General features: G+C 29.8%; 1 protein-coding gene across 1 annotated transcript; it reads left to right on the top strand.

Moving 5' to 3' along the window:
- The first annotated feature begins 36700 nt into the window (after positions 1-36700).
- On the top strand, positions 36701-39152 carry LOC125848283 (probable N-acetyltransferase HLS1). The gene is made up of 3 exons (XM_049528126.1): positions 36701-37111; positions 37188-37381; positions 38056-39152. The coding sequence occupies exons 1-3, from the start codon at positions 36926-36928 to the stop codon at positions 38903-38905; spliced, it is 1230 nt and encodes a 409-aa protein (XP_049384083.1). The 5' UTR covers positions 36701-36925; the 3' UTR covers positions 38906-39152.
- The last annotated feature ends 20331 nt before the right edge of the window (positions 39153-59483 follow it).

The following is a 59483-nucleotide window of genomic DNA, read 5'->3' as shown; positions in this document are numbered from 1 at the left end:
TACCCTTTTTCAACTTTTTATTATTTCAATTGATCCCACTGACATCTCTCGTCAATCGGACAAAATCGGCTACTAAGTCAATGTTGGTTGTCCGCCAATTCATCCTTCAATCCCAAGAAACCAAGGGGCAATTGTTGACACCCAATTTTGACCAACCTATAACCCTTTCGGAAGTGCTATTCGGTTGAATAAGTATTTTTTAAAAAATATTTTGAGTTTAAAATTTTAATTGATTTTGTCTAAAAATTCTATATTTGAGTATGCATGCTTTATAAAATTATCGTAAATATTATAAAAATATTTTTAAAATTATTAGTAAAACTCAAAAATAAATATTTTAAATGTTTTAAAGTTTAAGTGATTTTTATTATGTAAAATGTTATAATATTTGTAGTATTTTATTTGAATAGAATTTTTAATTTTTCTCAAAATCATTTAAATTGTATCCTATGTTATTCTAATTCATTCCAATTCTAGCCTATTCAATCTAAATTGCATATCAGTTATAGTCATCCTTTCATTTCAATTCTAGCCAATCTTATTTCAATTTTGGCCATTCTAAATTCAATTCAATCTGATTTTAAGATTTTTTTAATCTCAGCCGTCTATCTTTTGTCAAAGCCTTAGATCGAGTCCTAACCACTCATCTTATTCAATTCAATGGATGAGATCAAATCCTTTATGCCTTTCCTAATTTATTTGATAAAAGACCAAAACTCTTAAAAAATATTTCATTCATGTTTTCTTCTCCTCTCAAAAATCCACCGCTCCTTCTCTCTTCTCCATTTTTTCTCCGGCCAGCATATCCAGCATAAGAGCAACCGAGCACCACCACTCTGCCACCAGATGGATGACAACAACAACTCCAATCAACGAGCTCCGACAAGTTTTTCCCTCTCTTCTCTTTTCTCGACGAATAGCAATGAGCAACAACAGCTCCAGCCAACACCAACCAGCAGCGATGGGCAGCCATCGCAAAGCCGATGCCCTTCCTCTCTCTTCCCCTATCTCCATTTCGACGACAACAATCAGTAGCCAGGCGAGACCACGACGAGCCCAACAACCAAGCGAGGCCAATGATGCCAACAAACAACAACACCAGCTCAAGTGAGGCTCAAATTTTTGGGATTTTGTACAAGACGTATCTCTTTAGATCCTCTTAGGTTTGGTTTCTAGTCCGTTTTGTCTTCTCAGTCTTTTCCTTATTTTTTTACTTAGTTGAATTGTTCATCTACTACCCGTTTTGATTTGTCTGAGTGTTACATGTTGGTTGTTGATTCTTAGAAAAACATATATAAGTTGTGATTTTTCTGTTCAAAATCCATGATTATTGCTCCTTTGGGTTTTTGCCTGTGTTCGAGTGGCATAACATTGAATTAGTACGCATTGTTGCAGTGAGTTAAACTCTAATTGATGGATTTCGCTGTTTTCTTCGTTTATATTGTAGTAAAATTGCTATTTCTTGAAATATCTTTGACTGATTTCTTCCCTGTAAACCATGATTCAGTCTTAATAATTTATGGACTAGCTGTGTTCTTTCGAAAATAATTATGTGGCTCTTCTTGATTATTGAAATATTACTGCTAGTCGAAAATATTGTGAACTGATTTTTAGCATAAATGACGCCTCAATCAGTGTAATTATTGATTTGTTAAGTGTTCCCGATAGGATCCTTTAAATCTGTTAATTTAGCTTATTGCTTAGCTAAATTGCCCTTTTAATTCAACTTGTCTTCATTGCAGATTGTTCTTTAAACTGCTTTACTGATTAGTGTCTCTCATACGTATATTTAATTTTGCATCATTATTTACTTGTTGTTATACATAAGTCCAAAAATAGACATTGATAAATAAAAGGAAGCGTACGGGTTAGTCATCTTCTCCACTAGTAATATGTTCGTGAATATTTTGTAGTATTGTGCATATTGTTCGTTTAGCAGGTTATATAAGTTCGGGAGTTCGAAGAGTCGTCATGGGAAGGGGTGTCAAATTGAAGCTTTACCTCATCTTGTATTAATATTTATATTTGGATTATTGATTCGATTTTGTAATAATTTTGTATAGACTCTAACTCTCTCGATATATGAAATATTTGGTTATCGTCAAAGAGGGATGAGTTTACGAGCTATTTATTTATTTTATCGTAACTTATTTGTGTTAGAGAGCATGCTTTTAGGATTGTGATTTGTTTGATAGTCCGTATTGGATAAATCGGTTTTAGATCTAACTAAAATAAAAAGTTATCATTACTTGATCACTTGTTTAATCTTGTCTAATTAATGTTTAAAACTAAAGCTTATTTAAATGCTAATTAATTGTCATTTGCATGTCACTTTCTAGTATGTAGCACTAATAAATAAAACCAACCTCTAAATCATTAATTATTTTTAAATGCATGCTTCTGCAAATCTGGAATTTATGCTTCTAGGGCTAACAATTTGATAGAAAATCATGAGTATAATTTTGTTGGTAGTAATGTTGATTCACACTTAGAAATCATGTATATAGGTTTATTAATCAATTATCTACATGTCATTAAAATTCTAATTTGTAAATCAATGTTAAGAACTTTATAAATTAGACTAATTATATGTTTGTTCGACGTATTTGTGAATCAATAAAAAAAATTCTAGCATGTTTCACCACCTAGATATCTTGTCTATAGGATCTTAATTGTCCAGCATGATGAATTCGTATTTTTGATAATTTTCAGTATTTTTAAAGAACTGAAACAAACCTGCTATGAATATTCTCTGCATATGTTAATACTTTTTGCATGCTTAATTAATTAAATAAATAATTGAACTGATCTTAATTGTTTAATATTAGTTATCACCTATCAATCATGTTTAAATTAAATAACCAATAAATGAAGTGACCTTAATTGTCATTTGTAACCCCCACAAAAATTGCATGAAATATGGCCGAGACCCACATTCGTGGACCTCGAGGGATGCTTAATATCTTTCCCTCGAGGTAACTTGAACTCTTACCCGATCTCTGATTCGTTAACCCTTAGTTAGATTTAGTTAGGTTAGATAGGTGCCCTAACACACCTTAATTCGTTAGGTGACGACTCTTCAATCCAACCTTGAAACACAAAAGAGTTGTTAAGACCTGCATCCAAAACTCGTTTTTTGAGAAAAATGGGTGCGACACTACCATATCTTGACGTGATTGTGGATTTTCTTTGGTTTTGTCATCAAAATTAAGAATTGTGTTAAACAAATTATCAAAGGCATTTTTCTCAATATGCATGACATCAAGATTATGTCGAATCATGTTAGAACTCCAATAAGGCAAATCCCAAAAGATGCTTTTCTTTTTCCATCCACAAGACTTACATAATATTCGATTAACTTTGTTTGCATCTAACTCTGTTACTTTCTTTATGCCCAAGTCACAAATTTGGGTAAACAATTCCGCTCTTGTTCTATAGGGTGGTGTTGATCTTTGGACAGTCTTGCCGTTAAGAAGATTTTACGATCTCTCCTAAATGGGTGATTTTGGTCGAGAAACATCCTGTGACAATCAAACCATGATATTTTTCTACTATGTTTCAATCTAAGGGATTGTATTACCTCCATACAATAGGGACATGCTAAATTATCCGCAGTACTAACATGCTAAATTACCCGCAGTACTCTATCCCGATAACATAGAATATGCTGAAAAGTCATTGATTGTCCACATTAAAGCTTCCCTTGGTTGAAAGTTTTTTGCTTTTTTGAGATGTCAAATGCTTCCACACCTGTCTCCCATAACAAAGTCAATTTTTTTTATCAGCGGCTGCAGATAAACATCAATTTTATGTTTGGAATTGATTGGCCTTGGAACAATAATTGTTAAGAACATATAAGCCTCTTTCAAACACATCCTTGGAGGTAAATTGTAAGGAGTGACAATCATTGACCATGAAGAATATTTACTCCCAGAATGACTAAATGGTTGGAAACCATCAGTACATAACCCCAATCTTACATTTTTTGGTTCCGCATAAAAAAACTGATAAGTTTCATTGAAGTGCTTTCAAGCCTTGGAGTTTTATGGATGACGCATTACACCATCCTCTTTTGTATGCTCATGATGCCATTTCATGTCAGCAGCAGTAGCATGGGATGCATATAATCTTTGCAATCTAGGAATCAAAGGAAAATAATACATTTTCTTATAAGGGACCAATTTGCTTTTGCGAGAGCCGACACGACGCTTGTAACTCTCATGGCCATAGAATGTACAACATGTAAGGTGTTCATCATCACCCCAATATAGCATACATCCAAATTCATAACAATCAATATTTTCAACCGGTAAACCCAAGCTACGCACTAGTTTCTTGGTCTGATAATAACTATCAAGAACCATATTATCTTCGGATAAAGCCTCTTTTAACAATTGCATCATTTGATTATAACCCCTATATGACATATTGTTCTCCATTTTAATATTTAACATCCGAGAGACAAGTTTTGATCAGCTGCTTGTAGCAAATCATATAATTTTTTAGAGTCGAGATTGGGATCTTCCTTCATCAAAGGTTCACAAAGATGAGTTGACTGAGGTTCAATATTGCTAGAAGATTGCCAACTTGAACTTTGGGGAAAGTTGGGACATGAAGCATCTAAAATCATTTGTCGGTATGGATTATCATATGTTAATTCAGGTTGAGCACTACCATGCAAATTTGGACCTGAAGATATCTCATTGATCACATATTTTTCCCCTTGATGCTTCCAAACAAAATAGTTATCAACAAATCCAGTCTTATAAAGGTGATGTTTAACAATTTCAACATCCTTGAATCTAAAGTTTTGACATTTTTTACATGGACATCTAACTTTCTCACCACTCAAGCGATACTGTTGTGCACATGCAAATTGGATATATTTATCCACACCGATTATGAAACTAGAGTTTATAGCCCCTCGACCATCCAACCTCTCATACATCCAACCACGCTCTAGATTATTCACGTTCCTATTAATGCTTAAACAAATAGAACTATTAGTAAAAATGTACAAGTTGATTGACCAAAAGGTACTCTAATTCATATTCATTAAATTTAGTAAAATTATACAGATCAAACTAACAAAAACATTTTCTGAAATTTCTTACTAGGAAAGTTGAAAAAAAGCTAACAAACTTTTCAAAACTTAGATTAAAAATAAACTTTTCCTTACTGATGAATTCTAATTCCAGTCAACTTATAGAATAATAAAGCATTCTATTTCCAATCAAGTCACTAAAGCATTCTTATGTTAATCAAGATACTAAAGCATTCTAAGTCCAACCAACTTACTTTAGAGTATAAACTATACTTTCTTTTATAAATAAGGAACTAGTAGTACAAGCATACAAATGAAAAAACACCAAACACATAAAAAGATAAACAAGTCCTTCAAATAGAGCTAAATCAGGGGTAAAACTAAAGAGTAAGGCTTACTTCCAGTGAATATCAACCAGATCCTCAAATTAGGTTAGAACAGTAGTGCCTGCAATATTTAAAATCAGATTGTCTTGGTTATTAACAAGAACATGAAACAATAACATCATATTGTCTTGGTTATTATCAAGAACATGAAACAATAGTAGAACAAGTAACAACTAAACACTTAATATGAATGAGCTGTTGTCTTGAGTTGCATAAACACTTATAAAGTGAGTAGTGAATCATGAGACCTTCAGAACCAGTCAGTCAGTCCACTCCAATTAGATCCATTTCATTCAAATTTTGGATAATTTTCTTTTTACGATAAATTATGGGCTCTCTAAACCAGAAGTTCTCTTATCTTACACTCATCCATAATCTGATGTACAAGTTTCAAACCCAACTAAAAAAGGCTTTGTATAAATGTAAGGACAAGAAGTAAACCTTAATTATAAGCTGGTATGGTCTAAACAATTTCATGCTTCATATGTTCTATTCAGACCACATCGATTCAGAGAGCCTCGCCTCCTTTTAATACCTCAATTATCCAGATAGAATGAATTAACAGAAGAAAGAACGATATACCTCCTTTGAACCAAGTTTTTAAAAGTGTACAAGTTATAATATTGTTTTACAATAACTGGAAAACTATATTATTAAATCATGCAGTTATCTTTTAAATCATTACCTTCATGCACTTCCAAACAAAACCTCCAACAACATGCATTAATCTAGTGTGTCACCATTACTGAACCAACATATAAGTTTACAAGAAATTTAAGCCTCACCAAAAACATCAAAAATATCCATTCCTAATGAGAGAGTTCCACCAAATCTTTGCAACGGCATCTATTTTCCCCAACAATGACTCTAACTAGTAGTATCGCTCAACAGAAAATTTAATTGCTAAATGATAGTACACAACAAGTAGTATAAAACTATAAATATTTCTTATAAGAAATAACATTAAAAAACTTGTTCTTTCAAAATGAAATTAATTTCTTATATGAGATGGTTGAGGCAACATTTTGCTTTTCTAACTTCAACAGACATTCTTTTCATGAGATTTGAAAATGGGAACAGTAAGAAGGATGACAACGGAAAAAAGAAGAAGAAAAAGGGAAAATAGAACACTTACTGGATGTCAATGTCTTTCTTCAGAGACGGAAAGCTGAGGCAGAGGAAAAATTCAATCGAAACTGCAATTTTAAACCTCAAATCACCTAAATCAATATATTCAACACCAAAATACTCAAACTAACTTAGTTCTACAAATGAACCATACAACACTAACCAACTCAAGCGTGTTAGATAAGACTAAAAATCCTTCTTAATTTCATTGAATCAAATCATTTCGAGGTGATTTTTAAAGCAGAAAATGTATTTAACACACAAACAAATCAAACAGGTTCAAAAAATCATGGTAACACTTTCAAAAGCTAAAAGGAACTCCTACTATCTTTCACATCAAATCAATACAATTTACCATGATCAAGTGATTTAATCAAGTAAAAAATACATATTACATAACCATGGTTAGGTGAAAGGAGTCATGTATATTCAACCACATGATATGCATATGTGTTTGCGGAGAGGCAAGGGAACAACATGAGGGAGATGCTATTCACCTTCAAACAGTAGGAAACTAAAGCACAACAACTACAACACTAAAATTAGCAACCAACTGCACATGGCAAGGGAGAAACATGAGAGGCAAGTTGTCACACAATAAATGACACTCGAATGCTTCGCATAAACATGAGGCCATCTTTTCAGAGAACGATGGCAATCATGCACATGATAAAAGGAAAATGAATTATAAGACATGGTAATAGTAATAAAACAACTACCACAAAGTTAACTCGGGGAAACTTCAATTATTGTACATATAACTACAGTAGATGGTCAATACACCAATTATAAGTGAAATCTCAATTGTTTTCTGCCAAGTACCGGACATCCTGACAGATTTACAACACTATGGAATGGAACAACTCAACCCGAAGAGAGAAAGCAAGAGAAGGGCTAAAACATGAAATAAATCAAACACATGTCAATTGCAATTTCATTAAAGTAAAATTTAGTAAATGATAGAACAACAACATAGAGATCAAGCAGGTGGGTTTGAGGAGGGTAAAGTATATACATAAAAGTCGGTCACTTCTAACATTTCTCCACACTTCTTCTGCATTGTTTAATTAAGATGATGAATAGAAGAACAACAACTTTGTCTAAATAAGCTTAGCATAAAGGCAGATGATTGCAGTGGGTTGATGATCAGGTTGGAAAAGTGTTACTATAGTTAAGCTACGACAAATCCTGTAACGACTACCAACGATTCACACAGTTGACACCAACGAGTTTCGGAATTGGGATTGAGGCATTGTTGATTGATTCATGAACCAAAAGAGCCAAAATAAGAACATATCAAACCACAACTCAGCACATAACATATACAGTTTGCTCAGAAGATTCAGATATCTCCAAGACTTCACCATCAACAAAGATACATCAAGTTCTCATCTAAGAAACACAAAATTCGCAATTCCCCACCTGGGTAATAAAGCAATATCCCTAAAAATCAAAACTTTATACAAATAACACCCATACCATACAAAATTAAGCATCATAATAATCGAAATCTAACAAAGCACCCCAAAAAATGAAACATTTATCTGTATAGAGGAGATGAACATAAATATATTTTGTAAAATGCATCACCAAACAAAACTCCATCTTCAATGGTAAGAATTTCAATTAGAACAAAAAATATTTGATTTTCTTTTGCAAATACCACTTCCACCCCTTTCAAGGGTTTCTCAAGGATTTTGCATCCCGGCAACCATGAATCCCGGCAAGAGAATCACTGCACAACCATGCCTTGCATAGAGGAGATGAACATAGATAAACAAAGAGAAATTACCTTTCACCTGAGGCAACAGAAGCGTGGGAACATTTCCAGACTGAGGATGAAGGAGACGGGAGCTGAGACCGGAACTGAGATGGAAGCTGAGATGAGAGTTCATCTGAGGAAGAAAACCCTATTTTTTTAGGGAAAATGTTTTGTTGTTCCTTTTTTTGTTTTGAGCCCGACGAATTTAAGAAAGGTCCAACTTAGTTAAAAATATTTGCAACAAACTTAGTGACGGATTATGACATCCGTTGCTACTAAATAAATATATTTATTTAGATTGGATTTTAGCGACGGATTTTTCCGTCACTATATAATTTAAATTCCATAAAAATATATTTATTAATCTAGCAACGCTTTTCCGTCACAAATTCCGTCACAAAATATTAATAAATTTCGTCACCCCTACTTTGTTGCAAAATCCATAGCGAAAATTAAGGCGCCAAAGTTTCGCGCTATTTTATAGCGACCAAAAAAATATTCCGTCGCCAATCTGTCGCTATATTATAACTCAAAAAAGTATTACTAATTTTTGCAACAAAATGGCTATTTCTTTGCGAATCCGTTGCTTTTTAGTGACGGAATATAAGTCGTCACTAATATTCGTCGCTAAACATTGTTTTTTTAGTAGTGATAGTTATGCTGGTGAAGGTGATTGGTAGTTAAGATATATCCCAGTAATAGTTGATAATAATCATAGAGATGATGACTGCTATTGATAATGGTCCGCATATATATATATATATATATATAAAACTTATTTCTAAACCAAACAATCCCTTATTTACATATCTTTTCTTTTTCTTTTTGGCAAAAAGGCTGTGATTAAGCTTCATGTTTCCATACACTAATCACATCAACTAAAATCTTGCAATATATTCTATTGCGTTCCAATTCGAAAATCTACCACATTTCAACCATAAAATATGGAACATGTGACAAACCGATCGAAGATTTAACCATATTTAGCACAGACATGAAACTCCCATATATATTAAAGTGTAAACATTGCTAAAAATATTAAAATTAGGATATGACTTTTGAGTGCAGAGGTAATGAATGGTCCAGCTGGTCCCTCGACAATGTGCAATGTAAAATCATACACTTGTAAAAAGAAATTCGACCATATGCATATATTACTCCATGTGTAATGGTAAGTACAAATGTATCACGGGCGGATGTAACATTATATTATCAGATTCATATGAATTCAATATTTTCAATGTACAGTATGATTAAAATTTACACATAAAAGTCGGCTAAAACTTCAATATAGTAGATATAAATTATCATAGTTTTAAAATTTTAATACATTTAACACAAAAAAGTATTATAGATTGAATAATTTTGTAGAACTCCTTGTGCCCTGCTATCCTGTTATTAAGATTAATTGTTTCACAACTTTCCTGAGAGTAGCAGTAGATTTCAGCAGCGAGCGTATAAGTGACTGTTTGGCTGCTCTGGTGGCGGACAGGATGTTTTTGCAAGTAGAAACACAAAAAAGCTAAGGGTGTCAACTTTTACCTGATCTTTTCATGTTATATATTACCTATAATAACAATGTCATTCATTATACTGGTATTCTTTGTAATATTACCATTTTATAGTAACCATACTCAAATGTTGTGTAATAATATTTTGCAAATTATTTATAAAAAAATAATTATGTGTGTATGAAAATTCAAAAAAAACAAAAATTGTATTTAAATGATCTCTATCAATTGTGGTCGTAGTTTCATGAGTAGTGTTTGCTTTTTTTCCCCTCATACATTTTTTTAAAATATATTAAGTTGGTTAATAAATACATTTCTTTTCTTGGTACATAAAATTATTAAAAGAAATTATATACTTCTATATAATAGCTAAATGAGATTTAAACGTTATATGTCGTTATACATATATAACAACACTTTAATATAACAATCATAAAATTTCTAGATAGACATTACCACTGTAATAAAATATAACTGCTACGTAATAATTTCGATAAATAAGCATCATTTTTTTCCCCATAGTAGTCATCCAATAATAAGAAAGGGAAAGACCACTTAGTGCAGTGAATACGATAGAGATGTCAAAATGTTATTTCATTTAGAATGAGACATAAGAATGATATATACAATTCACTAACTAGATGGTTAATAATGAATGGGGACCAAAATAATAGGGGAGAGACAGATTAAGGACATAGTAATTCAAATTTGTCATTACAAATAAAATTAGATATTTGGCATTAAAATGAGATTATAGTGGTCTCTTTCGGTCCCATTGTTCTGGACCAAATCTGTATAAATCAACCCAACTCGATCGACTACATTTATAGTCCATTGAGAAATCATATTGGCCCACTTTCATTTGACACATTCCTATTTGGCATCTTTCTTTTCACTCACTTCTCTCCATTCTGTCAGCTTATGTTCTTTTCAACTTAAAAAGAGGGACCTCAAATCACATATTCTTATTTATCAACTTTTGTGGGATTATCATACTTTCTCCATCTTGACTAAAAAGTTCCAACCATTGGTAGTTTCACGGTACACTTCTTTTTTTAGTCTGTCTAAAAAAAATATAATTTTTTTTTAATGAAATGATTTATAATCACATAAATGATTAATGAGTATTTTAGATAACATATTTGAGAAATCTTTCTTTTTTTCTTAAATTTTGTGTCAAGTCAAATGATAGTCACGGAGTGATTAGTTAGTATTATGCACCACTTGGTAGACCATGTAAGTCTAATCACCATATCACAATAAGAAGGAATAATGCATGAGAGAGTGTAAATTCTTTCTGCATTATAACAGGTTGTCTGCTTGGTTTATCTTTTAAGTAATAATTGGTTCTAACTTCTAACTATTAATTTGCTATTATCAGTGATTATTCTTTTTAGGTAGTCTCATCGTATAAGAATTTATTTAAACACTATCGATATATTGACGTTAAACTCTACATGTAGGGTGGAGATAGACTTTAATATATGAGTTCAATTCTATTATAATTCACTTATCAATAATTTAAGATTGCTATTCTAAAAATTTTAAGTTTATAAAATTGAAATTCAGAATCCACGATACTACTGAAAATAACAAGTTAGACCAGCCAACCAAGACATACAAGTTTAAGCTATATATTGTATGGATCCCTTGTCATGTCTGGGGATTAAAGATAAACTTGAGCGATTGGAACACTATTCATCTGCCACGTGTCACTATGGCCCATTTATTGCCTTTTACGTTTACAATATGCCAAAATATATACAATTGTGGTGGGGTCATGTCCTTAGTCTTCCACGTGTCATTATGACCCATTTAATCTATTTACATTCATAATGGGAAGTATTAAAACATCATAAATTTAACGTAAATTATTAGTTTCATTCTTTAATTATTGACAGGGACGGCTCAAACATATTAATGGCCAAAAACAAAAATCAAACGGAGCCTTAAACTTATATTGTTAATAACTTTTATATAATTGATTTCTTCTAGTTTTTAATTGATAATATAACCATTTTTATTTTAAATTATTTTTCATAAGATATAGTACTCCAAATATGTCAAATTTCTTTTAATAATTCCTTCATTTTTCATGAAAAGTTTACTTTTTCTACAAATAGTATTCAATATTTGTTAAAAAATAATAAAGTATAACCTATTATTATTAAAAATGAGGCCCCTTAAATTTAGGACCCTAAGGCACATGTCTTTTTTTAACATTGTTGAGCCACCCCTGATTANGGATTAAAGATAAACTTGAGCGATTGGAACGCTATTCATCTGCAACGTGTCACTATGGCCCATTTATTCCCTTTTACATTTACAATATGCCAAAATATATACAATTGTGGTGGGGTCATGTCCTTCGTCTTCCACGTGTCATTATGACCCATTTAATCTATTTTACATTCATAATTGGAAGTATTGAAAACATCATTAAATTTAACGTAAATTATTAGTTTCGTTCTTAAATTATTGACAGGGACGGCTCAAACATATTAGTGGCCTAAAACAAAAATCAAACGGAGCCTTAAACTTATATTGTTAATAACTTTTATATAATTGATTTCTTCTAGTTTTTAATTGATAATATAACCATTTTTATTTTAAATTATTTTTCATAAGATATAGTACTCCAAATATGTCAAATTTCTTTTAATAATTCCTTCATTTTTCATGGAAAGTTTACTTTTTCTACAAATAGTATTCAATATTTGTTAAAAAATAATAACTGATAACCTATTATTATTAAAAATGAGGCCCCTTAAATTTAGGGGCCTAAGGCACATGTCTTTTTTTAGCACTGTCGAGCCACCCCTGATTATTGACAATTCTAAAAACATCCCTCTAGTTGACTAACTAAACCTAGATATACCCCTAGGCCTCAATATATAATATGACATAACAAGTGGTCTGAAATATTTGTAGGAGCATGAGATTCTTAATAAATTATTGTGACAAGTATTGAAAGCACCCCTAAACTTAGCGAGAATTTAGGGGTGTCTTTCACTCATATTGCAAGATTGGGGTGTACTTAAGTTTAATTAGTCAAATAAAAAAAGATATTTTTAAGACAATCAATAATTTATTGCTGAAACTAATAATTTACATCGAATTTAAGCGTGTTTTCCGTACTTCTCTCTTTACACTATAACAAAGTATATACAATTGTGTCGAATTTAGGCGTGATTTACACTATAACAAAGTATATACAATTGTGGTGGAGTCGTGTCATTCGTATGCCACGTGTCATTATGGCCCACCACAATACTTTTCTAATTTTATAATAAAAAGGGTGAAATGAAATATAACATAAATAAAACGGAACAAGACGAGGCAACACAAGATATATTTTTTGAAAGATGCTAAACGAGGTAGAACAAGACAAATCAAATGAAAATTTTAGCATGTCAAAACTTGCTCCATCCTAACCCGCCCTATTATCATTTAATCGTTTGGTCTGACTTGAAGTTATGATGGGATAAGTTATATTAAGATTATTTTTATTGAGTGTTTGGTTTGTTGTATTCAAAATAATAAATGTTAAGAACAACATATAAATTTACTAAAATACCCTTCATGGATGTGAAAAGTAATGTATAAAAAGTGTTTAAAGGGACATTTTTGTCATTTAGTCATTTTATCTCGGAATAAGTTATTCCGGGATTACTATACCACCCATGAGAAGGGATAACTTATCCCGGTACTAATTATTAATCCCAGAATAATTTATCCCAAACTTTCCAACCAAACACTAAATTAAGTGCCACAAAATAATTATTCCAGGACTATTTATACCTATCATTCACGCCAAATGACCCCTTACGAATATAAGACAAGTTATTGCACGTTTAATTGAATATATTAGTTTCAACTTAATTAATTTATATATGAATTCAAAATATATACATATAATAATATCACCATCATCCAAATTTCAAGTAGATCTTGACACACTTATTTAAGCAAATCCATTTATATCCACTCACTTAAAATCATGAATCCACCTTTCCTAATTGACCATACAGCAGACAAAAGTATGCACACATGACATGAATGAATTGGTGTGTTTGGATAAAGGGATGGGATAAAAAGACTTGTCAATTCAATTTTGGCGTGTGTTCAGTATTTTTTTAAAAATAACTTTTAATCTTCTCTTATTTGATTGGTGTTTAAAAAATATTTTTAAAAAACGATAAATTCTTTAAAAAATATATAAAATAATTTTCATTATAAAAAAAAAAAACAAGCTTCATGAATGACATTCCATAATAATTGTATCCCCAGTTCTCCTTTAATACATATCATCTTCACCTTATCAATAATAGTCTTCATTACACCTCCCCTCACTCCTAACTCCGCTCTATCTCTTGTCGTAATTATTTAGTTTATATATTACTCCTACTTACCTATCAAACACAAAAACAAAAAACAAAAAAATTGAATTATTTTGAGGAATATATATTTTCAATCTTACTGAACACACCCTTAGTCTTATCCTTTTCAAAACATGGATATTTTTAGCAATTTTAGAGGGCTCCGATCCCCTAAACTAAAATCGAAAAAAGCCCCATACAACAATGCCTTTCGTTACAGAATCTTTTTGTCTTTTGCACTACATTATCCCCCCCCCCCCCCACCAACCTTATAGTAAATAATATTTTTTACACTTAACAATTAATAATTAATTTGCACTATAATTTTTACACTTAACAATTAGTCAGATTATAAATCTTATAGTAAACTGGTTGGTTACCTGAAATATCGAAAATCGAATCGAATCGAAATTTTTTGTTATTTGATATATGGTAATTGAGTATTCAGTAGGGTTATTCAGAATTAAAATTTTAGAATTATGGTATTCGAATTTGGGTTTAATATGAGACATTAGTATCATTTGATATTTGGTATTTTCCCAAATATCGAATTATTTACTTAATGAAGGTCATATATCAATATGTCCATTACTCATTAGTACAAGTCCAAAGAAAAAGTTAAAGAATAAACATAAACAACTCAAATACATGTCTTTTAGTTGTATCAATTAGTTTTTCTTGATGTCTTCTTACTTATTGATTTTCTATTATATCGTGCCTTCACATAGAAAAATAAAAATAATTGGAGAAATAGTATAAACTTTGTAATACAATTGGCTACAACTTCAATACAGTATTACCGAATACCATACCAAATCAAAATTTAATTTACCGGTTACGAAATTATCGAACCAATTTTTTTTTGACATTTTGATATATATTTTTAACTATCAATTATCGAATTCAAAATTTAATAATCACGAATCAAATACTGAACGGCCACCCCTCCATCAACTTTTTCATTGTTACATGGTAATCGATAAAAGTTTCTTTAATTGCCAAAAAGAAAAAAGATTTATCTATATTTTTCACAAAATTTATGTACAATTAGTGTATTTAAATTATATGTTGATTATGCACTTGCATGTTATACACTCGATCACTCTAAACTTGTATACAATAATATACACCTACAAATTAACATTTACGATTATCCAGGTGAAAATTTACCCTTTACAATAATGTTCCAAATTAGTGAAGTAGTATTAATTAAAGGAAACCTTTAAATAAGTGAAAATAAATGAATTATTTTTAGGTAAATACTCTTATGACTAAGCTTCCAAATTTTTTCTTTTATATGTTTTTAATTTGTGTTTTTGGTATGTTTATTTAATACTTCCATTACTTTTATTCACTTGTGATCTTAGATGCTACTGTGATTACTGAGTATATAAGTCTTAGGAATAGTTAGATACGAGGTAATATTAGATGAAATAATTACGGTACGCTTGGTTTATATTTTTAAATTTTAATTTACAAAAATAATATTAATGTACTCCATTTAATATACTAATGGTGTTTATCTTTAAAATACGTAACATAGCATGGAATAACAATATATGGATTAAGCAATAGTTGGATTAAACAATAAAATATTTTCTATAGGTGGCAATTTAGCGGGTTGACCTGAATATGGGTGGGTCAAGAGCCGAGTTAATAAATGAGCAGGTTATTGATCCGTCTGAAAGATATTTGGGTTGAAATGAAATAAAATGTGAATCATAACCTAACACATCTAATTTTTACCAAGTTTTAATAGTTTTTATTTTTTATTTTTTGTAACTTATAAAATATTGTTTTTTGTTGTTATAAGTATACATAACATATCAAAAAAAAAAAATTAAAAATATTTTGACAAAATTTTTCATGAAATAATTTGAGCTAACTATCAACTTAAAGTTTGATAGCCTGAAGTCGGTTATCTGATTCTTTAGTGGAGGGAGAAGCGAGAGAAAGAGTGTTTAACAATTCGTGAAGCGTTAGATAGCGCTATAACATAGATGGTCTAAGGTATAAATATTGTCTGATATAAAAAGTATGATAAATATGATATTGAATAAGTTTAATTTCATAGGAAATAGAGATTACTTTCGAAGATATTTTGAACCTTATAAGTTTCTTAAATGACGTATTTGTTGTATAGTTCTAGATCTTGAATTATGTTGGTAAACGTTAAAATTTTATGAATTCTACAAAACGTGTTTAATTTTAATTGGACTCTACAAGTCGTTCAATTCAATTAGGGTTCTTGGAGACTACTGATCAACCCTAAACCTTACTTCATGCCCATCTAAAAGATATTATATTCCCTTAAAGAGGTATTTCAAATATTCCATAAATTCATGGAATGTTCACAAAGATCAATGGAGATCAACAAATCTCAAGCAAGCGCAAATCATCCTAGTTCAAGAAATACGCCACTAACGACCTTCGAATCACGAAGAAATCTAAAGAGAAAAGAATCAAGGGATAAACAAATTTGTACCTACAATATTTACGATTAAAAATATGTGTCTTCCTATTTTATTTGTGATTGCAATTTAGTTTCTATCCTTTTAAAATTTGTTGCAAACAAATAGGCACGCCCAGTGGAACCAAATTTGTTCTTCATCTCTTCTCTCACTAATTAAATCGGTAAATCTGAAGCCATAAAATCGCAAAGACAAAGGTGGAAGCTCCATTATTATGAATACTTTTAGTCTTGTCTTTGAGTTTTATCAAATCTGTTTTTTTCCATCAATTTTCACCAACTTTTTCATTTTGTTGTTACATAAAGTTGTTTCGATTTCTATTTTTCAAATTGGATTGATAATATTGCTTCATTTAACACTTTGAGATCATTTATACATTAATATAGTAAAGTTATTTGCCGAAAAAAAGAGAGAAGAGAGTCAATCTTTTAGTTGTTTAATTAATTAGAGCGAAAATTGGACCTTACTTTTTTTCTTTTTAGGTATTAAGTCAGCCCCACAAGTTTTAAGAATTTAAATAAGCTCCCGCCTCAGTCATCACTGAGACATCATTTATTATCATTAAAATTAAAATGTCTGAATTTGAATGTACACCTAAATTGATTAAGATATTGTTTCTAAATCTGAACTCTAATAATTAAGACTGTTTGTTTTTCCGCATATGAAAATGCATAATTTATTTCTTTGTAAACATAATAAACATACAATTCAAATAAAAAATAATTAAATATAAAATAGTGATGGTGGAGTTATATAGTAGTGAAGATGGTTGATGATGTAGTAACTAACGTGATATTGGCGGTTGAGAGTAGTGATTGTGATGATAAAATTGATTGATATTAGTAGTTGTCAGTTGTTACTGTTGATAGAGGTGGATGAAGAATATGTGGTGGTTGACAATGTTTTGGTGATAGTTGATGACGATGATAGTTATGTTGGTGAAGGTGATTGGTAGTTAAGATATATCCCAGCAATGGTTGATAATAATAGTGGAGATGACGACCACTATTGATAATGGTCCTCAAATATATACAACTTATTTCTAAACCAAACAATCCCTTATGACATATCTTTTCTTTTTCTTTTTGGCAAAAAGGCTGTGATTAAGCTTCATGTTTCCATGCACTAATCACATCAATTAAAATCTTGCAATATATTCTATTGCGTTCCAATTCGAAAATCTACCACATTTCAACCATAAAATATGGAACATGTGACAAACCGATCGAAAATTTAACCATATTTAGCACAGACATGAAACTCCCATATATATTAAAGCGTGTAAACATTGCTAAAAATATTAAAATTAAGATATGATTTTTGAGTGCAGAGGTAATGAATGGTCCAGCTGGTCCCTCGACAATGTGCAATGTAAAATCATACACTTGTAAAAAGAAAATTCGACCATATGCATATATTACTCAATGTGTAATGGTAAGTACAAATGTATCACGGGCGGATGTAACATTATATTATCAGATTCATATGAATTCAGTATTTTTAATGTATAGTATGATTAAAATTTATACAAAAAAATTGGCCAAAACTTCAATAAAGTAGATATAAATTATCATAATTTTAAATTTTTAATACATTTAATACAAAAAATTATTATAGATTGAATTTATAAAATTTAAATCTTAAATTCGTCTGCGCATATACGTACGTGATGTCTATGAAAGGTCCTTTCACTGTGGTAGGATAAAGGAATGGCCCAAGCCGCTGAAAGTGGCGGATGGATTGCTGCTGTTGGTGATGGAGCATGCATGCATCTCATCACAGAAAGGACAAAGAATCACCAACTTATATATACTTTATATCTATTGATTTTCGAGAATTAGTTTAATTAATTTTTAAAATTAAAATAAATTAAAGTAATTTGATATTTTAAAATTAAAAGTTAGTTCATATTAAAATGAAAAAAAAAATTAAAATTTTAAAATGTTAGTTAAATTTCAATTATTTAACTCTCAAAAAAATTATGACAAATATTTTGAAATGAAGGGAGTACATTATTAATACTTTCTCCTCAATTTTTATGAAAATATTTGACAGGACCTAAAACTTACAAATTATTTTTACAAAAAACTCTTTTTTCTATATATATATTTATAACTGAAAAAACTTATATCATAAGACAATTCATAAAAATTCAAGTTAAAATTATCTCATTAAGGTTTTTTTTTTGTTGTTGATATTCTAACCATTTTTTTATTAATAATATAATTAAAAGAAAACCTCAACAAAGATGTACAAGCAAGGGGGCTAGACCTTATCTTACCAATTCATAATCACGACTTGATGAAGTCCCACTTCAACGGCATACTCATCTAATTCCTTAAAAGTAAATTGGAATGTTGGTTCCCCATGTATTAATTGAATAGGTTTCAAGATTGTTTTGGTCAGTGTTGTAGGATTATAATTCATTAGAGATGAATAGGTATTGTTAAGGTTTGAATCTCCCACAGTTTGAGATTAGGGAGAGGCAGTGGTTGCCATGAGAGGCAACTAAGTCGCCATTCACGAGCAGCCGCAGGGGTTAGATTTTTTTGACAATTGCCATAGTGTAAGTATAAATATGTATCTTTTTTTTTAATTCATTTAAATTATAAACTTAAAATTATAAAATCACAAGTACACTTTAGACGGATTAAATTATGATCAATTATTTGACTCTCATTTAGACCCAGCACACTTTAGGCGCGACTAATTCACAACTCCTTTCTTGAGTTGATTCGTCTAAGGTTGATACGAACTCAGTCTATTTTCCATCATGAATAATAATCAAGAAAATCTAATGATACAATGTTAAAGTTTTTTATGTTAATACTTTTATAGAGTAATGGTTAAATCGATTTTGTTGTACAAGGTAAAATGGTGGCTAGTAAAAAATACTCTCATTTTTAGAAGGTGTTGATTGCAAAAATGATGATGTTAGATGGGTGTGTAGATATACTAAAAGTAACAGGATTAGGAATGAGGATATCTGGGGTAAAGTGGGATTGCCTCTCTACTGAACATGATAATGGGAATGAAGTTTATATTTAGATGGTTTGGGCATTTGATAAGAAGAAACACAATTGATCTAGTGAAGAAGTGTGAGAGGTTGGATCGATATAGTGGGTACGTACTAGGAGAGGTAGAAGTACGCTGAAGAAGTATTGAGGAGAGGTGATTAGACAAGTGATAGTCTACACGACTTAGTAATCTACTCTAGATTCGTCTATGAGTGAAATAAGTTTCCTAACGTATTTCAATGTAACAGTAAGAACATAATATTTTTACGTGGAAAGCATCCGGCTCAAAAGGTGTAAAAAATCACGACATGTACCCTACAAAATTTAACTCCAGCTTGACTAAATCACTGAGCCTCCACGGAAAATAGATTACAAACTTTGTAACCTACGAAACTAACTCTAATTCCTTAACTTCAAGCTATGGATTTAGATTACAACTCTTGCAATCCTAGGAACTAATTCTAATTCCTAAACTTCAAGTTATGAATTCAGATTACAACTTTTGTAATCCTAGGATCTAACTTTAAATCATAAACTTCAACACAAACCTCCCAAGGTATGTGTTCCCAACTCTTCGAGCTATCACAACCTAAAGACAACACTCCTAATTCAGTTTTTAACTCACTGAACTATGATTACATCAAGACTCAATCACAAAGAAAAATTCCTAACACATAAACTCTGTAAAAAGACCAGATTCTTCGATATGTTCCTTCAGTTCGCTGGTAGCACTTGCGAAGTCAATTTTTCAATTGCCCTTTTTGCTTTGTAAGTGCACACATATTTTGGACGACTTCACCTTTATTTATAGACCATTGCTTGTCGTGTTTTACTTCACTCGGGCTTCTAGAGTCCTAATTATCCTAGGACACAACTTCTTTTATTTTTTGAATTCTATTTTGACTTGGACTCATCCCGCCTCTTTCCTTTCTTTTGTATGATTCTAACATTTATATTCTGACTTCTTTGTGATTTTAGACTCCTTCAAATCAAACTTCTTGATTCTTTTGTGTTTGTAGTTGAACTCCAACACATCAATTCACAAGTCACTTGAAGAGTTTTACTTCAAGTGAGACTCCTTCTTTAATTCAAACTCAATGATTCTTTCTCTTTAATTCACCTGATGTTTATTTCCTTGAGATTTATCACGAAATTAACAGCATCCATTCCTTGATTTTTCAATTCACTTGTCTTTATTCATTTTAAGAGCTTGCTCCGAATTTAACTGCTTGTGATAGTGTATCTTTGGATCATGTTGACTTACGTGTTTCATCTTTCTTTGTCATTCATCAAAATTGCATAAATCCCAACAACAGGACATAACAACTAGAACTTATCAAGGACATGAAGATAGGAGAGTGTGGAGATCGCAAATTAGAATAGCGGACAGTGAATTGTTGTTTGTCATAGTAATAGTCTTATTCTTGTAGTGTATTTCTTTTGATAGACTTAATCATATGTGTTTATTGTGCTTCAGTTATTACGTGATATTGAGGAATTTGGGTAAGGCAAGACCGTATCCAAGTGTTCGATACATGGCATACAGGAGGGCAGAAGTACTAGAGAAAGGCCAAAGTTAGAAAAGACAGGTCCATGTATATATTGTCTCCTCAATTATATGTACATAACATTCTAAAGTACAAGCATATCCTTACTATATCTATCCATCTTATGTTTCTCTCTTTAAATTTCTTTCTTCTGCCACTCAGAACCTGTACGTTATGGACATTTGCCTAGTCATTTTTGTGTTACAAATTAACTTTATTGTTTTTGGGGTGAAGAATTAAATGAAAAGATTATCTGTGTCTACCTGCAAAATGACTAAAACTCTCTTTTCTTTAAATGATAAAAAAATTGGCTTTCTTTCATTAACTTTTGTGGTCTCCAAAGGTCAGGTCTATTATACTACGGGTTCCCTAATGTATAATTATTGTGCATGCTGAGCTAATGTTAGTCCGGAGGTTCGAAGATAGATTTTGGAGTCAAAAGATTTCGAGATGAATAAGATAAAAAACTGTATACTTAGAGTGTAAGTTCAATTACGTGTTCTAATGAAGCGGGCAAAGATATGATGCTTGACACTATAAGGTCGTCTCAAAAGAAGAAGTTTAAAGTACCCAAGATCCTTAATCCAAGTAATGGGGAGATTCAGGAGAATATTAGACATCGTATTGGGGTGTAATGGATGAAGGCTCGTATTCCAGTGTTCTGTGTGATAAGAATGTGATGGTGATAATACAATCTCGATCACTTACTAAACTTATTAAATTAGGATATAGTTAATTATTTTTTTGTATTTTATCCCTATAATTAATATGACCTTTGGATGTTTAAATAAATTTTGAAGATTCAATTTTTTTTTCAAGAGGCTAATTGATATAAACAGAGGACAAAAGAGTAAAGTTAATTAATTTATTAATAATTTTTTTAATTATCGTGTAAAATAGAAAATATTCATTTAATATTGAACGGAGGAAATTTAAGCTCTCTTATTGTACTTGGGATTCTCAAATACCCATTTGACCAGACAGAAGTAGCAGTATTTGCGGGGATGGATCAATTGAAGGTTTCAGTGGCAAAAGACTGACTAGATAATAGTCCAAAAACTCAATGGTCAACACCTATATATTTGTTCCAACAAGTTATGTATATTGATATTGCAACTCTTCTTTTATTATATTATTATTAGTGTAATCTAAATGTTATGGCATGTTTTGTTACATTTACTACTTAGAGTAAAGATCAATATATTCATCTATAATAGTTAAATCTTGTAACTAGTATATATAAGTGAATAATATCACCTAGTTAGTTTAATAAACTCGTTCAGACCTTGATTTTAATTATTTTTTATTTGTGTTATGAATCTCGCTTTGATATAGGACCCTTTTGGAAGAAAAATGTCAAATTGTATTTGAGATTTCGATTAAATTAAACAATATGTGCATTAAAGAATATATATATATATAATATTTTTTTTAAAAAAAATCTACGTTGCTAAAGCTTGTGTAGTTTTCTTCATTAGCTATTTGTAACAGCAATAATTTTGCTTTTGTTCTTTGATGAACAATCTGTTTGTAAGTTTTTTTTATTGATAAAAACAAAATTTAATTAGTATAGTTTGACAAGAACAATATAATATCCCACACTATTTACCCATAATTGAAATATCCATTTCCAGCGCAAAAAATAGTACGTACTATAATTGTGAATATGTTGCCTATTGTCCCTGTTCTTCTCTTTTATAGATAACTAAAGTTTTTTTAATTAATAATTATAAATGGTGTTGCTAATTAATGATGATTATTGGACCCTGTTTTGATTTGAAACAATTAAATTAAACAATATAATTAAGGTGGCCCTAGTTTGCTTAAATTACGATAACAGTGTTATTAGACACATAATCTAACATTTTGTTTTTTTGGGTCTAGTCGGCATAACCTTTTTTATTTTGAAATTTGTTAGGATATTAAACCAAACTAATCATATGTTTAATGATATTTATCATACATTATATTATCACCATTTCGATAATTTCATCATTATTTGATCCTGGCATGCTCATCTTCCATAATAATTAATCCTTGACTAATAAGAGCACTACCTCCATACAAACCTTTGTTGTACTCCTCCCGTCCATATATTATATATTATTTTTAGGCTTTGTCTAGTCATAAAAAATATTTATTTATTTTTTTGAATCATTTTTTATTTTATTCGAATATTGGTGTTTACTATAAAAACTAAAATTCAACTTGAAGTTATATTTCAAAGTAAAGTAAAGCCTAGTACCCTGTACTTGTACTTATCTGTATCAAGATTTTTTTTATTTCCAATAAAAGATCGTTAGGCACTCTGGACCCGTTTGGCCATAGATTTTTCAAGTAATATTTGGGAAAAAAATTGACAAATAATATTTGTCTTTGGCAAATATCCAAATTCTCAAATACTAGTTTTTTCTAGTATTTGGACCAAATCTCATTATTTGGGATCTTTAAAATTTGAAATTTTACACCAAACTTTTATCTTTTATAAAAACACCCTCTATAATAGTTGTTTGCGTTGTATTACATAATTTTTTACGTGAACACCAAAGTAATGATAAAATATTCAGTGAATATGAAAGTAACGATATGGCTGTTGATGAAAATGATGAACAATCGGCATAGGGTAACAAAGTCATGTGCTTTGTCTACTTCACGATGTATGGAATGATGTTTGTTGCACTCACTCCAAACTACCATAGTGCTCCAGTGTCATGGACACTACTTGTTATTTATTGCAAAGAAGATCCAATTAACTTGTAATACAAGCATATGGTTAGTTTTGATAGTTTTTAAAACTTATGGGTATAAATCATATTTTTCTAAAAAGGTGAAATATGTTTCCCAAATACTATGGCCAAACATATGGTGAAATTTCACCCAAATAATATTTACCGAAAATATTTGGAAATCTATGGTCAAACGCTAGCTCTGTCTATTGGTAAATTTCTCCCAAAAAATGGCTTTTGAAATTGCATTTAAGTATATTGTATATTGAAGTATGAACATTATTTCAAATATATTTTTTTTCAAAAATTATAACCAAACACAACTCAATCTTCAACTCTAACTCCAATTCATAAATTCTAAATAAAATATATAAATAGTTTGAAATCTATATATGGTCAAACATCTACTTAGTTTTTATATTTTGTTTAAAATAAATTATTATTTACCTAATCAAGAAGGTATCAATTGTTTTTAAAATTAATTTATCGAAAATACATTTTACTTTTTAAGAAAGAATATTTTTTTGAAAAAAATATGCTCAAATTAAAAATATTACTCCCTCCGTCCCATTTTATATGGCAACATTTGACCGGGCACTGAGTTTAAGAAATAAATGAAGACTTTGAAATGTTTACTAAATTGCCCTTTTAAAAAGTAGACTCAATTTCTCTCTCCTCATAAATGTATTGGAATACTCCCTCCGTCCCTTTTTAGTTGTCCACTTTAAAAATGGCACACAGATTAAGGCAACAATGATTAGCACAGTGAAGTTACAATTTTACCCTTATGACAACTTTTCACTTCAAAATTACAATCACTTATTTGAATTCAAGTGAAATAAATTGGAGGGAAACAACATACACTTTTTCAATTTTCAAGAAGTGTAAATAAGGGTATAATAGGAAAAAATTTGTTGTCCTTTCTTGATTTGTCAAAATGGACAACTAAATAGGGACAACTAAAAAAGGAAATATGGACAAGTAAATAGGGACGGAGGGAGTATTATTTTAAGATTAAGTGGGACCAACAAGGATAAAAAAGGAATTGTATTTTTAAATACTTTCCATATAAGGAAATGTGACATTCTTTTTGGGATTGACCAAAAAGGAAATGTTACCACATAAAATGGGACAGAGGGAGTATATAATATGAACAGAAAAAGTATTTATTTCCCATCACCTTATGTCAAGAGAAAAATAAATAAATGTTTGGTTTGACTATTTAATTTAATTTCTGAAGATATATCTTCGTATGTCTGCGGTGACACCAAATCTTCATTGTGGTCCATGTCCCCAGACAAAAGAATAAAAAAGATCAATAATTGTGCTTGGGTATTTTTATCATCTCCTAATTGACTTGAAAATGACAAAAGCAGTATTTTGATAATTCAGAACAATTTAAAATAGTCTCTTAAATATATTTCAAAGCAATTTATCAAAATTTTAACAAGTTTTATTTGCTAGATTTGAGGAAAAATGTAGAAAAGAAAAAATTTAACAAAAAACACTAGAAGAGAATTCATGAAAATCACTGCATTTTGCCAAAAATGACTGATACTCTCTCAATAAACATAAATTTCACTCTCAAGTGTGCACATATGCTAAAAGGTTTTATATTTGCATATTTAATTATGATCTTTGTACTAGTCAAAAAAATAATAAAATAGCACAAGTAGCAATTTAAAAAGTTGCACCAAACTCTAAAAAATAGATCAAATTTAAAAGAAACTGCAAAAATATCAATTCTAAATGTGATTTCCTCTTGCTAATTCCTTTTTTATAAAAAAAATTTCTTTCACATCTAACAACAAATCTATTAAATATTTAATAAAAAACAAAAAAATGCTCACGTTTGGTGAACTTAAAAAATTAAAACTGCTTAAAAATATATTCAAGAAATTACTCTTTAAAATTGCTTAAAAAATATTCAAGAAATTACTTTGAACATAAGTATTTTAGTTATTTTCTCCCTAATTCAAGAAATCGTATCTTTTCTGTGTCGACCAAAATATTGAATATTTTTAAATTGTAGTTCATATATAGTAAGATTTCAGGCGAACTAATTTTCCAAATAATTAGAAGAACATTATATACTCTTAGAATATAATTAAATGAAGTTTACTTAAAACAAATCAAGATGACATCACGTTAAGTGTAGTGACATTGATAATATCATTTTCATGAACATTTAATTGTCGGATATATTCTTTGGAATATGGTAAACTCATTGTCATCACCAGTATAATCTTCACTTCTTTTCTTTTCTAAGCATGTTTATCTCCAGATAAATTTTGATATAGATTAATTAACTTAGAAAGGTAAGAAAAATACAATAATTACATATTTGATTAATTTAGTGTTGGATCTTGTGACTTATGAAACATTGACAATCTATACATACATACTAAAAATTTGTATGATGTTAATTTGTGAGCCTTTGTTAAGAACTTTCGAAGAAATGACAAGCATAGAAAATGGTCAAACATAATTTGTATAGACTGATCAAGTGGATTAAGTGTAAATTAGAAGATGCCCTTTCAACTGTATTTTGTTTCAAGCACTTAATAAATTATAAAAACATAGTCAATGAATAGATGGGATGATATTGTAATTTTTTATGACCTTTTTAAATTCATGTAACTATTTTTTTATATTTACTTGTGGAAGAAATTCTAACATTGTACTATGTTTATTATTTGAAATTAGTTTAGTAAAAAAAAGAGTTGCACCTTATGCATGGGTCAAGGAAATGAGAATAACAGTTTAAGCTATAATTAGGTATGGGCATTTACTAGTAGTTGGAACTTCTAGTTCTTCCTATTTGACTCAAAATCAATTGATCTGGCTAAGAGCATATTGATGAAGGCTCTAACAGGCTTTGCAGAATCGAATTCAACATAATATAGTGATGACTTGTGGCCAGGGGTGAAAGGACAACCAAAATTTGATATAGTTGATTTTATGCGATATCTATTTTATAGTAGAGAGTATGATGTCAAAATATAGTTGATTTTATGCGAGATTTTATTTTTTATAGTAGAGAGTATGATGTCAATGGCCCAAGATAAAGCACTCAATGGAGCCATATTGTGTTGGGCATTCACTCGAGCTAGAAAGTCTGCTAGTCATATACTAGAAGATTGAAGTCATATATTGAAGATTTTCCCCCGATCTCCAACCTAGGAATAACACTTAGATGTTTTGTTTTCATTTTCTTGGTTAAAAGCATGACATAGTATAGTAACAATGTTTTGTCCGCAGCTACAAAGTTCACCTTCCCTTGAAAATACTTCCCCATTATATCTATATATGTCCACTTTTTAGCCTTTCGAAAACGCTCATCTCCTTATCGTCAAGTGGATGAATGCTCATCTCCCTTCTTTTGAGTCTACGCGCTTCTGCTTAGTATGTCGTTTATATGCTTTTTAATAAGTCAGAGACCCTCTTTTTTGTTCTTCGTTTGTTTGCACACCAATCCAGGAGCTAAAAGACTCAATTCTTAAGACTCAAGATGCAACTTACGACAGCCTTTGATCTAGTCAAAGATAGTACATAATACCTCGCTTTAGAGCTTGATGAGAGGTTATAATACAAGATTTACTGTAATGAATATTACTAGTAAAACAAACATACAAATGTATACGTATTGTAGCTTCAAAAAAGAAATCTTGTTGAAATATTTTAGTGGTTCCCTACTCTGGTATACTATGACCTTTTCATCGCCGTTAAACCACTTTGGCCCACCAAATGACACAATCACAATTACTAGCTTGGCTCCCGTTTGCTCTGGTCTATATTCTCCTTGTGAGTCATCACCCTCATGTAACTATCTTGTCAGTTTGTGGATTGATCAACGTGCACTTATCATTGAAGGTGGGAGAATCTTTGGCTCTATCAAACATACAAGGGATTGGAGATACATTCAACTAACACCAAGTCATGGATTGGTTTCTTCAACCCTTTTTTTGTGTATTAGTGTTCTATATGAATGACATAAGATTCGACTTGTTAGGTATTACGGAGGCTCAGTGAGCATCCTATCGAATCACTATACCATTTTGTTCTCTCCCATTTGGTCAATACAAGTTCACCTAGTACTAGCATCTTTACGAGAAAATTTATCGTAGGGGTTTTCAAAGTAATAGCTTAGCAACCACATTAACGTACAACTCTTAGGATGATTTTAGGTGCGTTCAATTTATTCCCTTTAGCTATATAATCATCCGATTTTTGAGAATTTAAAACTATAAAAGAGAATTATGTTAAAGTAAAATGTTCTAATTAGTAGAGTTTTGACTCATCTACTAATCTAAAATTGTTTGAGTCATACGACGTTGTCAGACTGTTGTATACTAAAGGTAATAACTCAAGAATTACATTGATGGAGTGATGAAGATTATACCATAGTAGACTTGAATTTTCTTTCAAGAGAACGAAATATTTGCGTCTCAATTTAAATTTTTATTTATTCATTTCAATTCTTAACTATAATTTTTAATATATCCACCAACACTTCTAATTGATCTTATATAATATTTATCTAAATTAATCGGGTAAGTTGGTTTTTGTCATAGAATCTAATGATTTTTAATCACCAGCACCCAATTTTTAAATATTTTGTACCTTACACGAAAGTTCTAGCACAGGAAAAAACACTATTCAATAGTAAATGCTTGACAAAGCTTAAATTAATTTATTTTTTTCAAAACTCAATCATCATGTACTTTAGTGTTAATTTTTTATTAGCACAAATAGAAGTGGTACCAACCCTCTGATGTTAAATTTTGTCTTGGTCTAACACTAAGTGATATTTTGTAAACAATAATTGTCATTAGTTGATAATGGGATAAAACTATGTCACCTAATTAATATATGAGGTCTATAGAAAAGTTTAGAGTATTTAATTAGCTCTAAGTTTGAAAGTACAATAATTTACACAAAAATGATATAAGAATGATGCTATCTAGACATATAAATACACTTGAGTATTTGTGATGGAACTTACTTGGAAAATCGGACTTCGTTTTCATTGTTTAAATTAACTAATTAATTGAATTGAATTGAAAAAGAATAAAGGAAAGAAAGTCAATTCACAAGTGAAATTGACTTGATTTGGCCAAAAAGGCCACAAGAATTCTAATTAGTACTTCCTCTATTCTATATTAGTGTCAAATATCTGTGTCAAGTACTTGCAAATTTATACAATAAAACGTAAAATTTTATTTTTATTTTGCTCGTAAAATAAATTAGTTTTAAAAATAATTAATATTAATTACATTGAAAGAGTTAAAGCATAGAAAATACTTTTTATTTATCATTTCTTAAAAAACATGAAAAAGAATATGGAACTGGAAAATTACAAGTTCGTTCTCAATTCTTTCCTTTCATTTTTCATAAAGTTAAATATGTCTTTAAATATAAACTCAATTATTTTGTTGTCATTATCAAGCAGAGTACAATTTTAATTAGGGTCTAATTGAAAATATCGTAACCTATAGTATAATAATGAAAGAAGTTGCATCGAAATATATTGGAAGGGGTGCGTTTGTTTATAGGTAATATTTATTGTGGATATATTTTTTGGCCATGATCATGACATTTCCATTTAAAATGCAATCATTGTCCAGACCGTTTTGTGCGTAGTAATATATTAATTCAATTGTAATATTAGGTTTTTTTTTTCTCTCAAAATAAACGTATAAAGATTGAGTGGGTCACTTTCTAAATATAAAATAAAATCAACAAATAAAAGCAAGTTGGACATGGCCAGCATTTTTGTTTTTATTAGGATTCTCTTTTTCCCATTCAAAGAATCTCAGGTTTGCTTGATGAGACGAATATAGATCGTGAGACATAGTTAAATCAAAATCGAAAGAACGCTTGTTATGGCCTAGAGAGATTTGGAAGGATCGTTTCTTCGGTGATTCGAAGAGATTTAGCATTAATTTGAACAAAACTTGCTTAACAAAGGAACATCCTGCGAGGTCAATTTCTTTGATTGTTCATAATTGGACAGTTTGCGAGACCTCTCCCAAGGACAAGCCATTATATAATTGGGGACACTCTCATAATGACTATTGAGAAGATTAATAATCAATCTTGAACCTTGTACCAATATGCTCCTAATCAATCTCAAGTCCAATATCGAACTTAGACATGTACTACTAGATAACCTTTTCAGTATTAAATGTGTAGTCATTTCACATTCAAGTGATGATTTGACTTTTTGACCTAAAAATTATCCTCTCAAAAGAATAGAAGGAAGGAAAAAATTTTATTCTGAGCGAGGCACACATACTGTCAGTTGTGTGAGGCGTCATTTGGCTGCCATATGTATATTATGGGACCCATATGTACTTATTTCCATACTTTTTCTTTTCTACTTTTAATCTTTTTTTACTTTTTCTTTCTTACTTGCATTTTCCTTTTTGCTTGTTAATTTTTAGTGTAAATTTTATTTTTTATTTTTTATTTTAATAAAGAAACTTTGAAACTCACACACGGTATCTATTATATATTTTATATCTCTATTACTATTTATTTGAGGGAAAATTAAAGTAATATGTCGAAAAAATTAAATTTACTTATTTTTGGATGAATTCAAGAAAATTGAGGATAGTGAAATTAAAAAAAAATTAGTTAAAATTCATGTAATCAACCCACTAAACTAATTAGTTTATGCTTTTCTTTTTTTACGTATTGAATTTTGATTTAAATTTACGATAATTATATAAGTTTTTTGTTTATTATTTTAATATTATTTTTTCTATTCTATATTATTTATTTTATTATAATAAATAGTTGTTTGAAATTTATTTTTTAGTTTATAAAATCAAGATATAAGTAGTTTTTTTAATCCTAACAATTAATTTTTTTATAATTATAAATAAATTTTGTAAAATTGCAAAAGTTCTTTTAAGGAATAAATTATTAAAAATATTATTTATATTTATAATTTCTTTAAGAACATGTAAGAAAAGTAGATAAGCAAAATCACCTATCTTGATTTTTAAGAATAAGAATATGGTATAAATTGACGGAAATAATATGTATTTATGTTGATGTTTATGGATGTTTTTCGTTTTTGAATTTCATGACAATAGTATCAAAACTTATGTAATTGTTTTTCAAGATCATTGATGTTCTTTCCGTTTTAGTTACTTATTGAAGAGTATTTGTGGATTGAAGTGTTTTTGGATTATGAAATTGTTGAGAGAAAAATAAAAGAACATATTAAATTTATACCTTCTTTATTTTTCATATTAATGATCTACTTTTTCTTTTACAAATTTCTTAAGAAAACACAAATAAAATATATACCTTAATTTTTTTTGGTAACTTTATAAATTTTATTTATACTTTCAAAAATAATTAATTGTTATAATAAAATAGAAAAAATTTAATTAATCATATCTTTGTAAATTAAAAAATAATTTTATATAACTATTTTTAATAATATAAATTATTAATATGAGATGGAAAAACAATATAAAAATGTAATAAATAGAATGAGTCAAGCAAAATTTTTTGAATTTCATATTTTTCATGAATAAAGTTATTTTAAGTATGAAAGTATAAAATTTGGAACAATTGTTTTATAAAAGAAACCAAAGGAAAAAAAAAGTAAAAGAAGTAAGAAAGGGAAAAAACGTTAAAAGGAAGAGAGAGAAAGAGGAGTGTGCCTTTTTTCTGAAAGTGATCCACTTGGCAAAATATAAATGAGCCTCATACAACTCTTGTCTGCCACATCATACTTGTGCCTCATCCATGATAAATATTTTCGAAGGAAGGCATTAGAAGAATCTCTCAAGTCATCCTAATTTCCTCATTATCTTCTCTTCTTAGTAGGCGTTTGGCCATACGATACCATATCACGATATGGTATCGTGAGATGGAATCAACGTTTGAACATGCGATTTTACGCTGATTCCATCTCATGATTCCATATCATGAGAGGTGATACCATATTCTCCAAAAACCATGATATGGAATTACATGGTGATTCCATATCATGATTTGAGATATTTTAATACAATAATTGATCCATTAGTTTATATTTTGTTAAAACAACCCCACAGTTATATCTACTAACTATTTGTTTCATATGTAAATAGAATTTATAATCACATCATTACTTTTTAAAATTTATTATTCTCACCGACATAAAACTTATTATTCTCACCAGCATATAGTCACTTTAACTTACACCTCACGATTGTGAAACTTTTCAGCATTCACTTGAAACAATTAACCGGCATGTTAAAATAGTTGCTGAGGCAATTAGTAAGATAACACCAACATTTATCAACCAAAAAATATGACTGGTGTACATTCCAAAATTCGACATAATACTCGATTTTGGCCTTGGTTTAAGGTAAAATTTCAATCACATTAATAAATTAATTTTATGGCCTTAATAAGTGCACATTTATATTTTATGTGTAAGTTATTAGTATTTAGTTTCATATTTTCGCCACATGGTAACTTTAAATTACATCCTTAGAATAAATATTATTTATGTCTTTGGTAGATAAATATTATGTTGTTGATGCTGGTTTCCGAAACACAAAAGGATTTTAAGTTCCATACAAAGGACTACGCTATCATTTGCAAGATTATCGAGGAAGTGAAAGAGAGCCTCAAAATGCCAAAGAACTATTTAATTATAGGCATTCATCTCTACGCAATGTGATTGAACGGACTTTTGGAGCTTGAAAAAATAGATTTAGAATACTGAAACAAGGCATGAACCATTATTATATTGATACACAAGTGAAAATTGTCATAGCTTGTGCAATGTTACATAATTATTTGCGAAAATACCAAAGTAATGATAAAATATTTATGGTTTATGAACATGAAGATATAGTTGCGGAGGATATTGACCAACAAATGACTCAAAGTAACAATGTTGGTTCGTCTTCTCGGTCACATGATCGAAAAATGCAAGTTCAACGTGAGGAAATTGTTTGTACTATGTGGGAGAATTATATTAAAGACTAGTACACTATAATTTATGTTCAATTTTTTTTATTAAATTAAAGTTAGATAAAACAATTACTTAAGTGGAGAACAAATAACTTTGTAATAATTTATTATGCGATTTTATAATTTTTTATTTATTTGATAAGATTGAATAAAAAATTGGGGCNTTTAATAATATAAATAATTAATATGAGATTGAAAAACAATATAAAAATGTAATAAATAGAATGAGTCAAGCAAATTTTTTTGAATTTCATATTTTTCATGAATAGAGTTATTTTAAGTATGAAAGTATAAAATTTGGAACAATTGTTTTATAAAAGAAACCAAAGGAAAAAAAAAGAGTAATAGAAGTAAGAAAGGGAAAAAACGTTAAAAGGAAGAGAGAGAAAGAGGAGTGTCCCCTTTTTCTGAAAGTGATCCACTTGGCAAAATATAAATGAGCCTCATACAACTCTTGTCTACCACATCATACTTGTGTCTCATCCATGATAAAAAATTTCGAAGGAAGGCATTTGAAGAATCTCTCAAGTCATCCTGATTTCCTTATTATCTTCTCTTCTTAGAATATACTTTATTTGTCCCTAATTATTTGTCCTTTTGAATAATTACACCAAAGTAAGAGCCCGTTTAGATTGACTTAAATTTTAAAGTGCTGAAACTTATTTTAAAAATAAGTAGTTATGTGTTTGGATAAAAGTGTTGTAGTTGAAAAAAAGTTGTTGATATGTTTGGCAAATAAGTGTTGGTAAACATTTTTTTTAATCAAAATGTCTGAAATACCCTTTAAGCTGTTAACATGATAAAAAGTTGATTAATTTAAGGTTTTTATACTTAAAAATAAATTTATATTTTACATCCATAAGTAATAATATTTTCCTATCATTCACATATTTCTTTTCCACCACAAATTATTTATAAGAGGAATAATAATAATAATAATAATAATAATAACAATAACAATAACAATAATAATAATAACAATAATAATAATAATAATAATAATAATAGATATTAGGGTTAATTCAATATGGGCAATTTGGGAATTGTATAAAAGAATTAAGAGCAAAAAGGTAATATACTTAGTCAACGTAAAAGGGCTTTTAAGTTAAAAAAAAAAAAAGCTCCCCTCACCTAGCTTTTAGCTTTTGGCTTAAAATAAGTCATTTTTGACTTAAAATAAGTCACTTTGATAATTGTTAAACACTCCAATAAGTCAAAAAAATCAGTTTGACCAGTTTAAAATCTCATCCAAACAGACTCTAAGAAAATAATGATTGACATAGTGAGTTTACTATTTTACCTTTATTAATTATGAAGTGAATGAGTTAAAAATTCAAGATTTTCAAAAATTTCTATCTTTTTCAAAGTAATTAATTGAAAGTAAAATAGATATAAAAAAATTGATCTTTCTTGATTTGTCAAATGAACAAGTAAAAACGAAAAATTGAACAAGTAATTAAGGACAAGAGTACGTGGAAAAGGCTCTGAACCTTCTCCTAACTTCTAGTTTCCTTTATCTTCAATAATGTATATTCTTGTAATGGCTCATTGCCTTGACGTTTTGGCAAAAAAATAAAATAAAATTAACAAGATCGATTTTAATTCAATTATCTTTGACTTTTTAAATAAGTTTTACTGTTAATTGATGTCTGATAATTTTACCACACATTTTAATCTCATTACTTCAGTATTTGTGGTTTGGAAGAGGATTTGAGAAGAAACGAAGTGGAATCGGACAAAAGAATGAAAAAAATTGGAGGACAGAAAACTGGTGAATTTTTTTTTTTTCTGATGTTATTAAATTCACAATTGCAAATGTGGCTCGCAACGGGGAGAAGCGTAAGCAAAATCAGAAATTTACAATTGCAAATCAAGACTTGCAATTGCGAAATCTAACGTATAAAAGTAATACAAATATGAACCTCACAATTGTAAAAATTGGTGGGAAAACAGAAGTATCACAAATGCTAATCAAACTTTGTACACTGTTAAAATTCGAATAGAAATAAAATTTCACTTTTAATGATCACAAAATTTATATAAGGTGATCCAATAGCTTGAAAAACATATCTTCGATATCCCTGGCATAGTTGTATACATTTGTAGCGTATTAGACGGGAAAATGGTAGAAAGAGTACTACACAACCACAAATATTGATTGGATTATTCCCCCTCAGTACCATTATCAATCGTTACCAATCGTTATCATGATTAGTCACTATAATACTAACCACGTCTACCCTATATTTATCAGCAGTTCAGCACCATCATTACAAACACTAACACCAATAATTATCCCTATTACCACAATTACTAAACATAAATATTTTGTTTTTTCAAACTTAAACAATAATTTTATTTTATTAAATTAATATATATTTTTAATATTTGATTGATTTGTTATTTAAAATTGTATATTTATCATGCTATAAATAAATAAACTATATATATTGAGGTTAAAAAACAAAATAATCTTGATTAATTAAGTAATATTTAAATTTAAAACAATGTTTAAATTATTTAAATAAATATATTAAGATGAAAACATTTTTTTTAATCTCATTATAAACAAATAAACTTTATTGTGAAGTGCAATGATTACAAAATAGGGTCATTATGTTATGGCAATTAAAAGTACAGGTGGAACGAAACTCCGCAGCCATTTCTTCCACTTTCTTGATGATCATTACCCAAATTAAATTCTACTTTTGTGAAGATTAATTGCATAATTAATTCTTTCATTATCATTAGCAGGATCACCACTCACCACTTCCAATGAGAAAGTTGAAGAGTTGCACAAAAGGAATCGAAAGGGACTTGCCAAAAAACTTATCTAAACTAACCAGTAATTAATCACCGATAAAATTAAAATCACTAGCATCCCATCTTAGATTTTTATTCGTAAATTAGTCGAGTGAACTATATGAATAATTTATAAGTATTTCACTAAAACTATTCTCATATTGTCATTAGTTTACTGTAATTTCATTTTATCTCTATTTGAAATTAATCTTAATTTACTCACTTGAAATGAAAGGCCTCAAGTCATCCGCCATCTCATTGGAGTTGTTAAATGCTCCTAACTTTGTGTTTAAAGTTATTTTGTAAAATGAGAGACGTGCCGTTAACTGAGGGATCGTAAGTAGGGAAATTTCAATCAGTAATAAAGTTTTTTTTTTTTTTTTTTTGTAATTTATGACGTTTATTTTTATTGATCTAATATTTTAAAAATAGATTTTCATTGCTTAAAACTATACATCAAGTAATATGGACACGTGGCAAATACTTCATTATTTTTTATAAAATGTGTAAAATTCAAAATAGACAAATAAAAGTGAATCAAGAAAATGTATTTTATTTTCAAACTCTAGTACTACCTCAAAAGGAGTAATTCATTAGGTTATAAATTACTCTCCAACAATATTTATTTATTTTATGATATCAATGGATTACATTTAGTTCCTAATTTATCCTTATAATTAATTATAGTCATTTTTTTATTACATGAGATTGTATTTATTATATTCAAAGAGTGATACAGTAAAATTATCCTTTTTATTTATAGTTTCTAAAAAAGTGTGGAAAATCAATAGTTGACAAGTATAGTTGAATGGATCAAATATTAAATTGTAAATTAGCCATCAAGGAGTAGGGAAATTTATAGGGAATACGGAGAGAGGGGTGCCAAAATCAGTATAAAAGGGAGTGGGCAGCGAAAGAAGTAAGGTATTATCCTTGTCAAAGTATTTAAATTTTGCAAATTATAACCAACTACTCACCTTCACTCACTCTCTAACGAGACACCCAGAAATATAGAAATAAAGGTTTTTCTTAACGGCCCCCTTTCTGTGTTTGCTACAACGTCACGTAAAATACACCAATCTATTTATCTTTTCTCAAAAGTAAAGCTGCATTTCTAATTAGTTACAAATATTTTACTTTCTATTTTCAATAGAGAAGAAGAAGATGATGGCGGTTAATGAACAAGTGAGAATAGTAATCAGAGAATTCAACGCGAACAAAGATTGCAGGCAAGTGGAAGAAGTAGAAAGAAGATGTGAAGTTGGTCCTAGTGGAAAACTCTCTCTTTTCACTGACCTTTTAGGTGATCCAATTTGTAGAGTTCGCCATTCCCCTGCTTATCTCATGCTGGTACATCTATTCAGAATTTAAATTATAATAGTAAGTTGTGTTTTATTGTCAGTTTTGATTGTATGATGATTAACAGGTGGCAGAGATAGTAGTGGGAGAAGAAAGCAGGGGAATAGTAGGGATGATAAGAGGCTGTATCAAAAGCGTTACGTGTGGAAAGAGAGTGTGGAGGAACAATCACGATTTCCCCAAATTGTCTCATCAACAACACCTCCCTGTTTTCACTAAACTTGCCTATATTTTAGGCCTTCGTGTCTCTCCTCATCACCGGTAACTAATTTTCTTTCTATTGTTATTTTATATATATATTTTTCGTGAAACTATGTTTCACTTTTATTTTTTTTAATAATTTACATGTGACCAAATAATTGTTTAGTATTTTACTAAATCAGACACATTCTAATGACCTCGTATTTTCTTTATATTATATATTGTATGTATATATAATATTATAGTTGGCTCTCTACCTATATTATTATAATAATTATATAGTAGAGTTGTTTATAACATCATAACAAGTTTTTGATAATGGTTCAAATTAATTATACCCCTAAAGTTCAATTTATGTATATTAATTATTAAATATTCTTTTAATTTTTTATATTTTAATTCACGCAAAATATTAGCTAGTTCTAATTAAATCACATAATTCGAATAATATAATTAGTGTCGTTTAACATAATGGACATACATAGAAAATTGGTGCATATAATAGTTGTACCTAGTGCACGTGCATGCTGATTATATAAATAGTTTCTCCGTTTTAATTTGTTTGTCTTGCTTTTAATTTTTTCAAGTAAGTTATTTTAAAACATTAAACAAATTCTTGATGATCGTTTCAATTATAATCAGACAAATAAATTAAAACAAAAAATATTTGTTATACTATCAATGCACAAAAATTAAACAATAACAAATATGTGAATCATGTTTCCCTTTTTCAGGAGAAAGGGAATAGGGTTGAAATTGGTACGGAAGATGGAAGAATGGTTCAGAGAAAATGGCGCTGCATATTCATATATAGCTACTGAAAACGATAACCATGCTTCTGTGAAACTCTTCACACACAAATGCGGTTACGCCAAGTTCCGCACTCCATCCATTCTGGTGCAACCCGTTTTCGCTCACCGGGTCAAAATCTCAAAAACCATAACTATCTACAAACTCACCCCGACTGAAGCTGAAACTCTGTACCGCCATAAATTCTCCACCACAGAGTTCTTCCCAAAAGACATCGATTCAATTCTCAACAACAAACTCAATTTAGGTACTTTTGTAGCAGTTCCAAAGGGTACATTTTCATGTATCAACGAGTTCTTAACGAATCCGCCCGAATCATGGGCTGTACTCAGTGTGTGGAACTGTAAGGACGTGTTCAAGCTCGAAGTTCGAGGTGCATCGAGGATGATGAAGGGTTTAGCTAAAACGACCCGTTTAATGGACCGGGCTTTTCCATGGCTTAAGGTTCCATCTGTACCCGAAGTTTTCAGGCCTTTTGGGCTTCATTTTATGTATGGGCTTGGTGGGGAAGGCCCATTATCCGTTAAGTTAACTAAGGCCCTTTGTGATTTGGCCCATAACTTAGCGGCTGAATCGGGTTGCGAAGTGGTGGTGACGGAAGTAGCAAGCTGCGAACCGCTTAAGTTAGGAATTCCTCACTGGAAAAAACTATCATGCGCCGAGGACTTATGGTGTATAAAACGATTAGGGGAAGACTACAGTGACGGGTCTGTGGGTGACTGGACTAAATCACGGCCTGGTCTTTCTATCTTTGTTGATCCCAGAGAATTTTAACTTTTTCGATTTTTCCTATTTGGTGTTTGATATCTGCATTGAAGCTTGACTAATTAAAAGTGTATACGATCCCTATTTTGAGAAAGCACGGCATACTCATGGCTTGAAAAAGCAGCCTTCATCCACTACGATCACATGTGTTAGAGAATTTCAACTTTCAATAAATAATATATCTTGTCTTGTAGATTTGGGTAAATATAATTTAGAAGTCAACTTTTTTCCTTTTTGGGATTAACTTTGTTTTGTATACAACACTTTTTGATTGTTGTTGTAAAGGGGTGTGTAAATATCACTTTGTTTCTAGATTATCTTCATATGTTATATTTGGCCATTTGGGATTAGATTGTGGTTGTAAAGGGGTTTGTAAATATCCCTTTGTCTCAAGATATATAATCTTTCATATGTTATATTTGGCTATTTGGGATTCTAATCTCTTAGACTTTGCATTTACCTACTTCTAGATCTAAAAAATAAGTGCCGTAATTGATTGAAAGAGTATGTAACTATTTGTGAATCAATATATATATATATATATATATTGATTCACAAATAGTTACATACTCTTTCAATCAATTACGGCACTTATATAAAAAAAATGTCTTAACAACAAATAAAAACAAAAAAAATGTCTTAACCACAAATAAAAACAAAGAAAATGTCTTAACCACAAATAAAAACAAAAAAAATGTCTTCTATTTTCAATTTTTTAAAAATTTGTTCTATGCACTGATTCACACACAATAAAGTAATCGGTTAATTTTTATAATACTAACTTGATAAAACTAATAAACTAATCATATTTAAGCTTTTATTTTATTGATATGAATTGTGGTCGAATGGTTGAGATCTCCTCATTTTAAATAGGATTTTGGTTTGAGCTTCGAAATGGAAAATAATTTATTGGAAGCGCAATTCCTTGGTAGAAATGAGTTCTTCAAAGCACAAATTATGATTAATTAGTGAGCTTCACGACAGATATTGGTGAGTTAGACCCATCCTTAACTTAATTTGACATGGTACCAAAGCTAGATCCAGACCTTCGTAATCATGGATAGTTTTAAAGATGAAATACCTTCATTCATTCTATGAATATGCTCCTAATCAGATCAAATTACATAATCTCACATGAAAAGGGGTAATGAATGGAATAAACCCCAATCGATTAAGAAGAAGAATCCTGAACTTCTTATTTTAACAATTGAATAAAAAAGATATTTAGTGCACAAGAGACAACCATTTCATTATGTATATATTTATCATAATAGAAAACAAGGGGCGACTCTACTATGTGGGTTTTTTACTTTGTTCAAAAGATGTTGGAACTGAATGCAAGCTGTGTCATGATATGTTTATCAGATATGATATGTCTGTACTAACTACTTTGATTTGTCTTATATTAGTTTTTCTCTTAAACCACAGTAACACTCTTTGTTTTCTTGACACAACAACTTGAAAACGCAAAAGGAAGTGGGGTATAGGGGGAGTTTATTCTTAAAACGGACACTTTTTAAATATAATAGATTAAAAGGGACCCTTTCTGAAAATACATATCAACTCTGCCTTTGTGGGTTAACTGTAACAAACAAATTTATCTTCGTCAGTCACTCTCAAAATAAAAAAAAATAAAAATATATCACACAAATTTTAAAGATGATTCACCGATTTTATTAACTCCTTACGTGAATAAGAAGAAGATAAAGAAAGAATAGTTTGATATAAAGATGAAATCTTAGAGAAATGGTTACATTGAGATTATTAACCAAAGGTTGATTCATTTAAATCATTTTTAACGAAAAATTACTTTTTGTTATATATATAATTGAAATTATTTTATATATACATAATATATGTTGAATTTTCTTTAACTTTTTCCTGTGCTAAATTATAATATATTACATTAATAATATTGAATTCAGATGTACGTGGAATGGGAAGATAGTGATAAAAGATCTTTTGAAATTCCACTAATTTATTTGTTGTGGTCTCCACTTGCTTTGGAGTTTGTCCTTACATTTTTGGAAAACGCTCCTTTCATAAAATTACGAACTGATGTTTTATTCCACCACGACTTGTCTAACTATGCCAGTGGAACTCTCCACACAATACATCTTGGCTCATTTTTATTAGATAGTTACAGTTACTATATGCAATAATTGGATTTTTTGGTCTTTTATGCCGTTACAGCTATAAAGACACGTGTAATTGAAGCTTAAGAGTGTTTTCCACTTGTCAAGGAAAATTTTAAGAGATAACACGGTTCATAAAATTATTTTACATAATTTTTAGTTAAGATACACTATCATAATAAGAATCGTCTTAAAATTTCAATCATAACTCAAAAAAAATGCAAATTAAAGATATGATTATTATAGCAATATCTCAAGAGCAAACTGTAAAGTAATCTTCAAAATATTCTCCAGTCAAATTTTGTCATGATTCATGATGTCTTACTTATTGATGATAGGTGATTATTAGATCAACCTCTAGATAAATTTTTAGAAGATTCTATTTTGTTATTTGAGAGAAATCAAGAGACGAAACTTGACAAAATTGTTCTTTGTATAATAGTGTATAAAATTGTATATTATATCTTTTATAATTGTGTATAATATTGTATATTAGGTGTATAATATTGTATACCAAATTTTTAAACACTTCTATTAGAAAAAATATGAAAGTTTTGTGTATTATTTTATACCAAATTATATTTTGTGCTAAAACTTATAATGTAGTTTTAAATTATATTTTTAAATATAAATTAGATAATTATAATTGTATGAAAATTTTCCCAATTTTCATAAAGGATATACTCTGTCCTCTTTGATATGCAAATGAATCATATTATATTGAAATAATATGAGAAAAGACATAAAGTGACACCTGAAGTCGTTTCGAATTTTTAAAAAGACTCTTAAACTATGCAAGCGTTTTATTACCTCCTAAACAATTGTGAACTGATAATATTACATCATTTTTTGTCCACCTGGCATAGAGAGTGTATGCACTCTCTTAAAGAGCGTAAACAAACTAAAATAACGAATATAGTTTTATTTTTACAAGTATTTTGCTGTAAAATATATTTTCTTGTTTTTCTTACTATTTCAACTTTTTCTCCTTATTATTTTTTTCTTTTTCTTTCTTCCTTCTTCTTCAAAATTCATTGTCATCTCCATTAAAGCTTCTCACTTTCAATGACACTTTTTACCACAACTTCACCTCCCTTTTCTTACTACTATTAGTTAACTCTCCTCAATTTTAAAATTATATCTAAATATTTTTTTACATTTCGAACAATTTAATAAACCCATTAGATTTCAAGATGATTAGTAGGTATTATTTTATTTTTTTAATCCAAATTTCAATTAAACTTTTTCAACTTTCGGAGAATTCATTGATTCTTTCAAAATTTATCATTTCTAGTTTTGAAGTTATATGAAAATGAGATAAAATAATTGATGATACCTTCAAAATTTTGATTTTTCTTAGAAAAATAATTAGTTTGGTTATCAATAACTCAACAAAGTTTAGAAAATAGTATGATTTTTGAAAGAAAGGAATTTGACCGAAGAAGAAGAAGTAAAAAAAAAAGAAAATGAAGGAGGGGCTCAACTTAACGTGGGGGTGGGGTGAGGTGATGCTGGGAGGTGAAGAAGAAGAAAGAAAGAAAGAAAATGGAGGGAGGGATAACTTGAAAGTGGGAGGTGGAAGATGAAATAGAATTTACAATGAAATTGAAATTAAAGTAATAAAATTAAAATAAGTCAAAAAGTAAGAGAGAGAGAAATAAAGAAAAACTTAAAATGAAAAAAAATCTATTTCAAATTAAATTAACACGTGTCACGTATTGATTGATGTGTGATAACACTTGCTTTTTAAAATTTGGAATTGATCGAAAAATGATATAATAATATAAGTTCAAAATTGTTTAGGGGGGTAATAGGACACCCGCATAATTAATGTGTCTTTTTGAAAATTCAAAACAACTTCAGGTGTCACTTTATGTATTTTCTCAAATAACATACAAGAATGACCTGCTTGTGATTCAAATTTCATGTATAACATGTATTACTGCACATTTACAAAATGACTATATTTAATAATAGGCGTAAATTATGAACTAATGGATAAATTATCTTTTAATTTTCTAAATCGAATAAGCGAAAAAGAACATCTATTTTTAATATAATAGACAAGTAAAAAGGATCGGAAGGAATACTGCCTTATCCATTATTTGATTTTTAATTCTAGAATAAGTTATACCAGAATTAGTAATTAGTATTGGAATAACTTATTTTTGTTAGAGGGTGGAATAATAATATTAAAATTAGTTGTCCCATAATAAAATAATGAAAATACAAAAATATCTCAATTCCTTCTTCTACTAATTAATACGGAGAGTATCGCTGTAATTAAAATAATTTTTTAAAGAAAATTATGCAATGCATGTTATTTCTTATATAATAAATTAAATTATCAATAAAATATAATATCAAGATAACTAATTGTTGTTGTCAAACCAAAAGACCTCTAGACTTCAAATTCTAAGATTTTCTGCTAAAATATTTTCCATGCAGTTTTAAACTGCTAGAGTTCAAGCTGCAACATTTTGACATAAAATTCGAACGGTAGCAATTTAAAATTGCATGAAAAGTTCATAAAGTTCAAATTATGATAGCTCAAAATTCACGAATACAGTTATTATTTTTTCTGGAGTTTGAGATGTGTAGTTCAAACTACTAAATTCTAAACTGATATATTTTTTAACTATTGAAAAAAAAAAATTGAAGCCTTGTGAAATTTTAACTTAGGATATTTTTATTCAAAATATATGTTTGCATTAAAAAGTAATTCTTTTGGAATTACGTTTTGGTTAAACTTAAAAGATCAATCCAATAAATGGCTAGTGAACCCAATTTTTTGATTTCGTATTATTCTAGATCACTATGTTTAAGAGCGGGGTGTACAAATATTCAATTTTAGGATCTCAATTTATGTGGTAGCAAAGGTCGAATTTATTTTGTTTATATATTCATTTTGGAATCATTTTAGAAATATGAGACTAAAGTTGCAAATGTTTATGTCTTAAATTTGCCACAATTTATATATGCTTTTTCTAAATAGTAGTCATATCAAGGTCAACTATCGAACATTTTGTCTGAAGTTTGACCTCATTTGTCAACACTTTTATTACACTTTTGAACTTGACAAAACTTGAGACATAATAACTACTCTTTAGACTTTCCTGCAAAAAAAAAAGGAGTAGACTTGTGAAGACTCTACAAAGTAAAGTAGGATTTCAATTTCATCCCAAATGCAAAAAACAGAAAATTGTGCAGCTTAGTATTGACGATGATTTACTACTTTTCTGTAGGGGTGATAAAGACTCTATTATGCAGTTATTTGCTTGCTTCCAGGAGTTTTCCAAAGCGTCAGGATTGATAGCTAATATGGACAAAAGGTGTTATATATTTTGGTGGAATACCTGGTGAACTACAAGTTCAAACGTTGGCGGAACTTAATTTTGTCAAAGGAGAGGTACCTTTCAGATATCTTAGGGTACTAAGAGACTCTTTGTTGTCCAATGTAAGTCTCCCATTGATAAAATACGTACTAGGAAGGATCACTAATTGATCCTCTATCATACGCTGGATGGACTCAACTCATCAAGAGTGTTTCATTTGCTATACAAAAAAGGATAAAACTCCGGGTGGTGTGGATACACACGTACTATGGGCAACATTGCCTAAACAAGTGCAAAGGATCTTAAAGGCACAACTATATATACTTCACAAAGGATACAAGAAGATGAAGTGTATTGAGCATGAGGTCTAATTATTCTATTAGTTCAATATATAAGAAAATGAGAGGAGAATCAAATAAGGTGGACTGGAGGAAGCTCGTATGGTCTAATTAATTATGAAGCTCCAAAGTGGAAATTTATCTTGTTTTTGGCTCTGAATAAAAGACTACTTACCAAAGCCAGGCTAGTAATTAAATTGGGGATGTGTTGAATCTGACATATACTTGTCCATTGTGTGATCAAGCTGCTGTGGAGAATATGTTTTTTATGTGTCCTTAATTTGGACAAAAAAATCTTGGTGTGGCAAGGCATCATGTGACACATTATGACATGGCAGGATGAGGTGAAATGGGCAATAACACACATGAGAGGCAAGAGTACGTATCAATGCTCAAATATATATATATATCGTATGACCATGGGTGGCAGGGAAGGAATTGTCGAGTGTTCCAAGGGAAAACACGTAATGCAAAAGAGATTATCATGAGGAAAATCATTCAGGATGTTCATATGCGAGGATCCGCTACTAGAGGAGTTGAATATGTATCCCTCACTATATGCACATTTAATTTTGGTAAAGAAAATACATATGTTACACTTCAAGCTTGTCCCGATAACTTGGTTGTAATATCTCCTAGAATAATAAACAATAAAGTTGATTATGTTTTTTTTTTTAATATTTTATTTTTCATTTAATAGTTGAGTATATATAAAGAAATCCAAATTAGACAACATGATTTTTAAGATAAGCATTATTATACTTTAATTGAATATAATTTTTTCCTTAGAATTAGTATAAGACTATTTAATTATAATTTGAATCTCGCATTGTCAATTTTCATGTTGGAAATTTGTGGTGTAATCTATATATTTTTGTTGAATTGAAAATTTTGAAAACTAATAATTTTGAGTTGATATATTTATTTTAAGTTAACATTATTTGAAATTGTACATGAAATTATTTCCTAACCAAATTTGATCACAATATGATTGTAATTAATTAAAACTACTCTCTTTTTTTTTTCGAAAAAAAAAACACAAATTAAATTGACAATTTTTTTAACATTCAAAATAAATTTAAAATTTTCAACTTTCATTTAATATGCTTCCATAATATGTGGCTAGTGGGTGAAAGTCTTTACTTATAATTTTATTTTAATTTAGAACAATTTTCAAACTCCAATAATGATATAAACTTTTCAATATTTTTAAAAATTAAATGCAACTAATCCTGATTGTACATTTTTTTCATCATACATATGTTGGGCTTTTGCATCTGCCTCATATATATATACTAATGAATTTCTTTGGACAACTATTGAGGGAAATGAAAGCAAAGACATATAAAAGCTCTGAATACCGAACATGTGAGGATACAACATATGTGACAAATCAGAATATGTTTAAGTAGGAAAACTAAGGTTGACATGAATGGTGGAATCTCCATGTAAGTCCGTTGAGACCAACCAAAAAAAAAAGAATTTGTGGATAAATTTGATGAATTTATCAACGGCTAGTAGGATCAAATCTAACTTAAAGATGAAATAGATTTAGACAGTTCCAGATGGAAAAAGGCAAAAACCATCCCAAAATTGAAGAGTACAAAGATCTGAAATTGAAAGCGTAAACAATAGGAAAAAAAGAAACCGAGAAACCCTTGAAACCCGAGCTTCCAAGCACTGAAAGTGTGAAAGCCAATTTTGCGGTTTTGAGGGGTTCTGGTGGTTCGATGGTGAAGATAGTGCAATAGACAAATACATGCAATTATTGAGCAGAAGTTTGCAGTACATACAGTATAATATGCCTTAATATGGTCTACAGAAGACAAATTAGGAATCGGAGAAAGGGCAAATGATGGAGCAAACATGTAAATTTCGCTTAAATCATGAAGAAGTACCTGCGTAGCGCGTCCGAAACAAACAGAAATCTTCAGCAAAGCTTCAGAGAGAGATTTAAAGTCTGTAGACAAACATAAAAGACTAAGCAACAGATGGATTCGCCATTGAAGAGTTGAGAAGTAGAAAGAAGAGTTGAGAGAATAGAGCGACCTTAGCAAGGAGGAGAGAAATTAGGGTTAGAAAATTGTGAGATATAGTAAGAAACTTCTAGACAAAGTGAAAGGAAAATGAGAGACGTCTTTATTGATGTACAATTAGTACTACCTTTAGTACAATGAAAAGATGCAGTGTTGGTCCTTTTTAAGTCCCATTTCTAAATGTACAATTACTACTGCCTTTAGTACAATGAAAAGATGTAGTGTTGGTCCTTTTTAAGTCCCATTTCTAAATAAGGGTAATATATACACACACTTGCTGGTTATGTTTGTGCTGAGCACAGACCCCACATTTTACTTTCTCAATAACTGAGAAAATTGAAGCATGACAGAAAGGTCAGATTAGTTCAAAATTTGTCATTTCACAAAAGCTTGTAGTATTAAAATTGTATTTGGAGGTTTCGAATGCTTCTACAATCATAACATACTCAATCGTTTCTTATAAAATCAAGCGCTAACACAACTTCACCTTGCTACTTCATAAGTATCCCACAATCCACTTTGACCTGAATTCAATAAAAAGGAATCAAAACAAAAAGAGAAAGCAAGGGTGTAAAGATTATGAAGATAAACACAAAAACTCATTTAATTGTTAAAAACAAAAAAAAATGATTATAACTGATGCAATGAGAGTAATGACAATTTGATAGCGAAGCAGATCTCAAGGTTTAGAGATTTTAATTACAATTTTATGAAAGCTTAGTTCTCACTCCCTTTATGAAGCTTAGCCCTCATTGTATCAAAATCTTACCAGGTAAGGTATACCTTCCGATAGGCATAAAGATATATAAGCAAACATCCTTGATGGAGAGAGTTGAGCAACGGTGGGAAATTCCTCTCATTCCTACAATGTTAAGTAAGGCTAGCTAAAAATAAGCAATTAAAATTTAAGTAGCTGGACAAACACAAAATGAATGGAAAGGTGAAATTTAAAACTTGAAATCTTGAATTGAAATTTGACCATTCAGACTATCAAATCATTTCACGTCAATTCATTGAGAAGATGCACTATCAAAACTACAAATGGACAAAGATGGATTAGGCTCTCCTAAATACAACTACTATGTATGATTTAACTTAATACTGAATAAAATTGCCTTTTACACCAAAAAAAGAAGAAGAAGAAAACTACTTCAATAAATAGCCTAGACTAAATGTTGTTAAACACATAGTTTGTTTGTTCTACAATTAGTACTAATTTAATGTATCTTAATATGCAAGGGATAACATATGCTCATTTGCATATCTCTTATTTTAATTATGTCAGTTATGTTGATATCACTGTAGCTACAAGTTAGACATTCTTAAGAAGAGAAAAATGCTTTCTCTTTACAAACAAAATGGAGCATTTTATGAGTTAACATTTTTGAAAGAACATCTAGAAAACATAGCTTTCTTCGAGGAAATCATTCACTAAATATTTTTTAAGAGTTGCTATACATATCAAAAAGATAAAAGGAAACTCTATCATCATAAAAAATATATCTATAATTGAATGACATTCACATGAATTATGTGGTCCAGCAGTAATGAAAGAATAAACATGTGAAAAGATATTATGCATCACAAAAACTAATTTATGTTGAACACCAGAAAGGGAAAAAGAGCAATTATCCCCTTGCAAATCGGGATAAATTGGAGAGTACATAATGTATTGTACATTTTACTAAGTTTGAACTTGAACCATCCACAAGCAAATGAAGATCTTATCAAATGAAGAATTGTAGTTCAACACTACCTATAAAAGAAAGATAGGATCAAAAGAAGTGTGAATGTCTATATCGGTACTTTGTATGTTGTGCCATTAGGCTCTAGGTTCTAACTTAATTGAAGCAAAAAGGAACAAAAACGTTTTATCCGTCATAACTCATATATCTGGAAAATTACTATGGGGCAAATCGAGTTAACATTTTAACTTTCTTGACATAGTTTTAATCATCCCAGAATAGTAAATATGATGTGAGAGCTTTCTTGAAAAAAAAAGTATAACAACGCAATTTTATTAATTCAAATAACATCGTTGTGTACTGAAATACAACTCAAAACATCCATTTCAAGACAATATACAAGAACCCTACTATAAACGTGAGAAATAAAACCTCAAAATCACATGATTACTATTCAATCATCAAATTTAAAATAGATCAAAAAGACACGGTGGAGTACTTCAACGTATCATTCATTTAGTACTCTAAGAAGATCTCGTTCATCCACACAAAATTTCAGCGGAAAAAATGGAAGTAAGAAAGCACCTCAATACTGAAAGATATGGATATTATACATTTGAAATATATTTCTTGAACACAAACATAAATGATAGAGACTAAGGTTGTTCGATAAAAACGTACTTTTTGAGTTATTAAATGATGGACCCAAAAGATTTTGGTAATGTCATGACCCAGACCGTCGTAATTGGCACCCACACTAACCCTCCAATGGGAGAACCATTACTACAACCCGACTAAGCAATTTAACGAAAATTAGGCATTTAAAGATATGGAAACAGGTTTAAATGCATAGATTATATAGAGTTCCCATAAACTCCAAAGGTTTAAACAAATAACTTAACCAAACTAATGCGAAAGTCATAACCCTTAGAACCTGAAAGTTATTGTACCAAAACATCTAAAGTGCAACAAGTCTAAGGGAATGGGTACAACCCAAAACTGAGCATAAGAAACATCTAACAATAGTATGAGTCCGAAGAGAATGGACTAAACAAAAATGAAGGATTTCGTGACAGCCTGAAAGAACTGGCTCACCCTTGAAATCCGGTCTCGATCACTGATCTCTTAGCTGAGGTCTATCAATAACCGCCTAAAGGTGCCCTGTACTCAACAAAGAAAGAGCAAGTGCAGTATCAGTACACAACCGCAGTGTGACTATCCCAATAAGTGAAACACATGCAAGGAACCATAACATTATAAAACATACATATACCAAACATATACAATATTAGTCATATTTTCAAGATCAATGTAGCATTCCACGCTCTCAATAATACACATTGGTTATCATTTTAGAGCAACATACAGTCTTCCAATATCAATCATCATTAGATATTAACATAATCATCACAAGTAGATACACAACACAATTCAATGGTCCTCTCACGGAACCCAATTCAATGGTCCTCTCATGGAACCCATACCCAAACTGTTAGTGTACCGGTACATGGTATCCGATCCAAATTAGTGTGTTGGAACGTAACACCCGATCCATTCAACAAGCCACAATCACAATCATAATATACATTCTCATAATCATACAATCAAGAGTTGATTCATGACATACAATTCTTCATTCATATTCATTTACGATTCGTATGATCAATAATGCAACATTCACATACATACATGCATTATAATGAAGTAATTACTAACATACATCACACCAACATGAAATCACAACCATCACCTACCTCGAACGAAGCTTGAATCCTCCTAAGAAACTTGATTCTTCCCTTTTCGGATTATTTTCGCTAGTTCTTGGTCTACAAACAATCAATATAATGCGAGGATCAATAAATGATGGCTAATTACCCGGATTAAAATCAACGCTATCAACCCTAAGCCAAACCGTTGATCCTAATACCCCAAATTAGGGTTTTTTCCACCCTCCAAACAGCTCCAAAACCCTCCCCCAACAATAATTACCCATGAATTTAAATTCTACGGATCAAAAAACGAATTCGGGGAGTGAAAACCTTACCTTTATCCTCAAGAATGGTAAAAACCCGTCAAGAATCCACTTGGGGTCGTCTCCTAGCTCTCAAGAATGAAATTTGCAGAAAATAACAATTTTGGGGTTTATTTTCGACTTAATTCGCGATTGGCCCGCTATGGCGACCCCCATCCCTCTACAGCGGCCCAGCCTTGACATGAATAATCCCGCCATAGCGGCTTGCACGAAACCAGTGAATCGATTTAAGAGTTTCAATCCCCCATTTCACAACACACATTCATCCCTTGACACTCAGACAATACCCGTTCACGCTAAGTCAGTTTCGGGAGTTCTACTCGCTCGAACTCAATTCAATAAAGTCGTACTGATTCCTTAACGTCTTAGTTATCTACTCATACAATCAAATTTCTTATTAAATTACCCAATCATTACCAGATTCCCCTAGACTCACATGACTTCAATTTTGTCCAATTCTGGACTAGGCTAGAAAATCTCACGTTACTATGAAAAAGTTTTCCGACCCAAAATTTTTTTTACCCGCTGGCTTTTCCATAACGACGGAATCAGGTCGTTACAGATAAACCTGCTGAAAAAGAAAGGCAACAAAATTTTATTGATGATTTCCACACATGTGATTAAATACCTTGGATATTATAGTGGTAAACTACTAAAAATTCATTTATACGAAGATGATGTTACAGAAAAGTACATAAGGAAAATTGTATTCTATACTATGGAAACAACTAATACTATCAAAATATTTCCTACTACATATATCATGCATTGGTAAAATTTTATAGTTATAACTACCATAGCTGATCTCAAAAGAGACAGAGGATACACAACTAAAACAAAATAATTACCCTGAAATGGGTCATCTCCATCGAAAGGCATAAATAAAAATTACATTTCAATATTAATGGAGAGAATACATGTGAAACGCTAAAAGCATAAACTGATCAGTTTTCAACCTGAGGTATTTTTATGCATCTAATTTTTTATTTTTAACAGAAAGTTTGAGGATAGCAAGAGTAAAAAACACAGATCCAAGCAAATATAACACACCAATCATAAATATTGCACTTACACATACCAACATAAGAACTACAAATAAAAGTATTCAAAAAAGTAATTCAGTTGTTCAGGAACCACACATAATTTGCATGAAATGAAGGCGGCAAATTGAGCCTCCAATTAATATAGGATTTCTACCAAAGAGTCAATGTAATTAGGACATTACACAATTGCCTTAAAATTTGAATGTAATAGTTTTGACTTGTAACTGTTGTGTAACTTCACATGCTTGGTCACCTTTTTTCCAGCAAATATCTCGATGAAACACATGTTGTGCTAAAAATTAAATTTTATCCACAATTGTAGAGTCACCAATTTTATTAGTTGTACTACCAACATGAGTAACCTGACAGTTTGCCTTTCTTGCAAGCTCAACAATGTCATGATGTAATTTTAATTTATTCCACAAATCAATGTACATAGTATGAACTATAAAGTACAATACATTAAAATTAAAATGAAAAGAAATTTACCTTCCTGAAAGGCGTATAACAACTTCGTGAAAATTCTTGTGCAATTTATATAGAATTAATACCAAAGATCAAGACTTTTACCAAACTGCATCATTGCATGTTCAACTCCTTCCTCTACTTCACCTTTAACCCCAAAACGGGTCAAAGTAGCTGAACTAAAACTATTGAAAAAATGAAAGTGATCCAAACTATCACCAGAGAAATCACCTTAGATGTATTATGTGCATAAAAAATTCAAAGTCATAGATGTATTTAGTTTTATTCTCAGACATACAAGAGGAAATTAGATACAATTGTTGATATGCACACCTAAGAATTTAAAAAAGGATGAGAACAATTGTCATTATAGGTCTATTTCACAGAAGTGTATAGATTTAAGGAAAAAAAATCCGAAAAAGAGAATGAAAAATTTATTGGTAATTCAAAATATAGTAACACCGAAGACCAATTGGAGCCGAACCAAAGAAATTCAAAAAGATGATTAGGATTGAGCGAAGAGCAGCAACAAATGCCTGAGAAGGAGATGGAAAAGAAAAAAGAAATGATCGAGCAAAAGAGAATGGCAGATTCTAGAATCTCTGTGAAGAATGAAGAAGAATGGTATATTTAGAGTAAATGACATAAATGGTCCCTAAACTATTATAAAAAGCATTGACCAAAATAAGCTATTTTAAAAATAAATTCACCAAACTAATACGCTTTTTAAATTTTTTACAAAAGTAGTATAAACGTACTTCATGGTAACGTTTTAGGTTATTTTTATTTTAAAAATTCAACGGATAAAAACTGACGGAGCTGACGACGTTAAATGAATAAACGTTACTGTGAGTAACGTTTTAGGTGTAAAACGTTACTCACAATAACGTTTATTGAGAATCCAATCACGTCAATCCTGAATCAAATCCTGCAAATTTAAAACATTACTCACAGTAACGTTTTAAGTGTAAAACGTTACTCACAGTAACATTTTAGGTATAAAACGTTACTATTTTACTAAGAATCCAATCACGGGTCTTGGACTCCTGCAAATTTAGAATAAATCCTGCAAATTTAGCTATAAAATGTTATTCATATTATGTTAAGTTCTTACTATAGCTTTAAAATTATTTTTCTAATTTATTAATATTATTTAAAAAATCTCTTAATAATATGATAAACTTGACTTATTTAATTCATACCTGATGAAGTTTTGTGAATATTATATTAACAATGGGCAACACAAGTAAAAGTTTTGTTGAATACTGTTGGAATATGCAAAACAATCCTTACAACAACACTTATTTTATAATCACATGTGGTCAGTTTAAAAAATGGAGGAATATGACTTTAACAGAGTGTTGTAACTGACAGTCACGTTTTTGAGGTAAAACGTTACTATGGGTAACGTTTTATAGCTAAATTTGCAAGAGTCGAAGACCCGTGATTGGATTCTTAGTAAAATAGTAACGTTTTACTCCTAAAACGTTACTCACAACGTTACTGTGAGTAACGTTTTAGGTGTAAAACGTTACTATGAATAACGTTTTAAATTTGCAGGATTTGATTCTGCATTTGCAGGATTGACGTGATTGGATTCTCAATAAACGTTATTGTGAGTAACGTTTTACACCTAAAACGTTACTCACAGTAACGTTTATTCATTTAACGTCGTCAGCTCCGTCAGTTTTTGTCCGTTGAATTTTTAAAATAAAAATAACCTAAAACGTTACCATGAAGTACGTTTATACTACTTTTGTAAAAAATTTAAAAAGCGTATTAGTTTGGTGAATTGATTTTTAAAATAGCTTATTTTGGTCAAAACTTCATATTATAATAGGTCTAAAATAGTCCCTTAACTATACAGTTAATGAATATAGTCCTTTAAATATCTACAATTTTGTCAAGTTTGGTCTATATCTACTTTTTATAAATAAATAAAAACATGTTATTCTAATTTTATCTCTATCTCCCGACTTTTTTTTTGCCACTTCTTTGCTCTATTATCTCACTATTTCTTCACTTTATTTTGTCCAATTCTTTTCTTCACTGTCTTACTGTAATTGTGTGTTGGTCGTTATTTTATTCGAGTTGAATCAAATTGCAGCTCTAAAACACCAAAAAATCAGCATGAAACGGTACATAACACATCACTAGACAGCAACATCAAACCATTAAAATATCAATACCAAACTACTACATCTGACTATGAAAAATTTGCACCAAAAGCACTCGAGCACCACAAAAAATAGCACAGAAACTGCGCCAAACTACACAAAAACTGCACCAAAAAACATCATCAAACTACCCCAAACTGCACAAAAACAACACCAAACTTGACAAGGTTTTCTTTACTATAGCAGCGTCAATGAAGAAAAGAAGTTGGAAAAAGAAAATCAAGAGAGAGTAGCTGGATTACGAAGTTTGTAAACGGTGTCTATAAAAAGTAGATACAGACCAAACTTGACAAGATTGTAGATAGTTAAGAGACTATTTCCGTTAAGTTAGTTTAGGGACTATTTTAAACCTACTGTGATAGTTTAGGGACCATTTATGTCATTTTCTCGGTATATTTACATAGCATAGGAGAGTCACTTTTAGAAATTGCCCCAAATAAAACAAGAAAATTACAAATTTGTCATTGTTCGTCCTTTTCAAACTTCCATTTCTAAATAAGGGTAATATATTCTTTAAATTTTGGATTTTTTTTTCTTACGCTTATTTGACCGTACGTCTCTTAGCAGGCAACAATTTTTTTTTAATGATATCTTTAATCAAAGTTTCTTAGATATGATGCAAAAAGATTCTTGATCTATCCTTAATCAGAGAATTCTCTATGAAAATTATGAATCGGAGTTTGAAGAAGGGAAAATCTTTCTATCTGAAGTACCTCATTTAATTTCTTATGCAAATTGGGCTTTAACGTCATTTATCATGCACTTCTGGGATATAAGACATTTGAAAAATCTTGACATATCTTTCTTAATTTTGCATGATTATGTCACTGTTCTTCTAGCTCGGCATATAGTAACACATCACATAAAATTTTCCATCTAGCATTGAGAGTATGTCGTAGTAAACGCAATTTCGAAAAGAAAAATTTAGAAAAAAATACTTGTATCAAAAGAAAAAAGAAAAAAATCATTCATCTGCTTTTCAACTGCTCGTGGATTGCTCTACCCACTGGATTTGACATAAGAAATATGTGGTTTTTTAATATGTAACAAACCCAGTTTTTCAGTATATCATCGATATGTAAGTTGTAACGAATCAGCTTTTTAATGTATCATCGACTAATCAAACTTCTACGTACATTTCGTTTTATCCAATCATAAGCATGAATTGCCCATACTTTTTTAAAACCCATGTCCGATCAAAAAATGAGATTTAATTGAATTTATAAATGAAGAGAATAAGAGGATATGACGCTCGGTGTGAGTTAATCGAGTAGAAGAAAAAGAGAATATGAAGGATATGACGGTAATTTATTTTCTATTATTTCTATACTAGTACCCGCACAATGTGCGGTAAATATTAAAGAAATAATTTGTGATAATTTATTATATTGTTTGTTTGAGTACATTAAATTTAATTATTTTAATAAAATAATAATTTTAATATTATTTCTACCTTATAATTAAAAAAAATATGAAATCAAAGACATAAAAACTTACCCATATTGATCCTTATATACATAATTGTTGTGTACATTGAAAAGTTTGACCTTACGTATTATCCTTATATACAAATGAACGTAATGATATTGTTGGTGTAATATACCACAAATATAATAAATTATAGTTGAAATAAAATGAACAAAAATGTATAAACAAATCTTTAGGCTGAGACACGAATATCTCGCTTTTTTTAAGGAGATTCAAGCCCACTGCGGCATAATCTACATCGATCCAGCAGTATCACTCTTGATTTGTCCCTCTAGGATACAACAGCCCAACAATGTGTACAACTCAAACAACTCCGAATTAGTTGAAGAGTCCAAAAATCCACAAAAAGAACACATTTCTTCAACATATATATACTCTCTTTTGTATAGTGAATATAGTTGAAGAGTTGAAGACTTAGAATATTTTTCTATGTCTCAACTCTCTCTTTCACTACACAACCTCAATATAAACTTTACATCTTTTCTTACACTATTTCTTTTCCTTTTCTTCAACCCAAAGGAAGACCGTTGCAATGAATAAGAAGATAATGGGTAGTAAATTGGATAAGTGAATGACCTATAAGTTACATAGGTTACAAGAATAAAGAGGTAGAGTAATGAGTGGAATTAGTGATAGATCATGGCAATAGTGGTTACAAGAGTTACACCAAAGTAATGATCACATTCTTGTCAACTTATAGCCACTAACATATGCATTTAATATTTTTATTTTAATATTAAAATGCATAAACACCAACAGATATCAATGCCTTAACAACTTTATTAAGCTTGTTATTAATCTACATATGCAAAACTAAAATCAATCTCAACAGCTCTTTCGACTATTGATCTAAATTGGGGGGCTTAACTGGAAATGAAATGATTAAAGAATCAGTAATTACAAAGAAGAATAAAAGTAGACAATAATGAGACAAATAGATAATCTTATTTTAATAATCTAAATTCAAAGCTCACTATTCTATGTGACCATGTCATTTATAAGAAAACAACGAATTTTGAAAGTGATAATGTTTTAATAATGATAAACATTATAATTGCTTGACTGTAAAAGATAATTGCAATTAATTTTAAATTTTTAGAAATAAAATTTTCTATAGAAAAGAAGTCAAAACGTGCTTAACTATAAAAGACAATTGTAATTATTTTAAATTCAAAAACATAAATTGAGTTGGATATTTTTAAAAAAATTAAAAAAAAAGTGTGTTTTGGTTGTACTGGATTTAAAAAAAAAGGATAAACTAAGTAACTTTTCTCTTTTTGTTCTTTCACCCTTTTCTTTTCCTCTTTTTTAAAGATGAAAATAAAATGCAAATTTTTAAAATAGTTACTAAATTTTTAAATGGGATAAAATGTGGGTTGAAATAATTACTTGGACTGAAATGAGTTAGGTGGAAATGAACTAAAATGTGGGTCATAATTTAACTCATTCAATTCTTATTAAGTTTTAATTATTTTATTTGTTCTTTCATAAAGTAGATAATAAAATTGTTATTTTTCTTTAGTATAGCTATATATAATATATTCACAAAATATTTTTTAAAAAAAAAATTGACAAGATTTTTCATGATTCAATTTGGACTACATCTCAACATAATTTTTAATGGCTGAAATAAGTTGAGCTAATAAATAACTTGAATGGATTAGGTGGGTTGATTGATTGATTTTGATTTTATCAAATCTACATAACACTCTGTTTATATGAAAAAATCACATCATATATCTATTTAAGGCTTAATATTATAGTCTTTAGATTTACTTTTTTTATATTACTACTTATAACAGTTCAATTATAAATATTAACAGATTAGTTTTAATTTATAATTTAATTTATTTTATTTTATTAATTAGTTATTATTTTTATAATTACATTATAATTAATAAATAAGAGAAATAACATTAATATTAGAGAATCAATTGTCATTATCTCTTACACCATTTTAGGGATAACATTAATATTAGAGAATCAATTGTCATTATCTATTACACCATTTTAGGAATTTTTTTTCAGATTTCACACAACAACCTTCACCTTCCTCTTTTATCCACACGCAAACCCCACACCCCCACCCCCACGTTTCTCTTTTACAGAAAACTAATTTTTTCTCTCTCACCATTTTCAACGTTCGCTTTCTTCATTCAAAAAGAAAATAAGTAGAACTCTTCCACATTTATATGATTTAATGGTGGGATGACATCTACGCACGAAGAAAATATTGAAATTCCTGCAAATTGTGGTTCCTCTTAGTCGAATTATCAAAAAGAGAAAAAAAATGAAGCAAAGAAAAGGGTGAGTCCGGCAAATCAAAAGGGAAAGAAGAGGAAGGGAAAAATTGTAGAAACCCCTTTTGATTCGAATTCTGTTAGTGAAATAAAAAAGAAAAAAACAAAATAAAAACAAATGTAGAAATTGCTCAATCTTCAAAACCATCAACAAGAAGAACGACAAAAAAGGAATCAGAAATCCCAATATCCAAAAAAGGCAAAAAAATTGTTTAGGATAAGTATTATATTTAATTTATTTTCACATTATTCAAATTAGTGATTTTTTTGCTAAAAATATCACATGCTTATTGTTGTTTTGAAACTTTTGTTTGGGTGAAACTTGTACGAAATGTGAATAGTATTTGTATGAATCTGACTTTAATATATGATTTTGGGATATTATAGGAAATGTGATATAATATTGGTATGCAAATGGTATGAATTGTGTTTTGACATTGGTATGAAATTGGTTTGATATCAGTAGCCCAATGGTATGAATTGTTAAATTACTCTGTTTTGCATGAATTATGACTAATATTGATATGAAATTGAGATTTTTTCTAATATGAAGGTTTCTTTTTCAATTTATTCATTAATGTATTTAAATTTTTAACATTGGTATGAAAATGGTATAAAATGATTTTTCTTTCAATTTTCTCCAGTGATTGTGGTTTGTACACATGTCTATTTGCTGAATACATCAGTAATTGAGTTTTTGATATGCGTTCTGTTAATATCGATGCAAAGTACTATCGTCAAAGGTATGCCACAATCATATGACATTATGGAAAAACAAAGAATGACGATGGCGCAACCAATGAGAGTGAAGTAACTGGCACTGTTGCTAGCAAATTTGGTGGACCCCGCATAACAAAAGAACATGCTTAGAATACCAGCAATTATCCTACACCAAGATCACAGAGATCAAATTTGAGATAGTTGATTGCACCTTAGACTTTTTAGAATTACAAGTTTTTTTTAACTTTTGGACGATATTTTTGTGTTTATTACAACTTTAAGTATTTGATATATATAATATCCACCGTTTTATTCCAAAAAGATACCAACTACATATGAATTACAGATTGACTATTGTAATCGCAGGATACTAGTTATATACAGACTGCATTCCAAATGGATACACCATTCTAAAGATAAATTACACATTGACTATAATAATTCTCGGGATAACAGTTATATACAAATTGGATTCAACATTTAGAGTTTATGATTTTACAGTGTCTTATTAACTAAAAAGAAATCATACTACTAATTTAGAGTTCATGAACTAACTCTGACTTATAATTGGTATCCAAACTATACACCTTTGGCATCCAAATTCATATTCTAACACAAAAAAAAAATGAAGTTGGTATCCAACATGTATAAATACCTTGTATAAACGATTATGACAATATAAAATAGTGATAATTGTATCTTATAACAACCTTAGTTACATTTTTGTTTTACATATTTTTTATCCTAGACAATTTACAACCTAATTGTAAATTATATTGTCTTAACAAGCGTGGATTAAGTATTCTTAAAGATTGATGAGTCCACAAATTGGA

This window comes from Solanum stenotomum, chromosome 12, assembly GCF_019186545.1.
Source record: "Solanum stenotomum isolate F172 chromosome 12, ASM1918654v1, whole genome shotgun sequence".
NCBI classification, from domain to species: Eukaryota; Viridiplantae; Streptophyta; class Magnoliopsida; order Solanales; family Solanaceae; genus Solanum; species Solanum stenotomum.
The sequence above is the reverse complement of the archived record's forward strand: the minus strand, read 5'-3'. Positions and strand labels throughout refer to the sequence as shown.

Coding starts and splice junctions, on each gene's coding strand:
- LOC125848283 (XM_049528126.1), top strand. CDS start 36,926: ATGATGGCGGTTAATGAACAAGTGAGAATAGTAATCAGAGAATTCAAC. Junction 37,112..37,187: donor CCCCTGCTTATCTCATGCTG/GTACATCTATTC, acceptor GATGATTAACAG/GTGGCAGAGATAGTAGTGGG. Junction 37,382..38,055: donor CGTGTCTCTCCTCATCACCG/GTAACTAATTTT, acceptor TCCCTTTTTCAG/GAGAAAGGGAATAGGGTTGA.